The sequence below is a fragment of the Mus caroli genome, unplaced genomic scaffold (assembly GCF_978045245.1).
Source record: "Mus caroli unplaced genomic scaffold, Mus_caroli_1 scaffold_9, whole genome shotgun sequence".
NCBI lineage: Eukaryota > Metazoa > Chordata > Mammalia > Rodentia > Muridae > Mus > Mus caroli.
In genome coordinates, this window is record NW_028227264.1 from 117,894,314 (window position 1) to 117,966,402 (window position 72,089).

Genomic DNA, 72,089 nt, shown 5'->3' on the forward strand with positions numbered 1-72,089 from the left:
TAGAGGTCCCTTACCAAAGGATATAGTGGGCCTACTGTTGGGTAGGTCCTCTTCTGCTTTGAAAGGATTAATGATACACCCTGGAGTTATAGATTCAGATTATGAGGGACAAGTTAAGATTATGTGTTCTGCACCCCGAGGTATCGTAGCCATTTCTCCTGGAGATCACATTGCTCAATTGCTCATTCTTCCTAGTTTGCATAACATGTTCCCTAGTAGCCAGGATTCCCGAGGAGATAAGGGACTTGGTTCTACAGGAACTAATGTGGCATACATATCTTTAGATTTGGATAATCGTCCCACTTTACCATTACAAATAGAAGGAAAAACCTTTCAAGGTATAATGGATACAGGAGCAGATAAAAGCATTATATCTAGTAATTGGTGGCCTGCTTCTTGGCCTGTTAATCGTCACATAGCTTACAAGGATTAGGATATGAGGCTACCCCAACAGTAAGTGCAAAATCCTTACAATGGAAAGATAAAGAAGGAAGGACAGGGCTTTTTCAACCTTATGTACTCCCTTTACCTGTAAACTTATGGGGAAGAGATGTGATGTCAGCCATGAACTTTATACTGACTAATGATTATTCTCAGAAAAGCAAGGAAATGATGAAAGGAATGGGATATATACCTGGACTAGGTCTAGGAAAAAATTTACAAGGTAGAATTTCACCAGTTAAAGCCAATGTAAAAGCAGATAAGAAAGGGCTGGGTTTTTTCTAGGGGCCGCTGAGGAGCCTTTGCCCATTCCGTGGTGTACAGAGGACACGTGTGGGTGCCTCAGTGGTCTTTATCCTCTGAGAAATTAAAAGCAGCTAAAGAATTAGTACAAGAATAATTAGACCTGGGACATGTAGAACCCACACAATCACCCTGGAACACCCCTATTTTTGTTGTAAAGAAAAAGTCAGATAAATGGAGATTGTTACATGACCTCAGAGCCATTAATGCACAAATGCAAGTTATGGGTCCTGTACAAAGAGGACTCCCCCTACTTTCAGCTCTACCTAAGGATTGGAAAATTATAGTAGTAGATATTAAGGATTGTTTCTTTCCCATTCCATTAAACGAGAAAGATAAACCTAGGTTTGCATTTACCCTACCTTCTGTTAATCATATGGAGCCTGATAAAAGGTATCAATGGCGAGTGTTACCCCAAGGAATGGCAAATAGCCCTACCATATGTCAATTATATGTAGGAAAAGCTTTACAACCAGTTAGAGATGGTTTCCCCTCCTTAAAAATTTGTCATTATATGGACGACATTGTGATTTGTGGACCTGAAGAAGAAAGTATACAGCGAGCTTATGGCTTTCTTAATGAAACTTTAAAAAATAATGGCTTGATTATTGCACCAGAAAAGGTACAGCAGTCTAATGTTAGTCAATTTTTAGGAGCCACTATTACTTTACAGTGTGTTACCCCACAAAAGATTAGTATAAGAAAAGATCATCTAAAGACATTAAATGATTTTCAAAAATTATTAGGAAGGAGATATAAATTGGATTCGACCTTATTTAAGGATCCCTACTTTGGAATTAAAACCTTTATTTCAAATTTTAGAAGGAGAATCACATATTACCTCATTGAGACAATTAACACCTGAGGCTTCTGATGTTCTTAGGAAGGTAGAAGAAGCAATCCAAACAGCACAGCTAAATCGTATAAATGAGCAAAAACCTTTTTGCCTATGCATATTACGAACCATAAATTTGCCAACTGCTGTATTATGGCAAGATGGTCCTCTAGAATGGATAAATCCACATATATCCCCTAATAAGACTATAGAGCATTATCCCACCATGGTGGCAAATATGGCCCATAAAGGCATAAAAAGTTCAATTACTCACTTCGGAAAAATGCTGGATAGCATAATTGTTCCCTATACTGCTGCACAAATGCAAACATTGTGTGCGACTATAGATGAATGGGCTATTCTTAGATGCAGTTATTCTGGTTTAATTGATAATCATTATCCTAAACATCCTTTATTACATTTTCTGTTATTACATCCAGTAATATTTCCAAAGGTAATGGCTAACACTCCTATAAAGGGAGCCATTGATATTTATACAGATGGATCCAAAACAGGAATTGGAAGTTATGTGATTAATGAAAAGGCTGTAAGGTTGCAATTTACACCAGGAGTCCCTCAATTGGTATAATGTTTGGTGGTTTTTAGAAGTCTTTAAAAGATTTCTTATGCCCATAAATATCTCTGATTCTGTTTATGTGGTTAATGCTGTACTAATGTTAGAGACTGCTGGAAGTTTTAAGCAGTCTAGTCCAGTAACTGAAACTTTGATGAAAATACAAAATTGTATTTTGATGCGTGAGCATCCCTTTTATATTCAACATATTAGAGCACATACATCATTACCTGGACCTATGGTTAAGGGGAATGCAATTGCTGATTCAGCCACCAGAGATATGGTTTTCCTATCACAAAATTCTATAGAAAGTGCAAAAAAATTTCATCAACTTTATCATGTCCCTGCTTCTACATTACGACAAAAGTTTAAGCTCACACGAACAGAAGCTCGAGATATTGTCCTACAGTGTGGTAGGTGTGTAGAATTTATTAATGCACATTCCGTGGGTGTTAATCCTCGCGGATTGCGACCCCTAGATGTTTGGCAAATGGACGTCACTCATATCCCAGCTTTTGGGAAATTACAATATGTACATGTGTCCATCGATACCAGTTCTGGTGTCCTACATGCCTCTCCCTTGTCAGGGGAAAAAGCAGTTCATGTCATATCTCACTGCTTAGAGGCTTGGGCTGCATGGGGCAAGCCCCTAGTGCTAAAGACAGATAATGGTCCTGCATATACTTCTTCTAAATTTAGCCAATTTTGCAAACAAATGCAAGTGAAACATATTACTGGACTGGCCTATAATCCACAGGGTCAAGGCATCATTGAAAGAGTCCATCGTACTTTGAAACAATATTTGCAAAAACAGAAAGGGGGAATAGAGGCTATGACGCCAAAGATGGCTCTATCCCTTACAATATTTACTCTTAATTTTTTAAAATTGGATGATGCTGGAAGATCACCAGCTGAAAGGCACGGACAATGGCCTCAATCACCCAATGAAATGGTCAAATGGAAAAATGTCCTTGATAATAAATGGTATGGCCCGGATCCTATCTTAATCAGATCCCGGGGAGCTATTTGTATTTTTCCACAGGGTGAAGAAAATCCACTTTGGGTCCCGACGCGACTGACAAGGACCGTGAAAGAGCAAGATGAATCCCAAGATGATCCTGCTATTCCTGCTCCTGATGATTGAGACCGGGATAAGTATACCTTTGTGGGCCATAGTAAGATCATGGCCAGTACCTTTACCGGTACATTCCAATTCTTCTACCTTGCCTTTGTTTTATGCAACAGAATGTTTTCTGGATGCGCCTTGTGCACGACAAACTCCTCAAGAGCCACGGGTGTATAATAGTACGAGTTTTCATTTAAATTATACACTATGCTTTGTGCATAATGTGGATAGACCTTTTACACCCTGTATATTTTTAAAGAAAAAGATTATCTCTAATTGGGCAGACCCCATTATCCAAAATAAAGTGAGCTCTGGAGTGTTACTTAATGCTTTAACGCAAGTCGTCCAAGGAGAGCAATTAGGCTCAGGTGATGTTGGAAATAATGTAACTTCACCTATAAACATCACCACTATTATGATAAAGGGGAAGGTGACTATTCCCAAAAGATCACGATGGCCTGTTGGCAATGCTACTGCTAAACTCAGCGTGCCCTGGTGTCATCCGGACCTCACATTTCCTATAGTTTTTTCACCTTGTCAATCAAAAATTTTTCCTCAAAAAGAAGTAGCAAAGGGTTTTGTTTTGTCACCTCCTTTAGATTTTACTGTAATGAATGATAAGGAAGATGCTACAGGAAAAGAAAATATTTGGCCATATTACCAATGGATTTTAAGTAATGAGGCAGGTGCTAGTATCAGTCTGTCAACCTTTGCACTGCTGACTGGCACCTTTCATGAGATACTGAATGTTTCTGCCACACTTTCCAATACCTCTGCTCATTTAGATAATGTGACAACTAATAGAGTTATCAGAAATATGACTACCTCTCCAGTAGAAGTTTGTGTTAGTCCTCCATTTTTCTTTATATTGGCTGAATTTCAAAATGATACAGAATGGCTAGATTGTACAAATATCACTTGTTTTTTGACGCAATGCTGGAATGGAACCAAATTCTTAGCCTTAGTGGTACAGCTACCAATCTTGGTCCCTGTACCTGTTGAGGCAGATCCAGAGAAGTTCCCAATAATGAGTCTAATTAGACAGAAGAGAGATTTTGGAATCACAGCTGCCATTGTCACTGCCATTGTAGTGTCTGCAGCATCAGCGGTTACCGCAGGAATTGCTATGGCCAATCAAGTTAATAGTGCTGATACCATAAGTCAGATAGCAGAAAAAACGTCTGAGGCATTGGTCACTCTGCAAAGGGTGGATTCTCATATCGCCTCAGGATTAATGTTAGTGAATCAGAGAGTGGATATTTTACAGCATAACATGGAACAGATGATGGATGTCATTCAAATGAGTTGTGTGGCATCCACTCCGCATGTATGCATTACTCCCAATAGGTATATTAATAATTCTTTTATTAAAAGTACAGACCTATCGAATTATCTGAAGGGAAACTGGTCGCAGGAGCTGGACAGGCTGCAGAAGAGGCTGCAGATACAGATCCTGAACCTTAATTGAACCAGAGTGGAACCTGTGACCTTTGGAGACTTTACCTCTTGGCTTTCCTCTGCTTTCTCTTACTTTAAGGAATGGGTGGGAGTGATTTTGTTTGGTGCTGCCATATGCTGTGGACTGGTGCTCATGCTCTGGTTGGTATGCAAATTTAGAACCCAACAAAAACGTGACAAGGTGATTATAACTCAGGCACTATTAGCTATTGAAAACGGCGCCTCCCCTAAAGTTTGGTTATCTATGCTCAAGAATTAGTCAGCATCTGAATTCTCTGCTCTTGCGCATGAGAGAGACTCAACAATCATTGATCAGCCCTTGCACATTGATGCATACGACAGGGTGATCATGATTTCCCCACTAATTCATTTTTTGGCTGGCCTCTTTTGCAGAGTTCGCCCTAGGTCATTTAGCAGTTACTGTCACACAGCACTGGGGTATCCAGAGACGGGCAACTTTCCTCATGCACAGGCCAACCTAAGACACGGGGCCCGGTGGCGATAGGGTTACCCTACAACGGGAAAAGACTGTGACATTGGAGGAACGACCTAAAACAGGAGCCACAGCAGATGGACATAATTGCACAGGCCTAGTCCAGCCTCATTTTATTAAAACAAAGGGGGAGATGTGGGAAGCCACATGTGCCGTTGCAGAGTGGCACAGGCTTCTGCTGGCCACCACACATACATAGGCAGGAAAGTTTTTTGCCAAGATGAGGTTTTGAGAATTGACCAAAATTGACCAATCAGAAGAGAGAGAAATTGACCAATCAGATGAGAGAGAAATTGACCAATCAGATGAGAGAGAAATTAACCAATCAGAAGAGAGAGAAATTGACCAATCAGATGAGAGAGAAGTTAACCAATCAGATGAAGGAATGCAAATGAGGTGGTAAGAATCAACCAAACACAATACAATCCGGGTGTGAGACACGCCTCTCCTAGGCCTATATAAAGCAGCACCAGGGCTGGGCTCAGGGTCTTTTCGCCTCTACAATCAAGCTTTCCCAATAAACGTGTGCAGAAAGATCCTGTTGCAGCGTTGTTCTTGCTGGTCGAGTTGGATGCGCGCAAGAGTTATGTTTCCCTTTTCATTTCTGATTTTGTTAATTAGGATGCTTTCCCTATGCCCTCTAGTGAGTCTGGCTAAGGGTTTATCTATCTTGTTGATTTTCTCAAAGAACCAGCTCCTTGATTGGTTGATTCTTTGAATAGTTCTTCTTGTTTCCACTTGGTTGATTTCACCCCTGAGTTTGATTATTTCCTGTCTTCTACTCCTCTTGGGTGAATTTGCTTCCTTTTGTTCTAGAGCTTTTAGGTGTGCTGTCAAGCTGCTAGTGTATGCTCTTTCTAGTTTCTTTGTGGAGGCACTCAGAGCTGTGAGTTTTCCTCTTAGGACTGCTTTCATTGTGTCCCATAAGTTTGGGTATGTCGTGGCTTCATTTTCATTAAACTCTAAAAGTCTTTAATTTCTTTATTTCTTCCTTGACTAAATTATCACTGAGTAGAGTGTTGTTCAGCTTCTACATGTATGTGCACTTTTTATTATGTTATTGAAGATCAGCCTTAGTTCATGGTGATCTGTTCAGATGCATTGGATAATTTCAATATTTTCGTATCTGTTGAGGCCTATTTTGTGACCGATTATATGGTCAGTTTTGGAAAAGGTACCATGAGGTGTTGAGAAGGTGTATCCTTTTTTTTTATGAAATGTTTTATAGATATGTCAAATCCATTTGCTTCATAATTTCTGTTAGTTTCACTGTGTCTTGTTTAGTTTGTTTCCATGATCTGTCTATTGATGAGAGTGGGGTGTTGAAGTCTCCCACTATTATTGTATGTGGTGTAATGTGTGCTTTGAATTTTAGTAAAGTGTCTTTAATGAAGGTGGATGCCCTTGCATTTAGAGCATAGATGTTCAGAATTGAGAGTTCATCTTGGTAGATTCTACCTTTGAGTATGAAGTGTCCCTCGTTTGATAATTTTAGGTTGAAAGTAAACTTTATTCGATGTTAGAATGGCTACTCCAGCTTGTTTCTTGGGACCATTTGCTTGGAAAGTTGTTTTCCAGCCTTTTAGTCTGAGGTAGTGAAAGACTCTGAGAGGAGCCCCTTGCTCAGGCCTCAGAACAATAGCGGACACCCAAGAACTTACAGTAGACCAAGCTTGATGCAAACCACAGGAGGCTTTATTCGGGGAAAGCCAGAGCTCTGGGGAAGACTCCTATCCCACGCAGGGGTAGAGGAGTCAACCTCGAGGGGAAAGAAGTCCCAGTTTTTATAGGCCCTCAGGGGAGAAAGGAGAGGGGGGGGAGTAGGGGATTTCCAGATCTAAACAATGTCTATTCTCAAGAAATGGGTATGGGAGGGGTACAAGGAAAGAGTCTGGTGCAGGTGTAGCAACTCAGATTGGCCTGACTGTGGTTGCTGGGGAGATTTTCTCTTTCTTGGCAACCAATATCACAAACACCTGGCAATGGGCTTCATCAGTGGGCACACACATGGGTTCAAGGAATGGTCAAAATATTGGCAGACACACAGGTTCAAGGAGTGGCCAGAGCATTGTGCACCTCTATTTTTCTAAATCAGTGAAACTAGTACTGCTAACACTGATGTCTATCTTGCCAATTTCAGGTCTTCTGTGACCTTTTACATTCTGTCAGGATCTTTCATTCCCCACTTCTTCTAGTTACTAGTTCTAATCTTAGAACTAAACTGCAATCTCTTCTTTAAGGTTCTACAGAGACTGGTATTGTCTTAGTACTAACAGCTGGACGGCACCAATCTTCTCTCTAATAAAGGTCACCAATTTATTAAGAACTATCGGGCCACATGTTAGCAGTAAGAGCAAAATTATTAGAGGGTCTATCAGAGTAGAAATGAGGGTGGTCAACCAAGGGGATTTATTCTTCAGGACCTCGTATTACGTGAGAAGCATGAATCTAAGCAGAGATGCCTTCTACTTTGACAGCAATGGGGGGTGGTCAGCAGCACGAAGCAAGGGCCTTTCTAACAAGGTTTTAGATTCTTAGCTCCATGTCATCAGATGAGAACTGAATCTCCCACCTGGAACTGGTGTGGTATCATCAAGTCTCCTAGTTCATAGGCCTCTTTGAGCTGCTCTCAGGCGGTGTTTCTGACCACTTCTAGGGCTTTCATGCGTGTAAACAATGAAGGACCAGGGTTAAATTTTAAAGGATCTAACATTCTCTCTACTTCAGTGAGTGGGGGAGGCCTCCCCATACAGAATTTTATATGGAGTGAGCTTAAATTTTCCCAGTGTGTTCTTAACTCGGAACAAGGCAAAGGGAAGGAGGGCTGTCCAGTAATTCCTGCCGGTCTCTAAGATTAATTTAGTCAAGGTCTCTTTTTAGAGTTCTATTCATCCTTTCTACCTGTTCTGAACTCTGGGGTCTATAAGCACAATGTAATTTTTAATCAATCCCCAATTGGATGGCCATTCCCTGACTTACCTGGGCAACAAAGGCGGGTCCATTGTCAGATCCTATTACTTTAGGTATTCCAAACTGTGGAAAAATTTCTTCTAGGATTTTCTTAACCACAACATTGGCAGTTTTTTTTTTTTTTTTTTTTTTTTGGTTGGGTAGGCCTCCACCCACCCTGAAAAGGTATCTATAAAAACTAAAAAATATTTATTACCATACTTAGCTGTCTTTACTTCAGTAAAATCTATTTCCCAATAGGCTTCAGGGCAATCTCCTTGTAGTCTTCTCCCTGGAGGATATCTTGAATGTCCTGCATTAGTCATGGCACACGGTACACAGTTCTTAACTACTGCTTCTGCAACATCAGAGAGTCTTAAAACATAGAAAGCAGATGCTTTGACCAGTGTTTGCAGGTGTTTGGCTCCCAGGTGGGACAGCAGATGTATATTTTCAATAAATCGTTTCCCTTCTTTTTGTGGTAATATTATTTTACCATTACTGGCTGCTCATTGGCCCTGTGAATTTTCTGCAGTAAACCCTAAATTGTCCATTAGTTTCATATATTCAGGGGTATACTCAAAACTCTGGCTGCACAGTTCCAGTTCTGGCAGAGTAACTTTCTGGAGAGATTTTTATCTGTCGAGTCCTGAAGGACGGTATCTTAGGGCCGAGTGCAGCCTGTTTAGCTTTAACATCAGCCATGTTATTCCCCCTTGTCACAGCATCGTGTCCTTTTTGATGTCCAGGACAATGTATAATGGCCACTTTGGCAGGCAGATGAATAGCCTCAAGGAGGCTCAGAATCTCCTCTTTTCTATGTCATTGCCTGCTGACGTCAGCAACCCTCTTTGTCTATAGATGGCACCGTGGATGTGGGCTGTAGCAAAAGCATACCTGCTATCGGTGTAAATGTTGATGGACTGCCCCTCAGCCATCTGAAGGGTCTGGGTCAGGGTAATAAATTCAGCTTTTTGAGCTGACATACCTTCTGGCAGGCTGCCAGCCCACATGACTCGCTTACCATCTACCACTGCCACCCCTGCCATCCTCTTACCTTCCATTAGGAAACTGCTTCCATCTGTGTACCAGTTTGGAACACCTGGCCATGGCTGGTCTCGTAGATAACTTCAAATCCCAATTTCCTCCACAAGGATGTCTGCACAGCAGTGAACGGGTGAGGAATTGTCTGTTTCAGGCAGGAAGGTTGAGAATAGCAGGAGGAGTAAACACGACTCGTTCAGTCAGCAGCAGACTCTGGTAGTGAGTCATCCGGGCATTTGTCATCCATCGGTCTGGGGGCTGACGGATAATGCCAGTTCTGCTAGCAATCTCTTGGTCCCCTGCCAGCATTCTCTCTCTGTGGTTGCAGCAAGGAGCAAGTCATCAACACATTGAAGCAGAGTTATCTGGGTGTTTTCAGCTCGGAAGGAGGCTAAATCTCGATGTAGAGCCTTATCAAAAAGGGTGAGGGAGTTTTTGAACCTCTGGGGTAACCGCGTCCAGGTCAATTGTCCCATTTGTCCAGTGTCAGGATCTCTCCACTCAAAGGCAAATATGGGCTGGCTGGAGGGATGTAACTTCAGGTAAAAGAAAGCATCTTTTAAATCAAGCACTGTGTACCATTTTCGCTCCGAAGGGAGTGAGCTGAGGAGGTTATAGGGATTAGGAACAGTTGGGTGAATATCTTGGACCCTCTTATTGATCTGTCTCAGGTCTTGGACTGGTTGATAGTCACTCGTGCCAGGTTTCTTTACCGGCAGTAGAGGAGTATTCCAGGGTGACTGGCAAGGTACCAAAATACCTAATTGTAATAGTCTCTGAATATGTGGCCTGATTCCATCTCTTGTTTCACGGCTCATTGGGTATTGTTTCTGACCAGTGGCTCCAATCACTATGGTTCTTTTATTTAATTTTCCCAGTGGATGTTTCAACACAGAATGCTCTGCCCCTGTGTCAATTAAAAAGTCCATGGGGGTCCCCTCCACCATCAGGGTTACCCTAGGCTCGGGGAGGGGGTCTGAGCCCTGTCTCCCCTATTCGTCATCTTTCAGAGTCAGGACCTTAGGGGCCCTTCCCTTCTTTGGGCATTCCCGAGCCCAATGTCCTTTTTCCCTTGCAATAGGCACATTGGTCCTTCTCTAAAATCTCTGGACAGATCTTCCTTCAGGTCTGGGTTCCTTGTTGCCCAGGTACCCTGTCTGTCTATTCTCTGGCCTGTTCCTTCCTTCACATTCCCCTACTACTGCGACCAAAATCCTGCTTAAATTCCTCTCCTGTCTTCTTTCCCTATTATTCTCCCTCTCTTCTTCTCGATTTTCCCTCTCTCTTCTTCCTCTGTTTCTCTCTTGTGATACACCTTTTCTGCCTCCTTAACTAAATCTTGTAAAGCCATGGCATGTAATCCTTCTAGTCTCTGTAACTTTCTTTTAATATCTTATGCTGATTGCCCTATAAAAGTCATAGCAACTGCAGCTTGTTGGCTCTTAGAGGACGGGTCAAAAGGAGTATAGCGTCTATAAGCTTCCATCAATCTTTTCAGAAAAACAGATGGGGGTTCGGTAGGGCCCTGCATCACCTCATTTACCTTAGCCAAATCGGTGGGGCATCTCGCCACTCCCTTTAGACCTGTGACCAGAGCCCGGCGGTAAACTGCCAACCTCTCCCTACCTTGAGTGGTGTTGTAGTTCCAATCTGGTCGGTCCAGAGGGAACCCAGCATTCTAATTGTATAGATCAGCCGATGAGAAAGGCCAATATTGGAGGGTCTGCAGAGACTGCCTGTCTGTGGGCGGGTTGCTCACAGCTCACAAAGGAAAAGGCAGAAGTGGTGTCAGGAGCTCCATCTGCTGGGCAACTCTGGGCTGCAGGTCCTCGGTCCTCAGACTGTGCCTTTAGCAATCTCAGAGCCAGGCGCAGGGACCTGGGGAGTGGGAGCAGCTTGAGGAGGAGCCCTGCGTGCCTTCTGGCCACAGGGCCAGAAAGCACGCTGGTTCAGGCAGGGTCTGCACTGTCACCACTGCTGCCACCATCGCTCCTGTGCTTACTGCTTCTTAGGGCAAAAAGTGAGGGCACTGTGCTGACCCACCCGCGTGCATGGGAGCAGATGGGGGAGGGCTCTGAGAGGCGGGGGGAATCCATAGTTTGATTTATGGCAGTGAATTCTGAATGAGGTAAGGCTGTTGATCCGGGTGGTACCCAGGTCCGCTCTGAAAAACAATGGCTTTAACTTCAAAGAGTCAAACCAAAAGTCCTCTCCAGTGACCATTTTACATTAAAAGTCGGCCACTCGGAGGTGCAAAAAGTCTGCAAAGGTCCCTTCTTAATTTCTACTGAAAGATTATGGGCCCTTAATCTAACTTCAGTCCAGTGGTCTAAAGTCAAACTTAGGGGGGTCATTACAGTCTGTTCAATATCATGGAAAACAGACACAAAACACACACACACTGACAAATACCTGAAAACAGACACAAAAAAACAAACACACACTGACAAATGCCCGTCTTCTAATGGATAGACAAAACCAACTCAGAAATGCAGAAGGTCGGGGAAGTGCACTCCTCACCCCAGATGGACTCCTGGAGTCCTTCCCCTCAGTCAGGGCATCCCCCAGAGTGAACAGTAGCTGCCAGTGATTCCAGCACATCTGCTGTTCACACTCAGTGCCTCATCCCGAGGCAAAGGTTTCCATTTCTCATGAAATGTAGGGGCTGCAAATTTCAGCACTGAACCTCGCCGGCTCTCAGAAATATTTTTAGACAAAAAAATTCACCTCCAAGTGGGTCTTTGGAGACGTGGGTGGGCACGCCCATCCCGGACGAGCCCCCAAATGAAAGACTCTGAGAGAAGCCCCTCGCTCAGGCCTCAGGACAATAGCAGACACCCAAGAACTCACAATAGACCAAGCTTGATTCAAACCACAGGAGGCTTTATTTGGGGAAAGCCAGAGCTCTGGGGACGACTCATATCCCACACAGGGTAGAGAAGTTGACATCGAGGGGAAAGAAGTCCCAGGTTTATAGGCACTCAGGGGAGAAAGGAGAGGGGGGGGGAGTAGGGGAATTCCAGATCTAAACAATGTCTATTCTCAAGAAATGGGTATGGGAGGGGTACAAGGAAAGAGTCTGGTGCAGGTGTAGCAACTCAGGATTGGCCGGGCTGTGGTTGCTGGGGAGATTTTCTCTTTCTAAATTTTCTTTTTCTAAATCAGTGAAGCTAGTACTGCTAACACTGACAACTATCTTGCCAATTTCAGGGCTTGTGTGACCTTTTACATTCTGTCAGGATCTTTCAGTAGTGTTTGCCCTTTTCCCTGAGGTGGGTTTCCTGTATGTAGCAAAATGTTGGGTTCTGTTTACATAGCCAGTCTGTTCATCTATGTCTTTTTATTTGGGAATTAAGCCCATTGATATTAAGAGATATTAGGGAAAAGTAATTGTTGCTTCCTGTTATTTTTGTTGTTAGAGTTGGGATTCTGTTAATGTGGCTATCTTCTTTTAGGTTTGTTGAAAGATTACTTTTTCTAGGGTGTAGTTTCACTCCTTGTGTTGGAGTTTTCCCTTTGTTATCCTTTGAAGGACTGGATTTGTGGAAAGATATTGTGTGAATTTGGTTTTGTCATGGAAAACTTTGTTTTTTTTCCATCTATGGTAATTGAGAGTTTTGTTGGGTATAGTAGCCTGGGCTGGCATTTGTGTTCTCTTAGTGTCTGTATAACATCTATCCAGGATCTTCTGGCTCTCATAGCTAATGGTGGGAAGTCTGGTGTAATTCTAATAGGTCTGCCTTTATATGTTACCTGACCTTTTTCTTTTACTGCTTTTAATATTCTTTCTTTGCTTAGTGCATTTGGTGTTTTGATAATTAATGATTGGAGAAATTTCTTTTTTGGTCCAAACTATTTGGAGTTCTGTAGACTTCTTGTATGTTCATGGGCATCTCTTTAGGTTGGAGAAGTTTTCTTCTATAATTTTGTTGAAGGTATTTACTGGCTCTTTAAGTTGAAAATCTTAATTCTCATCTATATGTATTATCTTTAGGTATAGTCTTCTCATTGGGTCCTGGATTTCCTGGATGTTTTGAGTTAGGATATTTTTTGCATTTTGCATTTTCTTTGATTGTTGTGCCAATGTTTTCTATGGAATCTTCTGCACCTGAGATTCTTTCTTCTATCTCTTGTATTCTCTTGGTGATGCTTGCATCTATGGCTCCTGATTTCTTTCCTAGGTTTATCTCCAGAGTTGTCTCCCTTTGTGAATTCTTTATTGTTTCTACTTCCATTTTTATATCCTGGATGGTTTTGTCCAATTCCTTTACCTATTTGATTGTGTTTTCCTGTAATTCTTTAAGGGCTTCTAGCTGTTTACCTGTGTTCTTCTGTATTCCTTTAAGGGAGTTATTAACGTCCTTCTTAAAATCCTCTACCAGCATCATGCATGAGATATGATTTTAAATCCAAATCTTGTTTTTCAAGTGTGGGAGTACTGTGTTCTGATGATGCTGAGTGGTCCTGGTATATTAGTTTGGGTTCTCTGGAGTCACAGAACTTATGGATAGTCTCTATATAGTAAAGGAATTTATTGATGACTTACAGTCTACAGTCCAACTCCAAAAAATGGTTCAGTAGTAGCTGTGAATGGGAGTCCAAGGATCTAGCAGTTACTCAGTCCCACATGGCAAGCAGGTGAGGGAGCAAGAACGAGACTCCCTTCTTCCTTTTTTTTTTTTTTTTCAATTTTTCACATGTTCTTTTTATTCAAGGGTTTACTCACAGGCAGTATTTAAAGTCAGGCCTTTTAAATTAAAGGCCTAAACTACGAAATTTTGTAAATATGACACTGGCAAAGAATGAGCATCTGGATAATTTAAACCCTCATTATCCCGGCGTCCAAGTTTGTAACACGGAACGCAAAGATCAGTATCATTTAAATCAAACAACTGAGAAACCACGGTGCCGGGTAACTTGTCAATGAAGAAGAAGCTCAGTTCAGCCTTGCTGAGTAGGAAACCAGCAACTCGCTCTCCTGTGGCAGAGCATCCACTGTGCTTCAGAACTTTGCCTGTAAAGTCTCTTTCTCCATCAGCAAATCCGAGTATCTCTGTTGAAGCTCTTTCTCTCGTTCCTGTTGCCGCTGCACATCTTCTTTTAGACACTCTAGCCTACGGGGAATAGCAGAGTCTTCATGTTTCTTGAGTTCTTCAAAAGTGCGTAGCTCCAAGTGAGCCTGCTCAATCTGGTCCCATAAGTCATTCAACTGTTTCATGAGCCCCATAGCATGAGACTGGTATCCACCAAGCAAAATCTTCATCTTCTTTTCCATCTTTGCAGCTCTCTTGGCTTCTGTTGTCATGTGACCCCTGTTTATCTCAAGTCTCTTTTCAAGTGATTCAATTCTGTCCTTTTTGCTAGCAAGATTAGAGCGAGTGTAGCGGCTCTGAGCAGGAAGATAGAGGACTTGACTGTAGCATTCCTCCCACACCTGGTTGTAAGCTTCACTGGAGAGTTCGCCATGGCTCATTCCTTGTTTGACCACTTCCATCTCTTGTACCAGAGCATCCTGGGCCTTTTTCAGATCTTCTTTGGAGAACTTCTCATAAGGGCTATGCTCAAGATAGGTAATGTGCTCTGAATTGTTGGTAGCAAACCCGACAATTTTTTCTTTTTTATTTCCAGATGGTCCGTAGGGATGATGTAGAAGATCATAATGAAGCATCGTAATCACTTATTTTTGATCAGTTCTTCGCTCTTCTGTAAATCTGTTAGAGGTGGTTCTACATTTAAAGGTCTTAAAATAGTTTCATTTACTTCAGACGGCCTGGGCAGATCCTTCTGAACAGCTTTGTGCATTCGTTTCATTTCCTTTACACGCTCAGCATCTCGGATGGCCTGCTTTCGAGCATCCACATCAGCAGCATCTTCAATGTAGGTATCATCTATTTCACGTTCTTCCAGTTCCTTCTCGGCATTTTCAGGCAGAACGATTTCAAAATTGTTCTTAGGTGCAGGGAGGCCTAACAACCCTAGACGGAGATGTTCACGAGATTCTCTTTCCATCTGCTTCACGTAAGAGGGGTCACTGTAGTCTGCCATTCCATCCTCTGGATTAATGTTTATCTTGTCTCTAAGTGGTGTTCTACCTGGGGTGGCATTAGTGACTGGTTTAGGAGTTGTTCCACTTCGGGGAGTCAGCCCTTCGGCTCCATTAGAAGGAGTCCTGAAAGGGGTAGACAGAACTGTATTTGGAGTCTGCACAACTTGCCGCTGTGGGGTCACACCAGAGAAGTCACTCTCATGCAGTCGGGTATTAAGCCCACCTTTCAATGGAGTGTCCACATTGGTCAAGGCCATGAGGTTCTGAGCTTCCTGTAGAATCCTGTCTTGAGAGGCTGGTGTCCGTGGTGTTCTCAGAGCGATGCTGTTGTTTGTGGCATTGTACTCAGACAGGAGAGTGCTAGAAGCAGAGTTTGTTATTCCTGACTCCTCCGCCGTCTGCCGCGCGACTTCACTGGCCTGGCCTACCTTGACAACTTCCTGGAGTTCAGCATCTGAAATCTGAGGCGCAGGCAACACAAGTTTGCTTCTCTTTTTAGTGAACTCAGAGACACCACTGGTTTGGAGGATAGCTGATGGTAAATCAGACTCCCTTTTCCTTTTTAAATGCTGTTTGTCTTTTTTTCTATCTCTTCCTTCTTTTTCAGATCTTAGCTCCCCATCAAGATCCTGCTGTCGCAATTTCCTGAAATCTGCATCAAGGGCCTGGTAATTCTCCTCAGAAGTATCATAAAAACCAAGAGCTGGCTTTTTTTCAAATGGGATTTCAGCATTATAATCAACGCCTCTCTTCTTTTTCCTTTTCTTCTGAATCTCTATGCCAGCTGCTCGAAGCTCTCGTCTTTTCTGGAGGGCAGCAAGGCGCCTGGCTTCTTCCAACTGCTTTTCTCTTGCTTTCCTTTTAGCCTTCTTTCCTTGAGTATTGGCCAGACGGGCTCGAGCCTCAGAGAGCATCTCAAGTTCATCCTCATCCATGTCAATCGGGTCCGGCCGGGCTGGCTTGGTCTCTGGGTTTGGATCCATCTCTCCAGGCTTAAGCTTTCGGGGGTCATCTGTTGTTTCCTCTTCGTTGTCCCTTTGAGCAGTTTTGTCCAGGAGGAATTCATAGTGTTCCAGGCACTGGGCTGCTGTTCTTCCTATGATTGGAGCAATGGTCCTCCACTGCGTTGGCATCAGCTTGGCCAGGTGCAAGAGTTTTTCTTCCTCTTCTCTGGACCATTCAGTTTTTTTAATACTTGGATCCAGCCATTCGTACCATCTGGCTTTGCACTGCTTTGCCGATTTCCTATGCAGCAATGAGGCAATCCTAGACCACTGGTTTTTCCCATATTTCATTACCGCTGCTTTCAGAATTTCATCCTCCGTGTTCCTCCACACTCCTCCTTTGATCATAATCCGGGGCATCTTGGCGGCGGAGTGTCCCGGCAAGGGGGCCGGGCTGAGAGGAGCTTCGAGAAAGTAGTAACGGTGCTCCGGTCACGGGACGCAAGAGGCCACTTCCTCCCAAGAGCAACCTTCTGCTTTAGAGACTCCCTTCTTCCAATGTCCTTATATTGTCTCCAGCAGAAGCTGTAGCTCAGATTAAAGGTGTGTTCCACCACACCTTTAATCCCAGATGAAAGGTGTAGCCCAGATTAAAGGTGTGTTCCTCCACATCCTTAATCCCAGATGTCCTTGAATTCGGAGATTTAGTCTTCTGGAATCCATAGCCACTATGTCTAAAGATCTCCATACCTAGATCCAGATCAAAAACTTCTATCTACAAGCCTCCAGATAAGGGTCACTGGTGAGCCTTCCAATTCTGGATTGTAGTTCATTCCAAATATAGTCCAGTTGACAACCAGGAATAGCCACTACAACCCACCCCTTGTTAACTTGACACAAATAATATCTCATGTTCACATGAAACAATAACAAGGTTGTGAATACGCCTAACAGGATATAACTATCCCTCATACATTCGCAAATGTATTTGTAAATTTACAATGGGGCAATGTCCCTTGGGAACATGCTTTTAGTGTGTCAACTTAAATACAAATTGATGTTAAAGAAATTGGAAGTGAATGACTCCGAGAGGAGCCCCTTGCTCAGGCCTCAGGACAATAGCGGACACCCAAGAACGCACGATAGACGGAGCTAGTTGCAAACCACATGAGGCTTTATTTGGGGAAAGCCAGAGCTCTGGGGACGACTCATATCCCACTCAGGGGTAGAGGAGTCCACCTTGAGGGGAAAGAGGTCCCAGTTTTTATAGGCCCTCAGGGGAGAAAGGAGAAGGGAGAGTAGGGGATTTCCAGATCTAAACAATGTCTATTCTCAAGAAATGGGTATGGGAGGGGTACAAGGAAAGAGTCTGGTGCAGGTGTAGCAACTCAGGATTGGCCGGGCTGTGGTTGCTGGGGAGATTTTCTGACTCTTTCTCAGCAACCAATATCACAAACACCTGGCAATGGGCATCATCATTGGGCACACACATGGGTCAAGGAATGGTCAAAACATTGGCAGACACACAGGTTCAAGGAGTGGCCAGAGCATTGTGCACCTCTATTTTCTAAATCAGTGAAGCTAGTTCTGCTAACACTGATGTCTATCTTGCCAATTTCAGGGCTTCTGTGTCCTTTTACATTCTGTCAGGATCTTTCAGAAGAAAGACAAATATATTTGTTAGCAAAGTAAGACAGGGGCATTCATATTACTTTATAATCCTCGTTTCTGCAACTGGTCACGTGGCCTTAATTGGTACTTATAACTACCTTCCTCTTCTACCCATTCTGTATTTCCTTCACCTTCGGCAAGCACCTCAGCAGGTCTTGGCTCTTTTCCTGGAGGATTGACCCATACCTTCATTCCTGATGGGTCTGTGTTCTTTGTCATCCTGCTTGGATTAGGCTTTTGTAGTTTCCCATTGACTTTAATCACAGGACATGGTAGTGCCAAGAGACGCCCTAAGGGATCTCCTACATTCCAGACATAATCTTGCTTACCTCCATTGTGAAGAGGTAATCCAATTTCCCCATGGTAATCTGGATCTATCAACCCTCCTAACACTGTTATTCCTTTTTTAGCCTGCTGGTTTAAGGGCATTAGAAGCCCAAAATGACCAGGGGGAAGTCTGAGCTTCCAATTCAATGGAATGTTTGTTGTAGCTCCTGATAGGAGCACTCGCCCCTCTGGAGCCAAAACTTCTAGGCCTGCAGAGCCTAGAGTTATGGGGACAGGAAGCAAAAATTTTCCTAGAGGGTCACTAGGAGTGATAGTGAGTGGAACTATTCCTTTTTCCACCCCTTGATTCCTGGACCCATGGATCCTGGCTATGGGGGAAACTGTACCATATATCAAACACTGATTCAAGGCATATACTGCCTTCTGTAGAACTCTGCCCCAGCCTTTCATGCCATTACCACCTAATTGGCACTGTAACTGCATCTTCAAAAGGCCATTCCATCTTTCTATCAGACCAGCTGCTTCAGGATGATGGGGAACATGGTAAGACCAGTGAATTCCATGATCGTGGGCCCATATCGCACTTCTCTGGCTGTAAAATTAGTTCCTTAGTCAGAAGCAATTCTGTGTGGAATACCATGACGATAGATAAGGCATTCTGTCAGTCCATGGATGGTGGTTTTAGCAGAGGCATTACGTGCAGGAAAGGCAAATCCATAGCCAGAATAAGTATCTACTCCAGTAAGAACAAAACGGTGTCCTTTCCAAGAAGGACGTGGTCCAATGTAGTCAACCTGCCACCAGGTTGCTGGCTGGTCACCTTGAGGAATGGTGCCATATCTGGGGCTCAGTGTTGGTTTCTGCTGTTGGCAGATCTGGCATTCAGCAGCAGCTGTAGCCAGGTCAGCCTTGGTGAGTGGAAGTCCGTGTTGCTGAGCCCAAGCATAACCTCCATCTCGACCACCATGGCCACTTTGTTCATGAGCCCATTGAGCAATGACAGGGATGGCTGGGGAGAGAGGCTGACTGTCCACAGAATGGGTCATCTTATCCACTTGATTATTGAACAACTCCTCAGCTGAAGTCACCTTTGGTGAGCATTTACATGGGACACAAACATCTTCACATCCTTTGCCCATTTGGAGAGATCTATCCACATACTTCTTCCCCAGATGTCTTTCTCACCAATTTTCCAATTGTGATCTTTCCAAGTCCCTGACCATCCAGCCAATCCATTGGCTACAGCCCATGAGTCAGTGAATAATTGTACATCTGGCCATTTCTTCTTACAAACAAACTGTAATACCATGTGTACTGCCCGAAGTTCTGCCCACTGTGAAGATTTCCCTTCACCTGTGTCTTTCAGGGTTGTCCCAGAAAGGGGTTGTAATGCTGCAGCTGTCCACTTCTGGGTGGTGCCTGAATAACATGCAGAGCCATCAGTAAACCAGGCCCTAGTCTTCTCCTCTTCGGTCAGTCGATCATAGGGAACACCCCATGAGGCTATAGGTGCATGCTTGGCAGCAGATGGCATTGTAACAGGAGTAGAAACCAAAGGTATTTGAGCAACTTCTTCATGTAACTTGCTTGTGCCTTCAGGACCTGCTCTGGCCCGATCAAGTATATACCACTTCCATTTGATAATAGACTGCTGCTGTGCACGTCCCACTTTATGACTTGCAGGGTCTGATAGCACCCAGCTCATGATGGGTAGTTCAGGTCGCATAGTAACTTGGTGTTCTATTGTCCTAACAATGATGCTGAGTGGTCCTGGTTTCTGTTTGTAAGATACTTGTTTGCCTTTCGCCATCTGGTAATCTTTGGTGTTAGATGTTCTAGCTGTTTCTGGCTGGAGCTTCTTCCTCCTGTGAGACTCTAAGCCTGTGTCAACACTCTGGGAGACCAGCTCTTGTTGGGAACTAAATGGGTGTGGGGGAAGAGAGGGGAGGGAAAGAGCCAGAGTCTGGTCAGAGTTCCTCCTATGCTCTGGGCAGGCAGATGTGGGAGAGCTGCCATACAGTTTTCACTTGGCCCTGGGTGGGCATCTAAGCCACTGATCCCACTCAACAGGGGGTAGACAAGGGGCACACCTGATACCAGGGTCCCTGGGGTGACACTCTTGGCTCTGGGGATATGGGAGAGAGGTTCCCACGCAGGTGAGAGTCCTTAGTTCCGGCCTTGACTGGAGCACAGGAAGGCCTTCTGATGGGAGATTAGAAACGGCTCATTATTAGAAAGCCTATCCCATCGTCCAAGTGCAGCTGGCCTTGATGAACAGAAACAGTCTATGGTTTTAGAGCTTTATTGTAGAAAGGCAGGGGGAAAGAGCCATGAATTTGCTATTTGGCCCTTAACTCACAGGCTTAAACATCTCAGATCTGTTTATAATAACAGCAATAGAAGGACTGGGTTGAAGCCCTGTACTTCAAAATTTTAGTATCAAAGATAACCTATAATAACCACCCCAGCCCCAAAGCTTAGGGAACTGGGATGACGACTATTTATAACTTCTTCAAGCTGAATATGGGGGTTGAGATATTTTTGAAGGGGGGGGGGGAGAAGGGTAGAGAAATGGGGGAGTTGGTTGACCTTAAGAAGGCCACACCAATGATTATATTAGTCTCTGATGTGTGTGTCCTGACTGGATCTGGATGAAAAACCAAGACATCAGGAGTTCAGGCAGGTCAGTTCAGCATGTCTGATGATGAAATTCACCAAGGCTCTAAATTATGTCTTAAATAAATCTAAAAAAAAAAAAAATTAGTATCATCAAAATAACCATTTTGTTTGATTCTCTGGAATCTAGTTTGGGGGGGGGGTCTCTATCAAATCTGATCCATATAACTCTGGAAGGTGTAAATACTTTAATAACCTTTTCCAAACACAAAGACAAAATGTTTTCCCCTAATAAGCACATCCTTCAGCCGGTAACCAGGAAAACCTGTAGCTTGCCCTCTGTCCCAGAGGAACAACAAAACTACCACAATACTCAAAATCACACACATTTTAGCCTATTTAGGCCTTTCTAATTTGTCATGTCAGGATTTAAACCCAAAATTTCCGTGGAGCCCACGTTAGAATATGAGTCTCCTACAGACTTTATTATACCATCTTTAAAACAATTGATTCACACTTCTATTTTTCCTTTATTTTTCCTTTCTATACCTGCTTATAAGAGGCAGCTTGTTAAACCAGGATTGAAACCCAAATTTCCTGTGGAGCCCACGTATGACAGAATGAGTATCCTGTAAGATTTGTTAGAGTAATATATCTTTTTTTATTACATATTTTCCTCAATTACATTTCCAATGCTATCCCAAAAGTTCCCCATACCCTCCCCCTCACTTCCCTACCCACCCATTCCCATTTTTTTGGCCCTAGCGTTCCCCTGTACTGGGGCATATAAAGTTTGCGTGTCCAATGGGCCTCTCTTTCCAGTGATGGCCGACTAGGCCATCTTTTGATACATATGCAGTTAGAGTCAAGAGCTCTGGGGTACTGGTTAGTTCATAATGTTGTTGCACCTACAGGGTTGCAGATATCTTTAGCTCCTTGGATACTTTCTCTAGCTCCTCCATTGGGGGCCTGTGATCCATCCAATAGCTGACTGTGAGCATTCACTTCTGTGTTTGCTAGGCCCCGGCCTAGTCTCACAAGAGATAGCTATATCAGGGTCCTTTCAGCAAAATCTTGCTAGTGTATGCAATGATGTCATCGTTTGGAGGCTAATTATGGGATGGATCCCTGGATATGGCAGTCTCTAGATGGCCCATCCTTTTGTCTCAGCTCCAAACTTTTTCTCTGTAACTCCTTCCATGGGTGATTGTTTCCAATTCTAAGAAGGGGCAAAGTGTCCACACTTTGGTCTTCATTCTTCTTAAGTTTCATGTGTTTTGCAAATTGTATCTTACATCTCGGGTATACTAAGTTTCTGGGCTAATATCCACTTATCATTGAGTACATATCATTTGAGTTCTTTTGTGATTGTGTTACCTCACTCAGGATGATGCCCTCCAGGTCCATCCATTTGCCTAGGAATTTCATAAATTCATTCTTTTTAATAGCTGAGTAGTACTCCATTGTGTAAATGTACCACATTTTTTTTATCCATTCCTCTGTTGAGGGGCATCTGGGTTCTTTCCAGCTTCTGGCTATTATAAATAAGGCTGCTATGAACATAGTGGAGCATGTGTCCTTCCCGGTTGGGACATCTTCTGGATATATGCCCAGGAGAGGTATTGCGGGATCCTCCGGTAGTACTATGTCCAATTTTCTGAGGAACTGCCAGACTGATTTCCAGAGTGGTTGTACAAGCTTGCAATCCCACCAACAATGGAAGAGTGTTCCTCTTTCTCCACATCCTCGCCAGCATCTGCTGTCCCCTGAATTGTTGAACTTAGCCATTCTGACTGGTGTGAGGTGGAATCTCAGGGTTGTTTTGATTTGCATTTCTCTGATGATTAAGGATGTTGAACATTTTTTCAGGTGCTTCTCAGCCATTCGGAATTCCTCAGGTGAGAATTCTTTGTTTAGCTCTGAGCCCCATTTTTTAATTGGGTTATTTGATTTTCTGGAGTCCACCCTCTTGAGTTCTTTATATATAGTGGATATTAGTCCCCTATCTGATTTAGGATAGGTAAAGATCCTTTCCCAATCTGTTGGTGGCCTTTTTGTCTTATTGATGGTGTCTTTTGCCTTGCAGAATCTTTGCAGTTTCATGAGGTCCCATTTGTCAATTCTCGATCTTACAGCACAAGCCAGTGCTTTCTATTCAGGGATTTTCCCCCTGTGCCCATATCTTCGAGGCTTTTCCCCACTTTCTCCTCTATAAGTTTCAGTGTTTCTGGTTTTATGTGAAGTTCCTTGATCCACTTAGATTTGACCTTAGTACAAGGAGATAGGAATGGATCAATTCGCATTCTTCTACATGATAACAACCAGTTGTGCCAGCACCATTTGTTGAAAATGCTGTCTTTCTTCCACTGGATGGTTTTAGCTCCCTTGTCGAAGATCAAGTGACCATAGGTGTGTGGGTTCATTTCTGGTCTTCAATTCTATTCCATTGGTCTACTTGTCTGTCACTATACCAGTACCATGCAGTTTTTTTTTTTTTTTATCACAATTGCTCTGTAGTAAAGCTTTAGGTCAGGCATGGTGATTCCACCAGAGGTTCTTTTATCCTTGAGAAGAGTTTTTGCTATCCTAGGTTTTTTGTTATTCCAGATGAATTTGCAGATTGCTCTTTCTAATTCCTTGAAGAATTGAGTTGGAATTTTGATGGGGATTGCATTGAATCTGTAGATTGCTTTTGGCAAGATAGCCATTTTTACTATATTGATCCTGCCAATCCATGAGCATGGGAGATCTTTCCATCTTCTGAGATCTTCTTTAATTTCTTTTTTCAGAGACTTGAAGTTCTTATCATACAGATCTTTCACTTCCTTAGTTAGAGTCACACCAAGGTATTTTATAATATTTGTGACTATTGAGAAGGGTGTTGTTTCCCTAATTTCTTTCTCAACCTGTTTATCCTTTGTGTACAGAAAGGCCATTGACTTGTTTGAGTTAATTTTATATCCAGCTACTTCACCGAAGCTGTTTATCAGGTTTAGGTGTTCTCTGGTGGAATTTTTAGGGTCACGTATATATACTATCATATCATCTGCAAAAAGTGATATTTTGACTTTTCCAATTTGTATCCCCTTGATCTCCTTTTGTTGTCGAATTGCTCTGGCTAGGACTTAAAAGTACAATGTTGAATAGGTCGGGAGAAAGTGGGCAGCCTTGTCTAGTCCCTGATTTTATTGGGATTGCTTCCAGCTTCTCACCATTTACTTTGATGTTGGCTATTGGTTTGCTATAGATTGCTTTTATCATGTTTAGGTATGGGCCTTGAATTCCTGATCTTTCCAAGACTCTTATCATGAATGGATGTTGGATTTTGTCAAATGCTTTCTCAGCATCTAACGAGATGACCATGTGGTTTTTGTCTTTGAGTTTGTTTATATACTGGATTACGTTGATGGATTTTCGTATATTAAACCATCCCTGCATCCCTGGAATAAAACCTACTTGGTCAGGATGGATGATTGTTTTGATGTGTTCTTGGATTCGGTTAGCGAGAACTTTATTGAGGATTTTTGCATCGATATTCATAAGGGAAATTGGTCTGAAGTTCTCCATCTTTGTTGGATCTTTCTGTGGTTTAGGTATCAGAGTAATTGTGGCTACATAGAATGAGTTGGGTAGAGTACCTTCTACATCTATTTTGTGGAATAGTTTGTGCAGAACTGGGATTAGATCTTCTTTGAAAGTCTGATAGAACTCTGCACTAAACCCATCTGGTCCTGGGCTTTATTTGGTTGGGAGACCATTAATGACTGCTTCTATTTCTTTAGGGGATATGGGACTGTTTAAATTGTTAACTTGATCCTGGTTTAAATTTGGTACCTGGTATCTGTCTAGAAATTTGTCCATTTCGTCCAGGATCTTTCAGTAGTGTTTGTCCTTTTCACTGAGGTGTGTTTCCTGTATGTAGCAAAATGTTGGGTTCTGTTTACATAGCCAGTCTGTTCATCTATGTCTTTTTATTTGGGAATTAAGCCCATTGATATTAAGAGATATTAGGGAAAAGTAATTGTTGCTTCCTGTTATTTTTGTTGTTAGAGTTGGGATTCTGTTAATGTGGCTATCTTCTTTTAGGTTTGTTGAAAGATTACTTTTTCTAGGGTGTAGTTTCACTCCTTGTGTTGGAGTTTTCCCTTTGTTATCCTTTGAAGGACTGGATTTGTGGAAAGATATTGTGTGAATTTGGTTTTGTCATGGAAAACTTTGTTTTTTTCCGTCTATGGTAATTGAGAGTTTTGTTGGGTATAGTAGCCTGGGCTGGCATTTGTGTTCTCTTAGTGTCTGTATAACATCTATCCAGGATCTTCTGGCTTTCATAGTCTCTGGTGGGAAGTCTGGTGTAATTCTAATAGGTCTGCCTTTATATGTTACCTGACCTTTTTCTTTTACTGCTTTTAATATTCTTTCTTTGCTTAGTGCATTTGGTGTTTTGATAATTATGTGATTGGAGAAATTTCTTTTTTGGTACAAACTATTTGGAGTTCTGTAGACTTCTTGTATGTTCATGGGCATCCCTTTAGGTTGGGGAAGTTTTCTTCTATAATTTTGTTGAAGGTATTTACTGGCCCTTTAAGTTGAAAATCTTAATTCTCATCTATATGTATTATCTTTAGGTATAGTCTTCTCATTGGGTCCTGGATTTCCTGGATGTTCTGAGTTAGGATATTTTTTGCATTTTGCATTTTCTTTGATTGTTGTGCCAATGTTTTCTATGGAATCTTCTGCACCTGAGATTCTTTCTTCTATCTCTTGTATTCTCTTGGTGATGCTTGCATCTATGGCTCCTGATTTCTTTCCTAGGTTTATCTCCAGAGTTGTCTCCCTTTGTGAATTCTTTATTGTTTCTACTTCCATTTTTATATCCTGGATGGTTTTGTCCAATTCCTTTACCTATTTGATTGTGTTTTCCTGTAATTCTTTAAGGGCTTCTAGCTGTTTACCTGTGTTCTTCTGTATTCCTTTAAGGGAGTTATTAACGTCCTTCTTAAAATCCTCTACCAGCATCATGCATGAGATATGATTTTAAATCCAAATCTTGTTTTTCAAGTGTGGGAGTACTGTGTTCTGATGATGCTGAGTGGTCCTGGTATATTAGTTTGGGTTCTCTGGAGTCACAGAACTTATGGATAGTCTCTATATAGTAAAGGAATTTATTGATGACTTACAGTCTACAGTCCAACTCCAAACAATGGTTCAGTAGTAGCTGTGAATGGGAGTCCAAGGATCTAGCAGTTACTCATTGGTGTGGCCTTCTAAAGGTCAACCAACTCCCCCATTTCTCTACCCTTCCCCCCTCCCCTTCAAAAATATCTCAACCTCCATATTCAGCTTGAAGAAGTTATAAATAGTCGTCATCCCAGTTCCCTAAGCTTTGGGGCTGGGGTGGTTATTATAGGTTATCTTTGATACTAAAATTTTGAAGTACAGGGCTTCAACCCAGTCCTTCTATTGCTGTTATTATAAACAGATCTGAGATGTTTAAGCCTGTGAGTTAAGGGCCAAATAGCAAATTCATGGCTCTTTCCCCCTGCCTTTCTACAATAAAGCTCTAAAACCATAGACTGTTTCTGTTCATCAAGGCCAGCTGCACTTGGACGATGGGATAGGCTTTCTAATAATGAGCCGTTTCTAATCTCCCATCAGAAGGCCTTCCTGTGCTCCAGTCAAGGCCGGAACTAAGGACTCTCACCTGCGTGGGAACCTCTCTCCCATATCCCCAGAGCCAAGAGTGTCACCCCAGGGACCCTGGTATCAGGTGTGCCCCTTGTCTACCCCCTGTTGAGTGGGATCAGTGGCTTAGATGCCCACCCAGGGCCAAGTGAAAACTGTATGGCAGCTCTCCCACATCTGCCTGCCCAGAGCATAGGAGGAACTCTGACCAGACTCTGGCTCTTTCCCTCCCCTCTCTTCCCCCACACCCATTTAGTTCCCAACAAGAGCTGGTCTCCCAGAGTGTTGACACAGGCTTAGAGTCTCACAGGAGGAAGAAGCTCCAGCCAGAAACAGCTAGAACATCTAACACCAAAGATTACCAGATGGCGAAAGGCAAACAAGTATCTTACAAACAGAAACCAGGACCACTCAGCATCATTGTTAGGACAATAGAACACCAAGTTACTATGCGACCTGAACTACCCATCATGAGCTGGGTGCTATCAGACCCTGCAAGTCATAAAGTGGGACGTGCACAGCAGCAGTCTATTATCAAATGGAAGTGGTATATACTTGATCGGGCCAGAGCAGGTCCTGAAGGCACAAGCAAGTTACATGAAGAAGTTGCTCAAATACCTTTGGTTTCTACTCCTGTTACAATGCCATCTGCTGCCAAGCATGCACCTATAGCCTCATGGGGTGTTCCCTATGATCGACTGACCGAAGAGGAGAAGACTAGGGCCTGGTTTACTGATGGCTCTGCATGTTATTCAGGCACCACCCAGAAGTGGACAGCTGCAGCATTGCAACCCCTTTCTGGGACAACCCTGAAAGACACAGGTGAAGGGAAATCTTCACAGTGGGCAGAACTTCGGGCAGTACACATGGTATTACAGTTTGTTTGTAAGAAGAAATGGCCAGATGTACAATTATTCACTGACTCATGGGCTGTAGCCAATGGATTGGCTGGATGGTCAGGGACTTGGAAAGATCACAATTGGAAAATTGGTGAGAAAGACATCTGGGGAAGAAGTATGTGGATAGATCTCTCCAAATGGGCAAAGGATGTGAAGATGTTTGTGTCCCATGTAAATGCTCACCAAAGGTGACTTCAGCTGAGGAGTTGTTCAATAATCAAGTGGATAAGATGACCCATTCTGTGGACAGTCAGCCTCTCTCCCCAGCCATCCCTGTCATTGCTCAATGGGCTCATGAACAAAGTGGCCATGGTGGTCGAGATGGAGGTTATGCTTGGGCTCAGCAACACGGACTTCCACTCACCAAGGCTGACCTGGCTACAGCTGCTGCTGAATGCCAGATCTGCCAACAGCAGAAACCAACACTGAGCCCCAGATATGGCACCATTCCTCAAGGTGACCAGCCAGCAACCTGGTGGCAGGTTGACTACATTGGACCACGTCCTTCTTGGAAAGGACACCGTTTTGTTCTTACTGGAGTAGATACTTATTCTGGCTATGGATTTGCCTTTCCTGCACGTAATGTCTCTGCTAAAACCACCATCCATGGACTGACAGAATGCCTTATCTATCGTCATGGTATTCCACACAGAATTGCTTCTGACTAAGGAACTAATTTTACAGCCAGAGAAGTGCGATATGGGCCCACGATCATGGAATTCACTGGTCTTACCATGTTCCCCATCATCCTGAAGCAGCTGGTCTGATAGAAAGATGGAATGGCCTTTTGAAGATGCAGTTACAGTGCCAATTAGGTGGTAATGGCATGAAAGGCTGGGGCAGAGTTCTACAGAAGGCAGTATATGCCTTGAATCAGTGTTTGATATATGGTACAGTTTCCCCCATAGCCAGGATCCATGGGTCCAGGAATCAAGGGGTGGAAAAAGGAATAGTTCCACTCACTATCACTCCTAGTGACCCTCTAGGAAAATTTTTGCTTCCTGTCCCCATAACTCTAGGCTCTGCAGGCCTAGAAGTTTTGGCTCCAGAGGGGCGAGTGCTCCTATCAGGAGCTACAACAAACATTCCATTGAATTGGAAGCTCAGACTTCCCCCTGGTCATTTTGGGCTTCTAATGCCCTTAAACCAGCAGGCTAAAAAAGGAATAACAGTGTTAGGAGGGTTGATAGATCCAGATTACCATGGGGAAATTGGATTACCTCTTCACAATGGAGGTAAGCAAGATTATGTCTGGAATGTAGGAGATCCCTTAGGGCGTCTCTTGGCACTACCATGTCCTGTGATTAAAGTCAATGGGAAACTACAAAAGCCTAATCCAAGCAGGATGACAAAGAACACAGACCCATCAGGAATGAAGGTATGGGTCAATCCTCCAGGAAAAGAGCCAAGACCTGCTGAGGTGCTTGCCGAAGGTGAAGGAAATACAGAATGGGTAGAAGAGGAAGGTAGTTATAAGTACCAATTAAGGCCACGTGACCAGTTGCAGAAACGAGGATTATAAAGTAATATGAATGCCCCTGTCTTACTTTGCTAACAAATATATTTGTCTTTCTTCTGAAAGATCCTGACAGAATGTAAAAGGACACAGAAGCCCTGAAATTGGCAAGATAGACATCAGTGTTAGCAGAACTAGCTTCACTGATTTAGAAAATAGAGGTGCACAATGCTCTGGCCACTCCTTGAACCTGTGTGTCTGCCAATGTTTTGACCATTCCTTGACCCATGTGTGTGCCCAATGATGATGCCCATTGCCAGGTGTTTGTGATATTGGTTGCTGAGAAAGAGTCAGAAAATCTCCCCAGCAACCACAGCCCGGCCAATCCTGAGTTGCTACACCTGCACCAGACTCTTTCCTTGTACCCCTCCCATACCCATTTCTTGAGAATAGACATTGTTTAGATCTGGAAATCCCCTACTCTCCCTTCTCCTTTCTCCCCTGAGGGCCTATAAAAACTGGGACCTCTTTCCCCTCAAGGTGGACTCCTCTACCCCTGAGTGGGATATGAGTCGTCCCCAGAGCTCTGGCTTTCCCCAAATAAAGCCTCATGTGGTTTGCAACTAGCTCCGTCTATCGTGCGTTCTTGGGTGTCCGCTATTGTCCTGAGGCCTGAGCAAGGGGCTCCTCTCGGAGTCATTCACTTCCAATTTCTTTAACATCAATTTGTATTTAAGTTGACACACTAAAAGCATGTTCCCAAGGGACATTGCCCCATTGTAAATTTACAAATACATTTGCGAATGTATGAGGGATAGTTATATCCTGTTAGGCGTATTCACAACCTTGTTATTGTTTCATGTGAACATGAGATATTATTTGTGTCAAGTTAACAAGGGGTGGGTTGTAGTGGCTATTCCTGGTTGTCAACTGGACTATATTTGGAATGAACTACAATCCAGAATTGGAAGGCTCACCAGTGACCCTTATCTGGAGGCTTGTAGATAGAAGTTTTTGATCTGGATCTAGGTATGGAGATCTTTAGACATAGTGGCTATGGATTCCAGAAGACTAAATCTCCGAATTCAAGGACATCTGGGATTAAGGATGTGGAGGAACACACCTTTAATCTGGGCTACACCTTTCATCTGGGATTAAAGGTGTGGTGGAACACACCTTTAATCTGAGCTACAGCTTCTGCTGGAGACAATATAAGGACATTGGAAGAAGGGAGTCTCTAAAGCAGAAGGTTGCTCTTGGGAGGAAGTGGCCTCTTGCGTCCCGTGACCGGAGCACCGTTACTACTTTCTCGAAGCTCCTCTCAGCCCGGCCCCCTTGCCGGGACACTCCGCCGCCAAGATGCCCCGGATTATGATCAAAGGAGGAGTGTGGAGGAACACGGAGGATGAAATTCTGAAAGCAGCGGTAATGAAATATGGGAAAAACCAGTGGTCTAGGATTGCCTCATTGCTGCATAGGAAATCGGCAAAGCAGTGCAAAGCCAGATGGTACGAATGGCTGGATCCAAGTATTAAAAAAACTGAATGGTCCAGAGAAGAGGAAGAAAAACTCTTGCACCTGGCCAAGCTGATGCCAACGCAGTGGAGGACCATTGCTCCAATCATAGGAAGAACAGCAGCCCAGTGCCTGGAACACTATGAATTCCTCCTGGACAAAACTGCTCAAAGGGACAACGAAGAGGAAACAACAGATGACCCCCGAAAGCTTAAGCCTGGAGAGATGGATCCAAACCCAGAGACCAAGCCAGCCCGGCCGGACCCGATTGACATGGATGAGGATGAACTTGAGATGCTCTCTGAGGCTCGAGCCCGTCTGGCCAATACTCAAGGAAAGAAGGCTAAAAGGAAAGCAAGAGAAAAGCAGTTGGAAGAAGCCAGGCGCCTTGCTGCCCTCCAGAAAAGACGAGAGCTTCGAGCAGCTGGCATAGAGATTCAGAAGAAAAGGAAAAAGAAGAGAGGCGTTGATTATAATGCTGAAATCCCATTTGAAAAAAAGCCAGCTCTTGGTTTTTATGATACTTCTGAGGAGAATTACCAGGCCCTTGATGCAGATTTCAGGAAATTGCGACAGCAGGATCTTGATGGGGAGCTAAGATCTGAAAAAGAAGGAAGAGATAGAAAAAAAGACAAACAGCATTTAAAAAGGAAAAGGGAGTCTGATTTACCATCAGCTATCCTCCAAACCAGTGGTGTCTCTGAGTTCACTAAAAAGAGAAGCAAACTTGTGTTGCCTGCGCCTCAGATTTCAGATGCTGAACTCCAGGAAGTTGTCAAGGTAGGCCAGGCCAGTGAGGTCGCGCGGCAGATGGCGGAGGAGTCAGGAATAACAAACTCTGCTTCTAGCACTCTCCTGTCTGAGTACAATGCCACAAACAACAGCATCGCTCTGAGAACACCACGGACACCAGCCTCTCAAGACAGGATTCTACAGGAAGCTCAGAACCTCATGGCCTTGACCAATGTGGACACTCCATTGAAAGGTGGGCTTAATACCCCACTGCATGAGAGTGACTTCTCTGGTGTGACCCCACAGCGGCAAGTTGTGCAGACTCCAAATACAGTTCTGTCTACCCCTTTCAGGACTCCTTCTAATGGAGCCGAAGGGCTGACTCCCCGAAGTGGAACAACTCCTAAACCAGTCACTAATGCCACCCCAGGTAGAACACCACTTAGAGACAAGTTAAACATTAATCCAGAGGATGGAATGGCAGGCTACAGTGACCCCTCTTACGTGAAGCAGATGGAAAGAGAATCTCGTGAACATCTCCGTCTAGGGTTGTTAGGCCTCCCTGCACCTAAGAACGATTTTGAAATCGTTCTGCCTGAAAATGCCGAGAAGGAACTGGAAGAACGTGAAATAGATGATACCTACATTGAAGATGCTGCTGATGTGGATGCTCGAAAGCAGGCCATCCGAGATGCTGAGCGTGTAAAGGAAATGAAACCAATGCACAAAGCCGCTCAGAAGGATCTGCCCAGGCCGTCTGAAGTAAATGAAACTATTTTAAGACCTTTAAATGTAGAACCACCTCTAACAGATTTACAGAAGAGCGAAGAACTGATCAAAAAAGAAATGGTTACGATGCTTCATTATGATCTTCTACATCATCCCTACGGACCATCTGGAAATAAAAAAGGAAAAAATGTTGGGTTTGCTACCAACAATTCAGAGCACATTACCTATAGCATAGCCCTTATGAGAACTTCTCCAAAGAAGATCTGAAAAAGGCCCAGGATGCTCTGGTACAAGAGATGGAAGTGGTCAAACAAGGAATGAGCCATGGCGAACTCTCCAGTGAAGCTTACAACCAGGTGTGGGAGGAATGCTACAGTCAAGTCCTCTATCTTCCTGCTCAGAGCCGCTACACTCGCGCTAATCTTGCTAGCAAAAAGGACAGAATTGAATCACTTGAAAAGAGACTTGAGATAAACAGGGGTCACATGACAACAGAAGCCAAGAGAGCTGCAAAGATGGAAAAGAAGATGAAGATTTTGCTTGGTGGATACCAGTCTCGTGCTATGGGGCTCATGAAACAGTTGAATGACTTATGGGACCAGATTGAGCAGGCTCACTTGGAGCTACGCACTTTTGAAGAACTCAAGAAACATGAAGACTCTGCTATTCCCCGTAGGCTAGAGTGTCTAAAAGAAGATGTGCAGCGGCAACGGGAACGAGAGAGAGAGCTTCAACAGAGATACGCGGATTTGCTGATGGAGAAAGAGACTTTACAGGCAAGGTTCTGAAGCACAGTGGATGCTCTGCCACAGGAGAGCGAGCTGTTGCTGGTTTCCTACTCAGCAAGGCTGAACTGAGCTTCTTCTTCATTGACAAGTTACCCAGCACCGTGGTTTCTCAGTGGTTTGTTTTGAATGATACTGATCTTTGCGTTCCGTGTTACAAACTTGGACGCCGGGATAATGAGGGTTTAAATTATCCAGATGCTCATTCTTTGCCAGTGTCATATTTACAAAATTTCGTAGTTTAGGCCTTTAATTTAAAAGGCCTGACTTTAAATACTGCCTGTGAGTAAACCCTTGAATAAAAAGAACATGTGAAAAATTGGAAAAAAAAAAAAAAAAAAAAAAAAAGGAAGAAGGGAGTCTCGTTCTTGCTCCCTCACCTGCTTGCCATGTGGGACTGAGTAACTGCTAGATCCTTGGACTCCTCCCATTCACAGCTACTACTGAACCATTGTTTGGAGTTGGACTGTAGACTGTAAGTCATCAATAAATTCCTTTACTATATAGAGACTATCCACATGTTCTGTGACTCCAGAGAACCCAAACTAATATACCAGGACCACTCAGCATCATCAGAACACAGTACTCCCACACTTGAAAAACAAGATTTGGATTTAAAATCATATCTCATGATGCTGGTAGAGGATTTTCAGAAGGACGTTAATAACTCCCTTGAAGGAATACAGAAGAACACAGGTAAACAGCTAGAAGCCCTTAAAGAATTACAGGAAAACACAATCAAATAGGTAAAGGAACTGGACAAAACCATCCAGGATATAAAAATGGAAGTAGAAACCATAAAGAATTCACAAAGGGAGACAACTCTGGAGATAAACCTAGGAAAGAAATCAGGAGCCATAGATGCAAGCCTCACCAAGAGAATACAAGAGATAGAAGAAAGAATCTCAGGTGCAGAAGATTCCATAGAAAACATTGGCACAACAATCAAAGAAAATGCACAATGCAAAATGCAAAAAATATCCTAACTCAAAACGTCCAGGAAATCCAGGACACAATGAGAAGACTATACCTAAAGATAATACATATAGATGAGAATTAAGATTTTCAACTTAAAGAGCCAGTAAATACCTTCAACAAAATTATAGAAGAAAACTTCCCCAACCTAAAGAGATGCCCATGAACATACAAGAAGTCTACAGAACTCCAAATAGTTTGGACCAAAAAAGAAATTTCTCCAATGCACTAAGCAAAGAAAGAATATTAAAAGCAGTAAAAGAAAAAGGTCAGGTAACATATAAAGGCAGACCTATTAGAATTACACCAGACTTCCCACCAGAGACTATGAAAGCCAGAAGATCCTGGATGGATGTTATACAGACACTAAGAGAACACAAATGCCAGCCCAGGCTACTATACCCAACAAAACTCTCAATTACCATAGGCGGAAAAAAAACAAAGTTTTCCATGACAAAACCAAATTCACACAGTATCTTCCCACAAATCCAGTCCTTCAAAGGATAACAAAGGGAAAACTCCAACGCAAGGAGTGAAACTACACCCTAGAAAAAGTAATCTTTCAACAAACCTAAAAGAAGATAGCCACATTAACAGAATCCCAACTCTAACAACAAAAATAACAGGAAGCAACAATTACTTTTCCCTAATATCTCTTAATATCAATGGGCTTAATTCCCAAATAAAAAGACATAGATGAACAGACTGGCTATGTAAACAGAACCCAACATTTTGCTACATACAGGAAACCCACCTCAGGGAAAAGGACAAACACTACTGAAAGATCCTGACAGAATGTAAAAGGTCACACAAGCCCTGAAATTGGCAAGATAGATGTCAGTGTTAGCCGTACTAGCTTCACTGATTTAGAAAAATAGAGGTGCATAATGCTCTGGCCACTCCTTGAACCAATGTCTGCCAAATGGTTTGACCATTCCTTGATCCCATGTGTGTGCCCACTGATGAAGCCCATTGCCAGGTGTTTGTGATATTGGTTGCTGAGAAAGAGTCAGAAAATCTCCCCAGCAACCACAGCCCGGCCAATCCTGAGTTGCTACACCTGCACCAGACTCTTTCCTTGTACCCCTCCCATACCCATTTCTTGAGAACAGACATTGTTTAGATCTGGACATCCCCTACTCTCCCTTCTCCTTTCTCCCCTGAGGGCCTATAAAAACTGGGACCTCTTTCCCCTCAAGGTGGACTCCTCTACCCCTGAGTGGGATATGAGTCGTCCCCAGAGCTCTGGCTTTCCCCAAATAAAGCCTCATGTGGTTTGCAACTAGCTCCGTCTATCGTGCGTTCTTGGGTGTCCGCTATTGTCCTGAGTCCTGAGCAAGGGGCTCCTCTCGGAGTCTTTCACTTCCAATTTCTTTAACATCAGTTTGTATTTAAGTTGACACACTAAAAGCATGTTCCCAAGGGACATTGCCCCATTGTAAATTTACAAATACATTTGCGAATGTATTATATATCCTATAACTATAACTATAACTATATATATATATATATATATAGTTATTGTTATAGTTATATCCTGTTAGGCGTATTCACAACCTTGTTATTGTTTCATGTGAACATGAGATATTATTTGTGTCAAGTTAACAAGGGGTGGGTTGTAGTGGCTATTCCTGGTTGTCAACTGGACTATATTTGGAATGAACTACAATCCAGAATTGGAAGGCTCCCCAGTGACCCTTATCTGGAGGCTTGTAGATAGAAGTTTTTGATCTGGATCTAGGTATGGAGATCTTTAGACATAGTGGCTATGGGATTCCAGAAGACTAAATCTCCGAATTCAAGGACATCTGGGATTAAGGATGTGGAGGAACACACCTTTAATCTGGGCTACACCTTTCATCTGGGATGAAAGGATGTGGTGGAACACACCTTTAATCTGAGCTACAGCTTCTGCTGGAGACAATATAAGGACATTGGAAGAAGGGAGTCTCTAAAGCAGAAGGTCGCTCTTGGGAGGAAGTGGCCTCTTGCGTCCCGTGACCGGAGCGCCGTTACTACTTTCTCGAAGCTCCTCTCGGCCCGGCCCCCTTGCCGGGACACTCCGCCGCCAAGATGCCCCGGATTATGATCAAAGGAGGAGTGTGGAGGAACACGGAGGATGAAATTCTGAAAGCAGCGGTAATGAAATATGGGAAAAACCAGTGGTCTAGGATTGCCTCATTGCTGCATAGGAAATCGGCAAAGCAGTGCAAAGCCAGATGGTACGAATGGCTGGATCCAAGTATTAAAAAAACTGAATGGTCCAGAGAAGAGGAAGAAAAACTCTTGCACCTGGCCAAGCTGATGCCAACGCAGTGGAGGACCATTGCTCCAATCATAGGAAGAACAGCAGCCCAGTGCCTGGAACACTATGAATTCCTCCTGGACAAAACTGCTCAAAGGGACAACGAAGAGGAAACAACAGATGACCCCCGAAAGCTTAAGCCTGGAGAGATCGATCCAAACCCCGAGACCAAGCCAGCCCGGCCCGACCCGATTGACATGGATGAGGATGAACTTGAGATGCTCTCTGAGGCTCGAGCCCGTCTGGCCAATACTCAAGGAAAGAAGGCTAAAAGGAAAGCAAGAGAAAAGCAGTTGGAAGAAGCCAGGCGCCTTGCTGCCCTCCAGAAAAGACGAGAGCTTCGAGCAGCTGGCATAGAGATTCAGAAGAAAAGGAAAAAGAAGAGAGGCGTTGATTATAATGCTGAAATCCCATTTGAAAAAAAGCCAGCTCTTGGTTTTTATGATACTTCTGAGGAGAATTACCAGGCCCTTGATGCAGATTTCAGGAAATTGCGACAGCAGGATCTTGATGGGGAGCTAAGATCTGAAAAAGAAGGAAGAGATAGAAAAAAAGACAAACAGCATTTAAAAAGGAAAAGGGAGTCTGATTTACCATCAGCTATCCTCCAAACCAGTGGTGTCTCTGAGTTCACTAAAAAGAGAAGCAAACTTGTGTTGCCTGCGCCTCAGATTTCAGATGCTGAACTCCAGGAAGTTGTCAAGGTAGGCCAGGCCAGTGAGGTCGCGCGGCAGATGGCGGAGGAGTCAGGAATAACAAACTCTGCTTCTAGCACTCTCCTGTCTGAGTACAATGCCACAAACAACAGCATCGCTCTGAGAACACCACGGACACCAGCCTCTCAAGACAGGATTCTACAGGAAGCTCAGAACCTCATGGCCTTGACCAATGTGGACACTCCATTGAAAGGTGGGCTTAATACCCCACTGCATGAGAGTGACTTCTCTGGTGTGACCCCACAGCGGCAAGTTGTGCAGACTCCAAATACAGTTCTGTCTACCCCTTTCAGGACTCCTTCTAATGGAGCCGAAGGGCTGACTCCCCGAAGTGGAACAACTCCTAAACCAGTCACTAATGCCACCCCAGGTAGAACACCACTTAGAGACAAGTTAAACATTAATCCAGAGGATGGAATGGCAGGCTACAGACGCCTCTTACGTGAAGCAGATGGAAAGAGAATCTCGTGAACATCTCCGTCTAGGGTTGTTAGGCCTCCCTGCACCTAAGAACGATTTTGAAATCGTTCTGCCTGAAAATGCCGAGAAGGAACTGGAAGAACGTGAAATAGATGATACCTACATTGAAGATGCTGCTGATGTGGATGCTCGAAAGCAGGCCATCCGAGATGCTGAGCGTGTAAAGGAAATGAAACCAATGCACAAAGCCGCTCAGAAGGATCTGCCCAGGCCGTCTGAAGTAAATGAAACTATTTTAAGACCTTTAAATGTAGAACCACCTCTAACAGATTTACAGAAGAGCGAAGAACTGATCAAAAAAGAAATGGTTACGATGCTTCATTATGATCTTCTACATCATCCCTACGGACCATCTGGAAATAAAAAAGGAAAAAATGTTGGGTTTGCTACCAACAATTCAGAGCACATTACCTATCTTGAGCATAGCCCTTATGAGAACTTCTCCAAAGAAGATCTGAAAAAGGCCCAGGATGCTCTGGTACAAGAGATGGAAGTGGTCAAACAAGGAATGAGCCATGGCGAACTCTCCAGTGAAGCTTACAACCAGGTGTGGGAGGAATGCTACAGTCAAGTCCTCTATCTTCCTGCTCAGAGCCGCTACACTCGCGCTAATCTTGCTAGCAAAAAGGACAGAATTGAATCACTTGAAAAGAGACTTGAGATAAACAGGGGTCACATGACAACAGAAGCCAAGAGAGCTGCAAAGATGGAAAAGAAGATGAAGATTTTGCTTGGTGGATACCAGTCTCGTGCTATGGGGCTCATGAAACAGTTGAATGACTTATGGGACCAGATTGAGCAGGCTCACTTGGAGCTACGCACTTTTGAAGAACTCAAGAAACATGAAGACTCTGCTATTCCCCGTAGGCTAGAGTGTCTAAAAGAAGATGTGCAGCGGCAACGGGAACGAGAGAGAGAGCTTCAACAGAGATACGCGGATTTGCTGATGGAGAAAGAGACTACAGGCAAGGTTCTGAAGCACAGTGGATGCTCTGCCACAGGAGAGCGAGCTGTTGCTGGTTTCCTACTCAGCAAGGCTGAACTGAGCTTCTTCTTCATTGACAAGTTACCCAGCACCGTGGTTTCTCAGTGGTTTGTTTTGAATGATACTGATCTTTGCGTTCCGTGTTACAAACTTGGACGCCGGGATAATGAGGGTTTAAATTATCCAGATGCTCATTCTTTGCCAGTGTCATATTTACAAAATTTCGTAGTTTAGGCCTTTAATTTAAAAGGCCTGACTTTAAATACTGCCTGTGAGTAAACCCTTGAATAAAAAGAACATGTGAAAAATTGGAAAAAAAAAAAAAAGGAAGAAGGGAGTCTCGTTCTTGCTCCCTCACCTGCTTGCCATGTGGGACTGAGTAACTGCTAGATCCTTGGACTCCTCCCATTCACAGCTACTACTGAACAAAACCAGCCAGTTCAATGTGTAAGGAACCATCCCTTGAGATGGGGTCACTAACATGACCTTATCCCTGGGAAATCAACAGTTTACTTTATAAATCATTTGTAAAGTTATATAGTAGCATTATGAGAGGTAAAAACTTTCTCCATAACAAAATTTATATGGCTACATGTGTGTCATCAGAGGTGGGCCTTTATGGTAAAGGAATCCTTAAATAAAAAATTAAAATAGTTTAAATTTACTCATTTAAGATTTACAAAAAAATCAGGTGTTAGATGTTAAACAGTAATTGACCATAAAGCTTTATTAACCTGCTCTTGGAAATGTGCCACTAGCCTTGGGTGACAGTTCCCACTGCATCCATCCGTTTAGAATTATTATATTTTGACTTATATAAATGATGTTCCCTGTTCTGTTTGTGATTCACTGAATACATAGTTTCAGAGTTGTAATGCTTAGATGATTTTTGTGCTTTACTGTGCCAAATGATTTTCGTTGGCATTTGTGATTGTCTCACTGGATTTAGTTTCTAAGAGATGTAATGTTTGCTTTTTTAATGTACAAAATCCCCTGCTTGAGAGCTGCAGGATACACTCAGATTCAAACTGCCTCTGTGTTTGTTTGTTTGTCACCACTGAATCCTTACCCACCTAGCTTCAAGGACCCTCGTCACAGGGACCCCTATACCCGACTAGGGTGGTCTGTGGAGAGGGAGAGGAAGAGGAGGAAGAAGGAGGAGGGAGGTGGGAGGGAGAGGGAGGGAAGAGGAGGCAGGAGGAGGGAGATGGGAAGGAGGGGGAGGTGGAGGGAGGACATCAGTGCTGGGATTACTGTGTGGCCACACTCACCTTAGGATCACCTTTTACTTACATATGTCTTGTCCTAGGTTTTCTATTGCTCTGATGGAACACCCTGACCCAAAAGCAAGTTAGGGAGGAAAGGGTTTATTCAGCTTATACTTCCAGTTCATTGTCCATCATTGGAGGAAGTCAGGGCAGGAACCTGGCGGCAGGGGCTGATGAAGAGACCATGGAGGGTGCTGCTTATTGGCTTGCTTCCCCTGGCATACTCAGCCTGCTTTCTTATAGAACCCAGGGCCACCAGCCCAGGAATGGCCTCACCCACAATAGGCTGGGCCTTCCCCTATTAGTCACAAATTAAGAAAATGCCTTACAGCCGGATCTTATGGAGATATTTTCTCAAGTGAGGGTTCTTTCTCTTTAATGACTCTAGCTTGTGTCAAGTTGACACACAAACCCAGCCAGTGTGTGTATCTAACATAATTAACTATATAACAAGGAGGGTGTGTCTTATTTCATACCTAGATGATCTGATGCCTCTATCTGGTTATTGTCACATTGAACAATAAAGAATGGAGGACAAGAGTGTCAGAGTTCTGATTAAAACATCCACAGGGATAAGGGCTTGGTGGTGGGAGAGGGACACAAAGCCAGGATCTGTGCTCCAATAATGCTGTGTCAGCCTTTACCCTTCGGCTGGAGTAAGCGCGCAGCCACAGTCTGGGAGCCGCCCTTGTCATATGCTCAGGACCTATACGCTGGCAGTGATGCTGGATTTTTAGCAGTCAGACTTTAGGATGTCCTTTTTTTTTTGGTCGTTTTTCTTAAACAAGATTTTTCTGTGTAGTCCTGGCTGTCCTGGAACTAGATCTGTAGACCAGGCTGGCCTCGAACTCCGAAACACCCAGGCCTCTGTCTACTGAGTGCTGAGATAAAGACTTTCGCCAGCACCACCCAGCATAGGATGTCCATTCTTATGGTCTAAATGCTCACGATAAGAATTCCAAGGCCCAGGTGCTTCAGAGTGGGTGTTTGCATCGTAAAGAAATTTCAGCAAATTAACATATTTACCTCTCCTTAGCTTGTGTTTAATTTTCATGTTTAGTAGAGAGACTTGGACTGCGGTCTCTCGCCCCTGCACAAATTCTTGGTTTTTTTTGTTTTTTTTTGTTTTTTGTTTTTTGTTTTTTGTTTTTTGTTTTTTGTTTTTTTTTTATCAAGGTGGGATAAGTAATAAGGAAAACTACAAACTAATGCCTCTCTGTGGAACATAGAGGAGAGGGGGCTCTGGGTTAGCTCCCTTGCCTGAAAGGACGGAAAGTTTATCACTTAAATATGGCTTATTCCGTATTTATCCTATACAGCCACATTCTTACGACTTCTTACATATAAGTTAATCATTATACGAGTGTACGTTTCACTGATCACCAGTTTATCATGGGATTGCCATTCCCAACAAGAGAAATTTATGTCACCCAGAAATCCAAAGAGAAGGAAGAATTTAACATGGAGGGGAAGAGGTGAGCCCTGTGGAGGACCCTTGGAGAGTTGCCAGAAAGATAGCTGCTCTGGGTCGTTTAAAATGGGAATTTGGAACATGTCCTCAATATTTTCTTCTCATGCAGGAATCTTCAGTTTCTGTTCGGATGCATCTCCTCTGTCAGTTTTGGAGCTTTTGTTGGTCTAGCTCCACCCACAAGGTGGGGCAGTGGTGTGCTGAATAGTGTTGCAGTTTAGTGGCTTGCGCCCTCTTGTGGCCACATACTAGCATAGCACCCACCAATCTCCTTCCACCTCAAGCCTGCTTCGGTAAATTTGTTCCACAAACCATGGCCAGCGCTCTGGTATAAAGCAATTTCCCGGGAAGTAGAACGTCACAGCATCGGACTGATATTTATATTGCCTCCTCAGGCATTGCGGTGGAAAATTAGACTCTGGCTACCTGTTTAATTTCCCTCTGATCTTAAGTTTATATTATTTGACAGAAAACTTGGTATCAGTTAAACATAAATTTTATTGAGCATTTTCTGTACAAGAAATTCTTATTTTTATTCGGGTCAGAGAGTATCAGAGAGATTTTATAAGACATAGAATGTGGCATTAATTTAATGTTTCCTTGATAAAAACAGGTACATAGGGGTAAAACAAACAGTATATGCTGTATACTCTACACACGATATGTTTATAAACAGTATAGAAACAGCAAATATATAGAAACATTATTCTTTCTGCATTTGTCCTTGTTGGCTCTACCACTAGGTTTGTTGTAGGAAACATGAGGAAAATGTAGAATTTGTCCTTTGAGGTGTGTGTGAGTGTGAGTGTGTGTGTATGTGTGTGTGTGTTCATAGGGCTGTAGGGAAAGAAGGAGGCGGCAACTTAACTTCATAGACACTTGTCACATAAGGAAGAGTTAACGCGCACAGGCAGGAGTCTTAGCAAAGTTCTGTGGTTCAGAGTAGGTGTGAAAAATTCCGGACAAAACAGGTAAGATACCGAGAACCCCTCTCCCCTGGCCAGGATTTCCGTCAGCACAGGTCGTTCTCCAGCGTGCCATATAGCTAAGGGTAGATGCGAACTGACCCTGTCGCTCTTACCTCCTGGGTGCCGGGATTCCCAGCACGCACCATCCCGCTCTCTCTGAGTTCCATGGGTTCTGTTTCCAAAGATCCTTCATGTATTTTGAAGAACCTGGCAGAATCTTCTTTCCACGACCAAGAAGCGGGGACAATAAATGGGCTGCACTCTGTCTAGGATTCTAGGACCACACATAGGGCGGTGTTACCGTCAGCAGATAGGGCTGCGTCCACACTGCTGCCCAGCCTGTCCTGTTGTCAACACTTAACGTAGGTAACAGAAAAGTTCCATACAGACCGGTTCCTTAACCTGTACGCTTCACTCTTGAAGCCATGTCAACACCAAACATTTGGCCTTCTGCTCTGCCCCCGTCCAAAAAACCTTGTCAAGAACCAATATCCCAACAGATGCTGCAAGCCAGTGGGATTTTATTTTGACTCCATGCTTTGAAGCTAATAGGAAGAATTGATGTTTTTATTTTTACACTTTCGTATGGATAAGGGCATTTTCATAAAATGTCAGTGTATGCTGAGGCTATCCGCTCATGGCTCCTCCCTTGCCTCTTTGCATCCCTCCCTCCTCCTCTGGGTTCCGCTAGGTAGCTTATGTCTATATTTTTATAGACATTTTTCTAGCGTATGCGCTTTTAAATATTTTTTGACCATGTTGAGTTTTTATTGCCATCGACAGTTTGTCATGGGGACCAGAATAGATCAAAACGGATGACTTAATAAAGATGAAAATACATTTTAATTTGTTATTTTATTTTCAATTCAGACGATGATATCAGCATATCGTGTTCTTGACATTTTATTCTAGAATGAAATAAAAGCCCATACAGACTTTGAAGCAGTGAGGAACTTTTACCTAAAGCAAACCAGTAGAAAAGATCAGAATCTGCTGTAGGGGACGGCAGGCCACGTGACTGAAGATCTTCAGGGGCCTTGATTATCGTTTGGGGTTTCTCTTTATGGCATCGAAGAGGAGTTTGGTTGCTAGGGGACAGAGCGAGGGTGGCCCTTTGTTTTGACTGATTGATTAGGTCATGTGATCAGTTTTCTACTACATATGTTCTTTCCCATAATGCATCTGATTTTAATTATATACGTGGACACAAGACTGTCAATAGGGGAGTCTCCCTAAAGGTTAGCCTGAGGACAGTTGTGCCTTATTTTGTGGGCATCCAAAGCCAGTTCAGACTCCCATCACCCTTTCTATCCTTCCTATTTGGATAAAGAGGGAATTCATTTGAATAAAAACCACTCAGAGAGGGGCAGACAGGTATTCTGTGGCCGGCTGGCAGCTGAGTAGTCTTGCAGTTGCTAGGTGTGTTGTCCAGAGAGGAATATATATGAACAGTGCATAGGGGTAAGGGAGTTAGCCTGGCAAATACATTGTTACAAAGTGAAGTGGAAATTTCTGGTTTCTTTGGAAAGTCAGTTGTGTCAGATGGTGTTTTGCTGGGGCAGACATGTGAAAGAGTGTTTTCCTGAAGCGGATACAGAAGAGAGGATGTTCTGCTAAAGCAAGCATGTGAAAGGATGGGTGATGAAGGATTCGTTGCTAAGGAGACGCGCGCGCGCGCACACACACACACACACACACACACAGACACACACAGACACACACACACTGGTTCGCCTTACATTGCATTCTTGAGGTCCGTTTGTCAGGACTCCATAGAGAAAAACATACTGAAAAACTTCTTGTAAGGTTCCTGCGGCTTCTTGCCGCTTCTGTGGAATCAGGTGATTGGCAGAGTGATGTCAGCTGAGACAGACTTGTGTGCTGAGACAGGACCCATGGAGGGTACATGATATTTGGAGGGAGAACGAATAGGACTCAAAGGACAGTGACAGAGCCTTGCCTAGCTAACTTTACAATGCTTCTTGGTCTGGAGTCTTTGCTGATCTTTGCTTCATTGAGAGATGCATGACAAAGAAAAAAGGCCTTTGCTGTTGGGTTAAGTAAATTTAATAAATTTCCTTCTTCTTATTCTTTTTTTTTTTTTTTTTTTTTGGACAGGGTTTCTCTGTGCAGTCCTAGCTGTCCTGGAACTCACTCTGTAGACCAGGCTGGCCTCGAACTCAGAAATCTGCCTGCCTCTGCCTCCCAAGTGCTGGGATTAAAGGTGTGCACCATTAGCTCTAGTTGTAACTTTAAAAACATTTTCATGGGGACTGGAGAGATAGCTCAGCAGTTAAAAGCACCCACTGCTCTTCCAGAGGTCCTGAGTTCAATGCCCAACAACCACATGGTGGCTCACAACCATCTGTAATGGGATCTGATGCCCTCTTCTGGTGTGTCTGAAGACAGTTACAGTGTACTCATATACATAAAATAAATAAGTAAAAATTTGTTTTCACATCTTTATTTCTTTTTTCCCCCCTCTTTTAATTGTATCAGCTATGGGTTCCTCTCATGCGGTACTCCCTCCATTGGCTCTGAGAGTGCAGCAGGTTTTCACTCATTGTATGTAGAAATAATGTTGTTAGGGACATATATAAATGAGTGTCACATCTCCTCGACTAAAATTTACCTTCGTTATTTTAATGTTATTTTTTTCCTCTATATCCTACTTTTGACACTAATAGATTTGATCCAGCTTTTAAGAAACTCACAATTAGTATGACACATCTGTTTTCATCTATGGTTGAAGCTGGGTTCTCTTAGGCAGCATCTGTTTAAACTGTGCTTTCTAAGATATTGCCTTGACATCCTCTCCAACGCTGTGGTTAAGCCATTCACATCTGAAATGAAAGAGGAAGGGGATACGTGCTATGTTGAGGTCAAGGGTGAATGAACTTCAAGAATCACTTGTTTTCTGTGTGGGTTCTGGGGCTTGAACTCAGGTCTTAGGCTCATACGGCAAGTGCTCTTACCTTCTGAGCCATCTCATGGCCCCAGGCTACTCTCGTCTAAAGGGATTGCTAGTGGAGTTTAATTTAAATCTACCAGTCTGCTCTCTATTCTTACACATGCTTACTGTTCTCTCTTTATATCCCCCTTTCTTCATCTTCATGAAAAATGAAAGAAAAAAGATTCTATTTTATCATCCTCATTGACTTGCATTGAATCATTTTGCCAATCTGAGACCAGTCGTTCTATGTCATCATTTAATATTTTTGTTTTTCATGATTAGATATGTAGATTTATTATTTTTTAATTTTTTTTTGAGACACAGTTTCTTTGTGTAGTCCTGCCATCCTGAAACTCTGTGTAGACCTGGCTGGCCTTAAACTCAGAAATTCACCTGTCTCTGCCTCCTAAGTGTTAGAATGGTGCATGCCACCATTGCCCAAATAGATACTCTGTTTTATACAGAAATGGGCTTGATTTTGTTGGCTGGAACGCTTCACAGGCAGCGTTCGAAATTTTCATATTTTCACTGAGGGATAAACATATGGCCTTCCCTTTTATGATGTTAGCAGCCCCTGATAATTATTGTCTAAGTCCATTAATTCATAAGGCATTGTAAAACAATGATTTTCAAAATTCCATTATCTCCTTTTTATTCGTAGCTCAGGATAATTCTATGAAGCAAACCCATCTACTGCTAGGGTTAACTTTCTTTGTAAATGTTCTAAGACTGAGGGCTTCTTGAGATTGGTTTATTTTAATTTTTATTTTACGTGCATTGGTGTGTTGCTACGTGTGTGTCTGTCTGAGGGTGTCAGGAGTCCTGTGGGACTGGAGTTACAGTTTGTGAGCTACCATGCAGGTGCTGGAACCCAAGTCTTTTGGAAGGGCAACCAGTGCTCTTAACCACTGAGCTATCTCTCCGGCCACAACTCCAGGCTCCTTAAGCCACAACAAAAGCACTGTCATTCTTATAATAGTCCTAAGATTTGGAACCCCAGAGTCATTACATTTGAACATTGTCTCATTGTTACTGGGAATATTTTAAGCAATCTGCAGCACACAGTGATCCTTTAGGGGGTGTCTGAATTTTACTCCCTTTCCCCCTCTTTTCTTGGACATTTCAAGTGTTTTCCCCTTTCCATGTCTCCCCTTCAGAAACCCCCTATTCTGTCTCCTCTTCCCCTGCCTCTATGAAGGTACTTCCCTACCCATCCCACTCCTGCCTTCCTGCTCTGGCATCCCCCTACACTGGGGCACGGAACCCCCTCAGGCCCAAGGGCCGTTCCTCCTACTGATGTCCAACAAGGCCATCCTCTGCCACATATGTGGCCAGTGCCATGGGTCCCTCCATGTGTACTCTTTGGTTGGTGGTTCAGCCCCCTGGAGCTCCAGGGGTTTCTGGCCTGTTGACACTGTTGCTCCCCTCATGGGGCTGCAACCCCCCTCAGCTTCTTCAGTCCCTTCTCCAACTCCATCAGGTTTCATTTCTAATGGCTGACAAATGCAACTTAAGGGAGAAAGGGTATATTTAACTCACAGTGATAGGTTACATATGTCATCATTGTAGGGAGGCCGAGGCAGGAGTTTGGAGCAGCTAGGTGTATTACACTTGAAAGAGAACTGAATTCATGCAAGTTTGCCTGTGTCAGCCCACTTTCTCCAATCCTGTCCACCTCTGCCTACAGGATGGTGCCTCCCTCCGAGGGCAGAGCTTTTCATCTCAATTAATGTAATTAAGAAAATCCCCTACAGATACTGCCCGATGCCAACGTAATCAGTCAGTCACTCATTTCTTCCCAGGTGACTCCGGATTGGGTCAGGCTGACAATGAAACCATCACGAAAGGCAGAGGCCAGAGGATCACTGAAGGAAGATTTGATGCCAGGCAAGGCTATCAAGTTTGATCCTGTCTCCAAAAAAAATGTTTAAAATTAAAATCAGAGTACAATAATGTATATGAATGAAAAGGTCAAAATACTAACATGATTTAGTATGCCAAATGAAAGAGTTAAAAAAAAAAAGCAAAATATATTTTGTAACAGGTGGCCAGTCTTCAGTCAGCCCCTAGACCTCAGCACAACTGACTCATGGCAGAAGTACCACTTGGTATGCAGACAGCAGAGGCCATAGTTCTTGGGAAGGCTCTAAATGTTCTAACCTTGCCGTTGGCTTTTGGAGTCTTGCTTCTGGCTGTTTTTATTAATTGAACGTGTCAACCCAGGATATGGTCACCCAGAAAAAGGCTTAGGGCTATTCTGGGATCCTGAACACACAGTGTAGTGTCTAGGTAATAAGGACTTCATCCTGTGTCTGGGTGGTCTTCTCTTATGGATTCCTGATAAGTGAGATATGAGCTACTAGGATTAATTAGCTGGATACTATCTTTATTCAAATAAATTATGTGTAATATAAACTTAGAAATTCACTCTCTCTCTCTCTCTCTCTCTCTCTCTCTCTCTCTCTCTCTCTCTCTCTCTCTCCCACCTCTCTCTCTCTTAAACAGAGTCTCACCCTAAAATTCTGACTGGCTTGGAACTCACTCTACAGATCAGGCTGGCCTCAAGGGCACAGATACCTGCCTGCCTCTGGCTCAACTTCTTCATTTTAATAATCTCTAATCATATCGCTTGAAAGTTGGCTTGCGTATATGTGAGACAGTTTGTTTAATTACATTACTTGTATGTAGGAGGACACACACTGACATTCTTGGTCATTGGAAGTCAGTTCTTTCCTTCCACTGTGGATTGAACTCAGGTGCAGGCTTGGTGGCAAGGGCCCTTACCTGTTGACCCAACTCAGTGGCTCACCTCACCCACCTTGCCCTACAGGGTGTGGTTGAAGGATTCTTACAAAGCTTAAATACACTCAGCCTCAGGTGCCTCCTTGGGGTCCTATGATAATTTTGCCTAATTGCCACTGACCAAAGTTGAGGCAGAAGTAAAAAATTCTATGAGTTTTCAACATTTCCTCATTTGCTTTAATTAAATTTTGAGAGCCCAAGGACTAACTGGTAATTAGAGAGATGCATTCTCTATATTCCTGTTTATAATTGCATTTAAAAATCTGCCGACTTAGCAAATGGGATCATCGTGTCTCTGCCTCCCAAGGGCAATTGGTGAGTGATTCGGATCATCAGTTGCAATTAGCTTATCAGAGTGTAAAACACCACCTACCATTTTGCTTTGCCATTTTGCTTTCTTGCAGTGGCTTCAACTGTTAAGGCAGGAAGCAGGCGTGGGACCTACTATGCATTATTTTTAACTAATAGTGAAATCCCCATTCTATGCCTTCAATAATGATAGTAACCTCAAGTTAGGGTTATTGGAAAAAATAAGTAAATAGCAGAAAGGGTTAGGCACACAGTAGGTCCGCAAAGTTCTTGTCTTTTTGCTCATTTGTTTTTGTTGTCTTTTTTTTTCCCTCCTCCTATTTTGACACAGAGTCTAACTTGTCCTGGTCATCCTGGAAGTTGCCATGCACCTGAGGCCATCTTAAATTGGCAATCCTCCTGTCTCAGCTTCTTGAGTGTGGGATGGCAGGCTGGTATGACCCCATTGCTGTCTTTCTTCACTGCTTCATATACACAGAACATTTATTAAATATTTTTACATCTCACCAGTCCCCAAGAGAGTGGGTGTCTTAGATAACCAAGTAGCGCCTCAGAGCTGAACACTGGCGTTACAGTGAATAACATGTTAACGCATGGCAGTGTCTTGCTTTAAGCAGGGAGAGATCATTTATGAGCAATTGGCTTTAATCTCGATGAATGCATGGCCCCGCTCTGTGTTAGAATCTTTTGCCAACAAATTCATTGCTTGGTTAATGATGCAACATCTTTGTTAAAAGTTACGGTGCGGAGCCTCAAGGACTAAGAATTTTTTTCACATGATAAATTATAAGGGCTGTTTTTGATAAGTAGAAGTTATACTGGGAATTAAAACACACACAGGAGCCAGGCAGTGGTGGCGCATGCCTTTAATCCCAGCACTTGGGAGGCAGAGACAGGCAGATTTCTGAGTTTGAGGCCAGCGTGGTCTACAGAGTGAGTTCCAGGACAGCCAAAGGGTATACAGAGACACAGGGACACACACACACATGGATGCACATGTGTATACACACACACACACACACACACACACACACTGTACTGGCTAGTTTTGTGTCAACTTGACACAGCTGGAGTTATCACAGAGAAAGGAGATTCAGTTGAGGAAGTGCCTCCATGAGATCCAACTGTAAGGCATTTTCTCAATTAGTGATCAAGGGGGAAAGGCCCCTTGTGGGTAGGACCATCTCTGGGCTGGTAGTCTTGGTTCTATAAGAGAGCAGGCTGAGCAAGCCAGGGGAAGCAAGCCAGTAAAGAACATCCCTCCATGGCCTCTGCATCAGTTCCTGCTCCCTGACCTGATTGAGTTCCAGTCCTGACTTCTTTCAGTGATGAACAGCAATGTGGAAACCCTTTCCTCCCCAACTTGCTTCTTGGTCATGATGTTTGTGCAGGAATAGAAACCCTGACTAAGACACACACACACTAAAGTTATTCTACCCTATACTCTGTTTGTGGCTCAGCTTCTTGAAAAACATCCCCCCCACCCCCCGTGGTTGGAACATGGAAAGATGCTTTGTGAGGGTCGACAGTTACTGTCTGTCAGAAGGACTCCATTCTGTGCAGTGCTGTGCAAGGGTGTCCTATATGTGGGTCTCCCAGCTCAGGCTGGTCTGGGCCAGCACTCTGGAATCCTCCAAACTACTCTTCAACCTGCTGGCTCCATGCTTAGCCCCTTGTACAGTAAATCTCCCCTCTCCTCCCTCTTCCTCTCCCTTCCCTCTCCCCCTCCCTCTCTCCCTCAAGACCAGACCTGAAGATACGGTCCCCATTTGAATAGAGCTAGGATGACATCAGCCAAGAGCCACTCACGCGATCTATTGCTGAGCATACCATGTGTCAGTCACTTTGATGGGCATTGCCATTTAGCTGCTTGGGTTTTGTGAATCTTCACTGAATTGTCTTGATTGACACCCCCCCACACACACGTTATTTTCTTGTTAGTACCTTGAGAGAATGCCCAAAGAAGTAGTTCTCAACTTGTGGGTTGCGACCCTTACACAGGGGTCATGTATCAGGTATTCTGCACATCAGATATTTACATTACAATTCATTATCAGTAGCAAAATTAAAGTTACGAAGAAGGAATGAAACAATTTTATGGTGTGTGTGTGTGTGTGTGTGTGTCTCAGGGTCACCACAGCATGAGGGGACCCAGTCAGTGTAAGGTAGCTCCCCATGGTCTCAGCTGGTTCCGCAGACGCCAGGAGCAACCTCTGTGTTCATTCTCTGGCTCTCCTCAGTGCGTGTTGCACCAACAGTGAAAGATACCTGTCATTGCCACATCGCACCTGTGTCTGTCTCTCTCCTGCTTGGTTCCCCGGGCCATGCTTCCTGTCTTCTAATGTCTAGAAGGTGCTAAGTTCTTCCCTACCGGAGGGATTTGAACCCCACCCCTCCACGCTCTGGTCACCCCCTCCCCAACACTTCCTCTATAACCCGTTTTCTTCTCTTCACTGCCTCAGATAGCTGGCTCCCTTCTCCTTTTTGGATCTCAGTTTAAATGTGAGTTTTCAAAGGAATGCTCACTTTCTAACCACCCAGAGAGAGTAGGTTAGTTTTATAAACGTCTGTAGTTTTAGTTTGTGATTTTTACTTTTTCGTTTATCAGCCGTGCCCCCACCACCATGAAATTGTGTGCTCTCTGAGAACAGAGATGTTGGATTATGTAATTACCAGTGTGCTCGAGCGCACACACACACACACACACACACACACACACACACACACACACACACAGAGGCATGTGCGCGCACAGACAGTGCCCAGTGCACGACACCTTTCTTTTGTTTTTCTTTATTTAACTTTTATTGCATTATGATGAGAAAAGATATACAATTTCAATTTACCTGAATTTGTTAACATTTAAAACATATTTTGAGTAAATAGACTTTCATCACATTCTTCTTTCCCTTTTGTACCCCAACCCTTCCTGGAGGACCTCCCCCCTTCAAACCCCAAAATACCTTTCATTTTTTATCATATTCTTTAAAATTTATAAAATATTGTAACAATACAAATGAGTATTATAAAAGTTGTTTGCTATAAAACAACAATCAATTGAGCAGTCTTATGTAGATGCTTGTCTACAGCAATACTGAAAATACATAAGTTTTTCTCAATATAAATTTTAAATAACTCCAAATATATTAGCTATATGATATTTTAAAATAATATATCGCTATTAGTTTTCTAGATGAACATAAATAGATAATTTTTGTTTGTTTTGCTTTTAGTAGAGCTTACTGTGTTACAAACCCAAAATACGAACAATTTTTTGACATTGGAGTTCATTGTAATAAGGCTGTGCTTCAATGTCCCTCACATCACCAAAGGATTTTACCTCCATAGTAGCTAAGAGTTGAGAGTTCTGCTGCAAGGAATGAACTGTAGGCACGACTTTAGGATACAGATTTCCTGCTATGGTCAAAGCTATTTGACTTGAGTGATTGTCGTTATTCTCAGCCCGCAGGGAACAGTTTACATTCATTTAAGAAATGGTGTGTGTATTAATATGGTCTATCCATGAAGTCATTCATCAACTGTTTCAATGAACAATGGTTCTGCTTAGAGGGTGGCACAAATGTTAGGTGAGGGTAAGATTCTGGTTCGTTGACTGTGATGATTTTGAAAAGCATTCATCTTAGAATAAGAGTAACTTATAAAGTCCTCTCCTTCAAAATTAATACAATAATTATAAATATCAAGCAAAGCCTTCAGTCTCACTCTTTGCTGTTCTCCTACAAGCTACCTCCAAAATTAATTTATACATTTCTTTTGGCTCTATAAATCATTTTGAAATATGTAAGCTGTTCTGAAAACCATAGTACAGTGTAAAAAAACATCAAATAAACAATCCTACTAATAGAGAGGCTGAGATAGGAAAAGCATGATTTCAAGGCCATTATGTGGCACACAGCAAGACCCTGCCATGTACAAACAAGCAGAAAGTGTATATGGATTGTACAATATTGGACCTATTTCTCCCATTACCAAATTAGAGAAACCACTGGATGAAAGCCAACAAATTTCTAATTCCTCATATTTTTGAATTTCAATCAATCAGGATATGTTGGTAATATTAATTATTAAGAGTTATTAAGGAAAAGTGATTGTTACTTCCTGTTAATTTTCTTGTTAGAGGTGGAATTATGTTTGTGTGGGTTTGTTGAAAGATGACTTTCTTGCTTTTTCTAGGGTGTAGTTTCACTCCTTGTGTTGGTATTTTCCATCTATTATCCTTTGTAGGGCTGGATTTGTGGAAAGATATTGCATAAATTTGGTTTTGTCATAGAATATCTTGTTTTCTCCATCTATGGTGATTGAGAGTTTTGCTGGGTATAGTAACCTGGGCTGGCATTTGTGTTCTCTTAGAGTCTGTATGACATCTGCCCAGGATCTTCTAGCTTTCATAGTCTCTGGTGAGAAGTCTGGTGTAATTCTGATAGGTCTGCCTTTATATGTTACTTGACCTTTTTCCCTTACTGCTTTTAAAATTCTTTGTTTAGTGCATTTGGTGTTTTGATTATTATGTGTCAGGAGGAATTTCTTTTCTGGTTGAGTCTATTTGGAGTTCTGTAGACTTCTTGTATGTTCATGGGCATCTCTTTCTTTAGGTTAGGGAAGTTTTCTTCTATAATTCTTTTGAATATATTTACTGGCCCTTTAAGTTGGGAATCTTCACTCTCTTCTATACCTATTATCCTTATGTTTGGTCTTCTCATTGTGTCCTGGATTTCCTGGATGTTTTGGGTTAGGAGTTTTTTGCTTTTTGCATTTTCTTTCCTGCTGTGTCAATGTTTTCTATGGCATCTTCTGCCCCTGAGATTCTTTCTTCTATCTCTTGTATTGTGTTGGTGATCCTGACTCCTGATCTCTTTCCTAGGTTTTCTATCTCCAGGGTTGTCTCCCTTTGTGATTTCTTTATTGTTTCTATTTCCATTTTTAGACCCTGGATGATTTTGTTCATCTCCTTTGCCTGTTTGATTGTGTTTTCCTGTAATTCTTTAAGGGATTTTTGTGTTTCTCTAAGGGCTTCTAGCTGTTTACCTGTGTTCTCCTGGATTTCTTTAAGGGAGTTATTTATGTCCTTCTTAAAGTCCTCTATCATCATCATGAAAAGTGATTTTAGATCTGAATCTTGTTTTTCTGGTGTGTTGGGGTATCCAGGACTTGCTATGGTGGGAGAATTGGGTTCTGAAGATGCCAAGAAACCTTGGTTTCTGTTGTTTATGTTCTTACATTTGCCTCCCTCCATCTGATCTGATTATCTCTAGTGCTACCTGCCCTCGCTATATCTGACTGGAGCCTGTCCTTCTTGTGATCCTGGTTGTGTCACAACTCTTCAGAGTCAAGCTGTCTCTGTGATCCTGTGATTCTGGAGTCCTGAGATCCTGGTATCCTGGTTGTGTCTGAGCTCCTGGGAGCCAAGTTGCCTTTGGGACCCTGAGAACCTGGTGGGACCAAGCTCCTGGGAACCTGTGATTCTGTGACCCTGTGATCCTGAGCGTGTTAAAGCACTTGGGACCAGAGCTGCCTCTGGGTGTTGTGGGGCTGGCTGTGGAGTTTGTGTCCAAGGTCTGCTCAGGGCACCGGTCCAGACAGAAGGAACCCGTGCCCCTGGTCTGGTGGAGTTCCTGCGTGCCTGGGTTCTGCTGGTCCCAGTTATTCCCGGTGTTGGGACAGATGTTGTGTCCTCCTCACCTCCTCACCTCTTGCATGACATCTTTCTTGAGTGGCTAAGGAGCATTGACACCTCCTTAGTGATTCTGTCTGACCTTACTATGACTTCTCAGCATTCCTGTACTTCATCTGCCAGTGAGCGTCCCCAACCCTGATGAAGAGTGATTACAGAATAAGTGTTTGAAATCCTTGTCTATGAATATTTTGTTTTAAATATGAAAAAAGTGCTCTTTAATCTGTTTTTATTACTACATTTAATTTTTAAAATTTCATATGTGTGTACTATATTTACATAATTTCCCCTCCCTCTCCTCTCTTCAACCCCTTTCATGCTCTGTTCACCCTCAAATTCATGGCCTCTTTTTCTTTAATTACTATTATGTTCTGTATACATATATATGTGAATATATTATACATATATGTATATATTATATACTAATACAATATATCTTATATCTCTCTATAGTATTTATGTATATATTATATATCTATGTATGCACTATATGTATATATTGTATATCTATATGTACTATATCTATATATTTGTATATATAGATATATAATATACAGATGCAACTTGCTGAATCCATTTAGCATTTGCTTCTGTGTATGTTTCCAGGGCTGATCACTTGGTATTATATAACCAATTAGGGGCTCATCCTTGGGGAAGACTAATTTTCTCTCTCAGCTCATTAGTTGCCTGTAGCTCTTTGTCTAGGGGTGAGGCCTTCTGAGGTACTCCCCATTCACTTCGGAATGGCAACTAGTGTCATTGTTTGGTCTTAATTAAGCAGTCATATACCTGAGATTTTATGGGTATATACAGAAGACACAATCTTGTACCCAACTTCCAGGATCTCCAGATCTTCCAATCTTTTTTTTTTTCAATTTTTATTAGATATTTTCTTCATTTACATTTCAAATGCTATCCTGAAAGTCCCCTAAACTCTCCCCCAGCCTTGCTCCCCAACTCACTCACTTCCACTTCTTGGCCCTGGCGCTCCCCTGTACTGGGGCATATAAAGTTTGCAAGACCAAGGGGCCTCTCTTCCCAATGATGGCCGACTTCTGCTACCAGCTCTTCTAATCTTCCTGTCCCATCGTATACTATGTGTTGTTCCCTTATCCTTAAGTACAGGAGTTGTGTTTAAAACGTAAAAACTGGGACCAGGTATCCTATGACCGGTGCCCCCTGCATTTTGACCTGTTGTGGGTTTCTGTAATAGTCTCCATCTACTGATGAAGAGTTAGAACTACAGTCATCAGGATGGTCTCAGAGGATGGAGGTTAGATATGGCTTTTCATCTTTCTTTAGGTTGGTTATGGCCTTTCAGCTTGCTTTTATCTACAGGTTGAAAACAAAGGAATCTATAAAAGTATCAGTGAAACTGAATATTCTTCTGGAATCAAGAGCTCTTAGAAAACCTTCAGTAAACCAAGAAACCAAGGACACCAATTTGAGAGTAATCTTGACATATGATGAGTGCCACTAGAGATAAATTCACAGCCATGTATTTATTTCTTTAAAAAGTTTTGCATATGATACTAACTGCTATGTCAGATGATTCCAAAGTTGCCACAGCAAGGATTTGGAGGTAAAGGGATTGTCACTAATTTTCTGTGTGTGTTCAAAGAATGTTGCCATTCTAGTCATTGCACTGTATACAAGTATATGGCATTGTATAAATTTGATAGAAACATATAACAACTTAGCTCATAAAATCTACAAAAGAAATATGTCAGATTTTTGTGATATAATGTAGTGTTATTTATACCTAGTGGGTTCTATAGACATGATTATTGTCTATTTAAGGGTCAGATGACTTCTAATGATGCCTAGTGTGTGAACTTAACATATTTTGACATTAAATAAAAAGTGTTTGTTTTTTCTTTTCTCCTGAATCACAATTTGGTTTTTATTTCCAGGCAAATGCATTCCTAATGAGACATTCCAAGTAGTAAATGAACGAATATGTCCTGTCTGATCTGGTTGTTGCCCATTGAACCAAGGAAATTACAGTGTGCTGTTGCAGAGTAGCTACCAGGGTGTGGTGATGCTAAACCTTGATGCTATTCTCTGGGTGCTGTGTGATAAGGAGAAGATGGTGGCAAAGCAAACCCAAGTGCTATGGTTTCCAAAGCATTTACAAGCCTCATTCACATAGGTCTCCCTTCAGCTAACTGAGGAATATAATCTGGCTATATTGGGCATTTAAGACTCTGCTTCCCTGTTATAGATACATGTTAGGACACATGGGCAGATATGCCCTCATGTTCTAGCCATCCATCCATCCATCCATCCATCCATCCATCCATCCAGTTCACTTCTCAAGGCATTCCCTAAGCACTTGCTGTTTTTAGGCAACACTGTGGTACCCTGGGCAAAATTTCTCTCTGTTTATTTAGGAACAACCTTTCCTTAATTAGTCTCACAATCCAAAATTATTTACGTCCATCTTCTCTATCAAAGCACAGTGGCCCCACATATTACATCTGTGGGGAGTTCATATGGGGTACCCACCTCCTTACTAGACAATCATGATGGGGAAAGAGATAGTGAGAGGAGCTGGCAACTGGAGAAGGGGGCTTAGAGGATGAGCTTTTTCTTAGTTTTAGTGATAGCTTTCTGGGCTGGCTCTTCATCCCAGTGGGATAGCCTGGGGAACATAACAGAGCTGGCATCTGGGTATTGGGACCTATCCTCTGGGGAGATGATGTAACACAGTCTCTCCTTGATCTACGTCGAGAGTACTCAGTGTTTTTAAGAACTGTCTTCAATGTGGCTGAGATCGGCCTGTCAGTGGCCTGTCTTGGTGAGGCATCCTTCTTTAGAAGCCCTTTTTGTCCTTAGGGTCTGTGGATGTCAATGATGTTGAGTAATATACGTTTGCCACCAGCAAGGAAGTACTTAGTATGTGGACGTTAGATGATTAATGGTAAAGTTCCTCCTGCCTCCCTACATCTTTCAGGGTGTTTCAAAAATAGACTACCTAAATAGAGGTGTTCTTACTGACGCAGCACCCTCTCAGCTTTCCACAGAGGGGGAATCTCACAAGCTTCTGGGGAGAGCCTGACTGGCATATTGGCAAACACTGCATTTTAATGAATTTCCTCTGCCTCATTCTGGTCCGGCTTAGAAATACATTAAAATTGGAACCAGCCCATTTTAACCTGCCCACAGATGCCAGTGTAGAAAAAGTCAAGCCACGACCTTCAGGTTTGAAACTGGTTTCAGGCTTCCTGTCACTGTTTCCAGAGATGGTGAACAGACCCCATTCACCCTATCAGTCATCCCATGGTTCTGACGACCGTGGCCCTTGACGGAGGGCATCAGCTAGGTCCTATGGCCCTTGTCCTTGTACATCCCTGGTCCAGTAGTCACAGTGATACAGCTTTGGTGTGAATATACACAGCAGGGTAAGCTGAAGGAAGTGCTATCCATCATTGCAGGAAGCTTCTAGATTTTGCAGATGTGCACCCCACTGTGAGGAGCAAAAAGTGCAAGCCAGGTTGGGTGAAGCAGGAAGAGCATCAGGAGAACCCAGAAGCAGATGCAGACGGGATTGGGAACAGCAGCACACTGCAAGAGTCCACAAGACTACCTGTCCTCCTCTGTGCCTGTGAGATCCCGACTCGCATGAAAGCCAGTGAATTCTGTGAATACTCATGGAATGTTTGTACTCTACTACTAGTGCTACGCTGGCTATGGCCATAATAGTAATTAAAACCCAAAGTTTCTTTGTAGCAGTTTCATAGTGGGAGTGGAAGGGATGTGAAGGCAACCAGGAAGACAGTGCAACACAGAAAAATCAGGGAGATCCAGGTGGCACACATTTTGTGAAGAGGTAAAGTCTGAGGTAACATACCTCCAAGATTTAGTACAAGGTCAGTATGTCTCCTTCCACCCCTAGAGTTCTATGACGCTTGTGTAACATGTTTGCAGAATAGTGTTCATCATGTTACACATGTCCAACTGAGGAGTGAAAAGTTTAGGAACTTGAAGAGTGTCTTAGTTAGGGTTTACTGCTGTGAGCAGACACCATGATCAAGGCAACTCTTATAAGGACAACATTTAATTGGGGCTGTCTTACAGGTTCAGAAGTTCAGTCCATTATCATCAAGGTGGAAACATGGCAGCATCCAGGCAGGCATGGTGCAGGCAGAACTGAGAGTTCTACATCTTCATCTGAAGGCTGCTAGTGGAAGACTGACTTCCAGGTAGCCAGGATGAGGGTCTTAAGCCCACTCCCACAGTGGTACACCTACTTTAACAAGGCCATACCTCCTAATAGTGCCACTCCCTGGGCCAAGCATATACAAACCATCACAAACAGGACCCTCAGCGGCAAGCCTCACCAACAGAATACAAGAAACGAAGGAGATAAGTCTCCCTCGCCACTATGTTAGTGCTCAGCATAGAGCTTGTTACATAGGAGGTACCCAGACATCCATTTAAAAAAATCCAGTGGAATAACTGGGTGGCCATAAGGCTGGAAAAGAAGACATAAAACTGGGAGATGATTTAGGAACTAAAATGGGTAAGTTCTGGTTGATGACCAACTTGGCGATACAGTGTTGGTGCAGAGGAACTGAAGTCTGAAAGCATTAATAGTGATGCATTGTAGTGAGATCTTGCATCTCATCTTGGCTGAACAAGTGCTTTGGAATTACGTTTATATCCTCATGTTTGTGATGCTCTCAACCTTGGTCACAGATGTCTCTTACCGCAAGGCTTTACTTTTTACAAGACAGGTCAAGGCCTCTCCTTCCTCACCAGGCATGCTAAGCAATACACCTGTTCTGTGGACGCTGGACCAAGGTGTCTCTGTATGCTAAGGTGTAGAGCTGGAACGTACATGTTGCAAGAGAATAGGCTTCAGATGGGTATAACTTCCTAATAGGCAGCTACCGTTTAAGGGCAGAGAAGAGCCTTCCAGGAAGTAATGGTTTCTGATAATTGTAATGGTGGCTGAGGGTTGTCTCCTAAAGAAGATTCTGGTGTGAGATGCAAACCAGAACACCATGACTTTTCACAGTATGAGACTCTCTGCATCCATGGATTTCAATGTGACTTTCATAACATAGTAAGTTAGAGATTTTATCTGAGACTCTGGCTAGGGAAGCTGGGAGCCAACTGCAGATCTTTAACTCCCCCTTGGTTCTTATAAAATCTCCTAGTCTCATCCCCCAGCTCTGCTGCAGACCAACTGAATGGCCCCCATCTCTGTGGATCACAAAGCTCTTCCCCTCTTAATTTCTCCCCCTCCTTTCATTGCTCTATCTTAGCCCCCAACTCCAACTAGCACCACCTAAAAGCCCACTGGCTATGCCTGATAGAAAGCCAGGTGGACTAACTGTAGATCATTCTCTCTCCTTCCATTCCCTCAAGTCCAGTCCCCCATTCTTATCCTCAAATCTGCTGTCCAGTCCTCCATTCCTAGCCCCATCTCTGATATCCCATCAGCCTTACCTCACTCTCTGCCCCCCCATTCCCAGGGGGCTAAGCAGATCTTACAGGAGACAACCCACTTTTTTCCCTCCCTTGGATCCTCTCAGCACCCCTCTCCTAGCCCATCCCCATTTTTACATGTTAGTTCCCAATAAATATGGAAACATTTTATCTGCAATGCCAGTGGCCACACCTATCAGGATCCAAGGAGAATCTCCCATGAGGCAACACATACTTTTAAGAACCTGAGAGGGCTAGAGAAATCAAGGGGAGGGGGAAGACAAGACCAGATATCAATACCTGGAATCACAATCTTTTCAAACCCAGATGCCTAGATGCCAGCGTCAAAACACAATAACAGCTAGGATAAGAAGCTTCTACCAAAGCTTGGGACTCCTATTACAGCAGGCCTGGAGTAGTGGAACCTAGCTGAAGCACAAGAAAAAGGCCTTAAGATCTTCTTTATGCACATCATATTGGCTCTTATAGAAGAAAATAGATATTTTTTTTAAGAATCTATGAAAACATAGTGGAAGAAAGTGAATAAAATAGATCAAGACCTGAAAGTGGAAATGGAATCAATGAAGAAAACTTAAACTGAGGAAAGTTTGAAAATGCAAGTTTAGGAACTTGAACGGGAACCTCAGCAGCAAGCCCCACCAACAGAATACAAGAAATGAAAGAGAGAATGTCAGGCATTGAAGATCTGATAGAACTGGATATCTTGGTCAAAGAAAAAATTAAGTCTAAAACTATCCTGTCACAGAACATTCTGGAAATATGGGGCTATGAAAAGACTAAACCTAAAGATAATAGGAATAGAGGATGTGGAAGGACCCCATGTCAAAGGAACCAAAAACATTTACAACAAATCATAGGAAAAAATTCCTAACCTAAGGAAGGAGATGCTTATAAAGGTATAAGAAGCATACAGAGCACCAAATAGACTGGACCAGAAAAGAAAGTCCTCTTGGTACATCATCACCATCATCACCACCACCATCATCATCATCATCACCATCATCACCACCACCATCACCATCAGACTATTAAAAGCTGGAAGACAAAAAGACCAAGTAACATATAAAGGCGAATCTACTGTTTTCTCAATGGAAATTCTAAAATCCATAAGGCTCTGTAAAGATGTTCTGTGTACTCTTAAGAGACCACAAATGCCACCCCAGACTACTATACCTAGGAAAAATTTCAACCACAATATATGGAGAAAAGAAGACATTCCATAATAAAACCAAATGTATGCAGTATCTATCTACAAATACAGCCCTACTGAAGGTTCTAGAAGGAGAAATCCAACCTAAAGAGGTTAACCACATCCAAGAAAATACAAGGAATGAATAATCCCAGACCAAAATATCAAAGGAGAGGAAACACGCACACACACACACCCACCCCAAACCAAAAACATCATAAGGGCCAACAAACACTACTCACTAATGTCTCTCAATAAGAAGACACAGACTACCTGAATCAATGTGGAAACAGGATCCATCCTTCTGCTACATACAAGAAACATACCTCAACATCAAGAATAGCTATTACCTCAGGGTAAAGGGTTGGGAAAAGTATTCCAAGCAAATGACCCTAAGAAGCAAGTTGGTGTAGCGATTTTAATATTTAACAAAAGCAAAGTAGACTTCAAACCAAAACTAATCAAAAAAGATACTGAAGAACATTACATACTCATTCATTAAAGGAAAAAAATCTACCAAGATGACATTTAAATTCTTAACATCTATGCCTCAAACTCAGGGGCATCCAAGCTTGTAAAAGAAACACTACTACAGCATAAATCACATATTGAGAGCCCTCCACTTCAATACCCAACTGTCACCAATACATAGTTCATCCAGACAAAAACTAAACAGGGACATACTGGAGCTAACAGAAGTTATGGACCAAATGGACCTAACAGGTCTTTACAGAACATTTCACTTAAGCACAAAAGAATATACCTTCTGAGCAACTCATGGAATTTCTCCAAAGTTGACCACATACTCTGACACAAAAGATATAAAAAAATTGAAATGACTCCTTATCTGACCACCATGGATTCAAGATGGCTAGCAACAATCACAGAAACAATAGAAAACGTACAAACTTATAGAAACGGAATGACTGTCTCCTGAATGAAAAAATGGGTCATAAGATAATTCTAGAAAGTCTTTAATTTCTTTCTTTGAAAATGAATACACATCAAACTTAAACTCATGGAACACAGTGAAAAGCAGTTCATATCACTAAGTATGCCTATATAAAAATACTGGATGATCTCATGCAAGCTACTTAACAGCACACTGAAAAGCTCTAGAACAAAAAGAAGTAATCACACCTGAGAGGAGTAGATGACAAGAAATAATTAAACTTGGGGCTGAAATCAAAGTAGAAACAACGAGGACAATACAGAACCAATGAGATGAAGAGTTGGTTCTTTGAGAGACTCAAGACAGACAAAACCTCATCCAAACTAACTGAAAGCAGAGAGAGAGAGAGAGAGAGAGAGAGAGAGAGAGAGAGAGAGAGAGAGAGAGAGAGAGAGAGAGAGAGACAGAGAGAGAATATCCAAATTAACAAAATCAGAAACAAAAGGAGTGTAACAGCAGACAGCAAGGAAATCCAAACAATCATTAGGTCATACTTTAAAAACCTGTACTCCACCAAATTGCAACATCTAAAAGAAGTGGATAATTGTCTTATATACCATTTACCAAAGTTCAATCAAGATCAGATACACAATTTAAATAGACCTATAACCCCTAGTGAAACAGAAGAGTCATTAAAGTCTCTCAGCTAAAAAATCCCAGAGCCAGATGGTTTTACTACAGAATTAAACCAAACTTGCAAAGAAGAGTTAACACCAATACTCTTCAAATTATCCTACAAAATGGGGACAGAAGGAACATGGTCCAATTTGTTTTATGAGGTCATAGTTACCCTGATATCCAAACCACACAAAGACTCAACAAAGAAAGTGAATTACAAGCCAATTTCCTTTATGAACATAGATGCAAATTTTTTCAAAAAATATTTGCAAACTAAATCCAATAATACTGCAAAATGATTAGCCACCATAATCAAGTAGGATTCATCCTAGAGATGTAGGGATGGTTTAACATATGTAAATCAAAAATGTAATACACTATACAAACAGAATGAAAGCCAAAAACGACAGGATCATCTCATTAGATGCAGAAAAGGCCGTTGGCAAAGTGCAGCAGTCCTTCATGATAAAAGTCCTGGAGAGAATAGGGATACGAGGGACATACACCAACATGATAAAGGCAGTTTACAGCAAGCCCATAGCTAACATAAACATAAAAGAAACTCAAAGCAATTCCATTAAAATAATGAACAAGACCAGGCTGCCCACTCTCCCCATATCTATTTAATATAGTACTTGATGTCTTAGCTAGAGCAATAAGACACATGAAGGACATTAAAGGGATACAAATTGGAAAGGAAGAGTAAAAGTATTTAAAGATGATATGATAGTATACATAAGCTACTCTAAACATTCTACCAGAAAACTCCCTACAGCTGATAAACACTGTCAGCAAAAGTAGCTGGATACAAAATTAACTCCCCAAATCAGTCGTCCTCCTACATGCAAATGACAAATGGATTGAGAACGAGATCAGGGAAACAACCCCCTTCACAATTCTTCAAATAATATAAAGGATCTTAGGGTAACTCTAACCAAGCAAGTGAAAGACTTGTATGATAAAAAATTCAAGGCACTGAAGACTCTATCAGAAGACGGAAATAACAGCCATGCTCGTGAACTGAAAGGATTAATGCAGTCAAAATGGTCACCCTACCAAAAGCAATCAGCAGATTCAGTGAAATCCCTATTAAAAAAATTCAACACGATTCTTCACAGATCTTGGGAGGACAATTCTCCACTTCATATGGAAACACAAAACCCAGGGCAGATTAGCCAATTCTGAAGAATAACATAACTGCTGGGGGTCTCACCACTCTTGATTTCAGGTTATCCTATGGAGCTATAGTAATAAAAACTGCACAGTGTTGATACAAAAACAGACATGATGATCAATTGAAGTCTCAGGCATAAATTCATACACCCATAATACTTGATTTTTGATAAAGAAGCCAGAAATGCACCCTGGAAAAAAATATCATTTTTAATGAATAGTGCTGGTCAAACTGGATGTCTGCGTGTAGAAGAATCAAAAATAGAATCATACTTATCAGGCTCCATAAAACTCAACTCTAAATGGATCAAAGGCCTAAACATAAAACTGGATAACATTCAATTTGATAGAAGAAGGTTTATCAGGTGGCATAAAAGAGACAGTGGGGGCCACCACAACCACAAGTGAGTCTTGAACTCCTTGTCACAGGGAAAGACTTTCTGAACAGAATACCATTAGCACAGGCACTAAGATAATAAATTAATAAATAAATAGAACCTCCTGAAACAGAAAATCTGCACAGCAAAGGACACTGTTCATCTGACAAAGTGGCTGCCTATAAGATGGGAACAATTAAGCCAGGTGGTGCTGTTGTATAGCTTTAATCCCAGCACTCAGGACACAGGTCACTGTGAGTTTGAAGTCAGCCTGGTCTACAGAATTGAGTTCCAGGACAGCCAGGACTATACAGAGAAAACCTGTCTCAAAAAACAAGTGTGTGCAAGCGTGCCTACACACACAAATTATGCAACTACATATTGAAAAAAGGGCTAATACCCAAAATATATAAAGAACTCAAGCTAGACATCAAGAAAAAAATTAACACAATTTTAAAATGGGGTACAGATCTAAACAGAATTCTCAAAAGAGGAAACTGAAATGGCAGAGAAACAAGGGACTGTTGAACATCTTTAGTCATTAAGGAATGCAAATCAAAACTTTATGATTTCATCTTACACCCACCAGAATGGCCAAGAACAATAATACACTGACAGCTCATACTTGTCAGGATGTAGAATAAGGGAAGACTCATCCACTCCTGGTGGGAATGCAAACATGCACAGCCACTGTGGAAATCAGTGTGGCAGCTTCTTAGGATGATGGGAGTCAGTCTACCTCAAGACCCAGCTATTGCATTCTTGGGCCTATAACCAAAGGATGATTCATCATACCACAGAGACACTCACTCAGCCATGCTGCCTGCAGCTCTATTTTTTATAGCTAGAAACTGGAAACAACATAGATTATTCACTTAATGGAAGAATGGATAGAAAAAAACGTGGTATGTTCCCGTGATGGAGTATTACTAAGCTGAAAAAAAAAAAAACCCTAAAATTGTGACATTTTCAGGTAAATGGATGGAACTAGAAAAAAAAATGTTCAAGACAAGTATGGTATATATTCACTTCTAGGTGAATTCTAGCTGCCATCTGTACAACCACAGAGGTTAGGTGTAAAGTAAGGGACTAGGGGGGTGGGGTGGATAGATCCTGTTGGAAAAGGGAAATAGATAGTTAAGGACAGATCGGGTTGACCTGGAGCAGGAAGATCAAGTGGGGAGGGAGATGGAAGAGGGGAACCAGAGAGGGAATAGAGGGAGAGACAGCTGAAGTGAAGGGCCATCTGAGGAATACACACACACACACACACACACACACACACACACACACAGAGTATAATATATGTACTATGTAACATATAAAACATTAACTGTATAACATAATTATAATATATTAAATATAATATACAGTATATAATTATTTCATAATTACTAATTATATACTATTACATATAATTATATAAACCAATATAAATTATACTTATATAAATTAATACAAATTATAGTTATATTATAATTTATACAAATTTATCTAAATTATATATTTATTAATTTATATATATTTATAAGTTTATATAGTTATATTTATATAAATTTATATATTCACAGAAATGTATAAATATATATAAATTAAAATTAATATAAATGTAATTTATATTAATTATATTATATATGTATACTAAGTATATATAATTAAATATAATTAAACATGATTATAATTGTATAATTGTAGCATACTAATTATATATTATATATTTTATATTATATATATTCCTAAAATATATACATATATGAAGGTAATCTAAATGAAATTTCCAATAATGGGGAGACATCTCTTGTCACTAAATGGAACTTTCGTGTATCGGGATTGGGTTATGTCTAATTGAGTTGTTGGCCAAATGGATCTTGTAGGAATCCATCAACGGCCCAGGCTGCTGCCAAGTCTACAGGTTGCTCTCCACAAACTGATGGTGAGGCCGTATTAGTGAAAACAACAACTATACAGCTCATGGGTCATGGAGGGTTTGTGGTGGTGCCTACATAGAGCCTTCATCCTTGTGGCCTACTGTATTTGGTAAAGGAAGGTACTCTGCACACTACCAAAAGAGAAATGTTAACTCCAACCCAGCCTCTGGCCCTTTGATCTACAATGCTGTCCTGCCTGTAAGATATTCTGGGGCAATGGTGGCTCAGATATTAGATTGTGGGAGTGACCAACTAACATCTGATTGATTTATGACCACTCCACCAAGTGGAGCTCACACCCTACACTGCCTGTGCGACCCAAAACCTCACACTAGATAGCCCAGAGACTTAAGGTAGAACTAAATACTGTTGTTCCAGAGAACAAAACCAAACCAAACAACCAAGCAAAGACCTATAGCCATAAACCGACTTCTAACGACAGTCTGCTGCACTCATAAACCCGTGCCTTGCTCATCCATCACCAGAGACGCTTCCCCTTCAGCAGATAGGAACAGATGCAGATTCACGGCCAGGCAAAATGCAGAGAGAGACCCGGGAATACTCACTCAGCCCGGGAATACTCACTCAGCCCTCAGTAGTCTGCCTCCGTCAAATTCCTCCTCTCACACAGCTCAGGGAACCCCGAGGAAGAGAAGGCAGAGTGTACGTACGCAACAGGGGGATGAGGATACCATGAAAACAAAGTCCTCTGACTCAACATGAGCAAAGCTCATATGAACTCACAGAGACAGACGCCATACCCCCCACACAGGACAGAGACAGACGCCATGCGCCATATGCGAGTCTGCACCAGGTCCTCTGGGTGTTTATTACGGCTTCCAGTTTAGTGTTTTATGGATTTCTGAGTGGGGGTCTCTTATTCTTGTGCCTTCTTCTGGGCTTTTTAACAAACTCTGTTTGTTTGTTATGATGTTTTAAAAATCATATTATATATTATTATGTGAACTATATTATATTAATTATATTATTATCCCTTGTGGGAGGGTCTGTCTGTTTTCTAATGAGAGACAGAAAGGGGATGGATCCAGATAGGAGCAGATGTGGGAAGGACTTAGGAAGAGGGGAGGAAGGGGAAGTCTTAATAAGCACATGTTATGTGAGAAAGATATTTAATTTTATTAAAAGAAAAAAAGGTAAAAATAGTAACTGTAGAAAGAATGCAACATGCAGCTAGCACCTCATATGTTTATTTACTTGATCATAGTGGGTTATTAAATGTCCTTCTGACCTGTTCTAGTGAGATGAACACTACCAAAACAAGTCACACTGCTTGTAGGCATGGAGCTTAGCACAATGTTAACGGAGAATAGGGCTCCAAAAGAGTCAGAATAAGACATTCTGCTTGATCTAGAATTTCCATATCTAGGAATTAATATAAAAGACCTTCTGTGAGTGACATAAATGGCCGAGATTCAGAGGACAAGCTATACGTAAATTTTATAACTACTGCTTCTCATCGGGAAATATTGAGAAGAGCCTGAATGCAAATAATGGTTAAATATAAACAGAACAGGTCATTAAAATGTTATTGTACTGCCACACTTATAGGGAAAGATGTGTTAAAGGAATATCAATAAATAAACCATTAGAAAGCAATATCTAGAGTATAACCTGGCTTTTCTGCACTTACATGTGCATTTAAGGCTTTTTTTTTGAAAGATTTAAAATCACTTTGAAAGTTTATAACAAGTGATGCTCTAATATTTAGTATTGCAGGAAACATCTCTTAGAAAATTTGGTTGTAAAATATTGTATTGGTTTATATTTAAACAGTATTGTTGTTTCTTATTTGGTGGAGGGGAATGCTTCATAGTTAAATATAAGATGCTTCATCTTCTATTGGGTGTTAGCGTTGGGTCAGCGAGCATTTGTGTGACCGCTCAGCATGGAACCTTTAACCTCAGTAACTGCATTAATAATGGAAAAGAATACAAAACACCGGAAGACGAGTGTGGCTTTAAGTGGTGGCCCTTGGCATGTAGAACGTATGGAGTCAAGTGACATAGCGTGTTGCAAATATTTTCAGAAAGAAAAAGACCCCATCTATTTATCAAGGCTCTTTAAAACGTTTACTTGAACCGAAACATAGACGCTACTACCTTTCAATTATTTACAATATTTCAGATAATTTGTTGCCCAGGATTAGCATGGTCTGTGTCCTTTCCACCCCCAATAAGGCCAGCAGCTTTCAGTGAGAGGCTGTAAGCGTCCATCTTCTCCCTGTACCACTAGCCTTACCTGTGAATGCTTTCCTAAGGCTTCAGGTGTTCTGGATGCTCAAGGAAGACACCACCACCGACCTGTTCACTTCATCTCTGGGAGGCAGAGGAAGGGGCTGAGGATCCTCCAGGCCAAGCCCTTCCTCACTCACCCCATGTCAGCCTCAAAGTGTCTCCCAGTTCCTTCTGCTGCCCACCCCCAGATAACAAGCCAGCTGATCCTGCAGATTGGGGTGGCTGATATCTGTTTTGCTTGCCATGAGCAGATTCTGATCCATCCACTCCCACCCCGTTTAAGGACCAGGGATGCTTTACCAGGGACTTCTGGAGTCCCACCCTTCCTCTGCATTAAAGATCTCCATGTGTCACAAGGTTTACATCATTAACTTATTAATAAAAACCCAAATCTTCATAAAGAAAGGTAGATGACACAAACAGATAAATTCTTCATAAATAAAATGGAGAAAAGATGTGTGAAAAAGAGGCAACTATCTTCTTTACATTTCAGATCATTTACACATCTGTGTTACACCTTTCTCCTTCTCAAATAGTGCATAGATACACATTCTTTTTATTTAGTGGTATCAGTTTTCCTCCAGTAGAATTTACATTTCTGGATAGGGGGGATTTCATTTGTCTCCCTAACAGTTGAGCCTCTGGGCAGCTTCCTGGAGCCATTGATGCATTAACAAGTAGACAGCATTTTCATACCTGCACACTATTAGTAAAGATGCTCGAATTCCCAGTGGCTTCTGTCCTGGCCTTCTATGACGGGTCAGAAACTCCTACAAGGAGTGGGTAAACTGGCTTCCCAAACTGTGGTCACATTTACTTTAAATATAACTGTTTCGAAGCAGTAGATTCAAAATGAGTCGTGGGTGACTTTCTGTTTCCCACCTAACCATATTATTTATATTCAAGTTTTTCTAGACCTGGTGTTCAGTAGCTTGGCCTGGGAGAGCATGTTCCTAAGTTAGACATGGTGTCAGCATCAAGTGACACCAACTTTTCCATAAGATGGCCGTTGGGTCCTCTTTCTAACAAAGTGGTAAGAAAGCAAGCTTCTCACAGAACTCCCATCTCTCTGGTGATTTTGAATTGTAATGGTTTAAAACAATTCTAGTCAAAGGCTGGGGCAGTGATTCAGTAGTTAGCACACTGGTTGGCCTTCCAGAGGACTTTGTCTCAATCCTAGCACTCACGTGACAGCTTATCACATCCTTAGCTCATGGGAAGCATCTTTTTAGCTTAAGTTCCAGGGAATCTGATGTCCTTTTTCTGGCCATCAGATACTTCACGCATGTAGTACCTAGACCTATATGTAGGCAAAATACTCCCACACATAAATCTTTAAAAAAATCATGGCAATAATTTCTTAGGAGGTATAGTGGACAGAGGCTGTTGGGACATCATCTTTTTATCTATCTATTTCACCTGGAGCACCCCTCGAGGGTTCTCCCAGCAACGATGAGTGTGTGGGATGTAAGAATGTCTTGATCTGAGAAGGCTCGATCAGGGTAAATCTCATGTATTCATAAGTGGGCCCTGGGGGAGAAGGTATCTTTTCAATGAAACTTGATTGTAAGTACTGTGATCGCTACCATGTGTCATAAGGACAGAATCTGGATGAGAAGGAAGCCAATGTTAATCACACACCTTGCAGAACCCCCACCCCGTGAAGATTCTTCACCCTCCTCACCCGGAAGTTGCTTCTTGGTCTTGCGAGTGAGTGCTCTCCACCAGAACACTACAAATCAGAGGAATTGGGGCTAGTCTTGGGCTAATCTGTGGGTGCTATTGCCCTGGCTCAGCTCCGAGGCTCTAAAGTGTTGCCAGCCTGCAGACGTTTTCAGGACTGACCGAGCCCTTGAGTTTTATACTCATGTATCTCTCACCTCTGCCAAGTGAAGTATCTGCTTATCTATCTTGCTATGGGCATTGTCTCTTTTTCTTGCTCATTATCTTCCTTCCCCTGGCCCTACAGAAACACAAACGCCATGATTATTCACACAGTTTCTAACTCCAGCTCTCTGCTCACCGTCGCCAGCTGCCATGCTCTCCGCCCCATTCCAAGCCGGTCCGCATCCCTTAGGTTCGTCTGCTTTACGTGGTATGTGCTAAATAGGAACACAGAACCTTTGAATCCTTCATCTACACCTCTAGCTAAATCAAAAGGCTCCTGAGAGTAGGCAAAAGCATTGGTGACTGAGTGGTATTGCCAACGTTTAAAGACAGTTGCGAACAAAGCAGACGAATTAAATGATCCGATTAAATGGCTGATTATTCGTTACGCGGGGAGACGGTTTTGATGAGGCTTTCAGAATGAAAAGAGTCCTGCTTACTTCATGGGGGGGGGGAATAAAAGGAATCGTTTTCATATCAAGAGCTATTTTGAGAAACATGAGACTTGCTGTGAACCCAGCAAGTGGGGGAGGCGCGTTCCAAGGAACTGCTCTGCTCTGTTTTCTAAGTGTTCCCAGTAGATGCTGGCTCGTGTAGACGTCCCCGGAAGCCTCCTGCTTCTGCCGCTCATGTGTCCGTCTCCACGAAGTGACTTCTAAGGAAGCAGGAGAAACTTTGTTAGATGTAGAATAGTTTTTTTTTTTTTTTTTTTTATTATTGTTGAGAGTCTCGGTCCAAACTTAGAAAAACGGGGGTTAGAAGTTATTTCCAGCAAATTCTATTTCTTGGTAGCTCTTTATCTATTAATAGTTTCTGGCTTTTTCCATTTTCCCCACTGCTGTGCTTTCTAAATTCTGATACACTATTTGATCTTCAGCAACGCGTTGGCTGCAGCTCTCTGATTAGACACACGGTCTAGTGTTGCTTGCTCTCACCAGACCAGATAATGATCCAGATGTTTATCGTCGTAGAACAAGTTGGCTCACAGAGGGCTTTGGGTGAACTGTTTTGATAATCCTCAAAATACCCTCACCAGACAGGACGGTCACAGTCCTTCCTTCATCAGGTACCTGCTGTCATTAGCCCTAGCTAAAAGCTGGGCGCAGAGGCTGCATTTGCAAGCCTGTCTCCTAGTGGCTACGTGCTCCTCTTGAGACCATGTTTAATAGGAGTTTCCTATGAGACCAGTTTATATCCCACACACTGTACTGCCCCCCTGCAATGCCGTCGACATGTTTGCAATTCCTGTCATATCCTGTATCTTCTTCTTTTTTTTTTTTTTTTTTGGTTTTTCGAGACAGGGTTTCTCTGTGTAGCCTTGGCTGTCCTGGAACTCACTTTGTAGACCAGGCTGGCCTCGAACTCAGAAATCCGCCTGCCTCTGCCTCCCGAGTGCTGGGATTAAAGGCGTGCGCCACCACGCCCGGTTTCTCCTGTATCTTCTTTACTGTTCCTTCTACTCTACTAAGTCTTTTTCAACCATGCTAGTGCATCTTGAAGATTTCCTTCCAATTTCCTTCCAGCATTACCAAACTTTGTCAATACTCAGGCCCTCACAGTAAGTCTAATATTATTGGTATTCTTTTTCAATTTTTCCAATTTGTTCTAACACAGCCTTCTGAGTTTCTTTTTTCCTCCCAAATTTGAACCTACTTTTATAAGTCATTTAGCCAACAGGGATGCTTTGTTTTGCTGTATTAGTTTTGGGATCTGTTAGACAGGTGAAAACGCCATTCCAGTTGGGAGGATGAAGACAGAAACGACTTAAAGAGTAAATATGAAATTTATCAGATGTTCACAAATGTTTAGAAGGGCAAGTACCCTGTGAGTATGGCTCAGTGACAGAGGACTTAACAAGCTCCACAAATCAGGTGGTGGTAGTGATTGTGGTGGTGATGGTGGTGTTGATGGTGGTGGTGTTGATGATGGTGGTGGTGGTAGAGGAGGTGGTGGAGGTAGAGGTGGCGGTAGGGTGAAGAGGAACAGAACAGGGAGTGATTTAGTGATTGCTCTTTGAGAAATGTGGGCAGGCAGGCTTTGTAATAATTCACAAAGACATGGAAGGTCCTTACAGTGATACATAGAGCTTGACAGAAATGGATTACCGTTGTCACATTTCTGTAATTTATGTAGATGCAGAAACTGAGGCTAGACGGAGATCAGGGGTTTTCAGTAACATGATGAAATTATTATAAAGCACACACATCTATAATCAAGAAGACCTTATGCTTCTTGGAGTCTCCTATTATGTCATATTTTTTTCCTCAGGTAAGCATCCCCTTTAACCCCAGTACTTGAGAGACAAAGGCAGGCATATTTCTGAGTTCCAGGCCAGCCTGGTCTACAGAGTGAGTTCCAGGACAGCCAGGTAGACACAGAGAAACCCTGTCTCGAAAACAAAACGAGAGAGAGAGAGAGAGAGAGAGAGAGAGAGAGAGAGAGAGAGAGAGAGAGAGAGAAAGTTTCCTTCCTTCCCTTTTACTTCCCTCTCCCTTCCTCCATTTATATTTTTTTTTTAGAAAAATGGTTCATTTTTGTTTTTATTTATTTATATGTGTATGCATGTGAATACACACTTTGTACACCTATAGAGGTCAGAAGAGGGCATTGGCTCTCCCAGAAGTGGAATGGCAGGCAATTGTGGGTCATCTGAAGTAGATGCAGGGAACAGAACCCAGGTCCTCTGCAAGAGCAGCAATTACTCTTAACCAGCTACGTGGTGCTTGGTGCTATAACCTCGGGC

The 72,089-nt window shown here is 42.5% G+C and overlaps 3 pseudogenes; 2 read left to right on the forward strand and 1 right to left on the reverse strand.

The window, feature by feature from the left end:
- Positions 1-14,147: 14,147 nt before the first annotated feature.
- LOC147002771 (cell division cycle 5-like protein pseudogene) lies at positions 14,148-16,666 on the reverse strand (annotated as a pseudogene).
- Positions 16,667-30,151: 13,485 nt separating this feature from the next.
- On the forward strand, positions 30,152-32,589 carry LOC147002772 (cell division cycle 5-like protein pseudogene; annotated as a pseudogene).
- A 2,991-nt stretch (positions 32,590-35,580) lies between these two features.
- Positions 35,581-38,281, forward strand: LOC147002773 (cell division cycle 5-like protein pseudogene; annotated as a pseudogene).
- Positions 38,282-72,089: the final 33,808 nt, after the last annotated feature.